The sequence below is a fragment of the Xenopus tropicalis genome, chromosome 10 (assembly GCF_000004195.4).
Source record: "Xenopus tropicalis strain Nigerian chromosome 10, UCB_Xtro_10.0, whole genome shotgun sequence".
In the NCBI taxonomy this organism is placed as follows: Eukaryota; Metazoa; Chordata; class Amphibia; order Anura; family Pipidae; genus Xenopus; species Xenopus tropicalis.
The window spans coordinates 5,999,682-6,071,770 of NC_030686.2; the positions used below are offsets into that span (position 1 = coordinate 5,999,682).

The 72,089-nt window shown below is 43.9% G+C and overlaps 3 protein-coding genes across 5 annotated transcripts; 1 reads left to right on the forward strand and 2 right to left on the reverse strand.

The window, feature by feature from the left end:
- Positions 1–7,432: 7,432 nt before the first annotated feature.
- On the reverse strand, positions 7,433–27,265 carry rtf2 (replication termination factor 2). 2 transcript variants are annotated; one of them, XM_012971620.3, is made up of 9 exons: positions 27,101–27,265; positions 24,977–25,071; positions 24,593–24,686; positions 23,830–23,966; positions 22,482–22,560; positions 12,240–12,353; positions 11,183–11,237; positions 10,981–11,067; positions 7,433–8,898 (listed from the first exon to the last, which is right to left on the reverse strand). In XM_012971620.3, exons 1-9 carry the CDS (start codon positions 27,167–27,169, stop codon positions 8,714–8,716), a joined length of 915 nt encoding a protein of 304 aa, XP_012827074.1. In that variant the 5' UTR covers positions 27,170–27,265; the 3' UTR covers positions 7,433–8,713. The 2 variants fall into 2 exon arrangements, with proteins under 2 accessions (XP_012827074.1, NP_001001254.1); NM_001001254.1 differs by having other exon boundaries at positions 7,583–8,895; positions 27,101–27,189.
- gcnt7 (glucosaminyl (N-acetyl) transferase family member 7) lies at positions 12,375–20,810 on the forward strand. Its single transcript, XM_004918722.4, has 4 exons — positions 12,375–12,852; positions 15,883–16,904; positions 18,457–18,552; positions 20,505–20,810. Exons 2-4 carry the CDS (start codon positions 15,929–15,931, stop codon positions 20,735–20,737), a joined length of 1,305 nt encoding a protein of 434 aa, XP_004918779.2. The 5' UTR covers positions 12,375–12,852; positions 15,883–15,928; the 3' UTR covers positions 20,738–20,810.
- A 3,326-nt stretch (positions 27,266–30,591) lies between the features above and the next one.
- cass4 (Cas scaffold protein family member 4) lies at positions 30,592–57,215 on the reverse strand. Of its 2 annotated transcripts, none has more exons than XM_004918723.4 (8): positions 57,053–57,215; positions 39,469–39,894; positions 36,614–36,724; positions 36,370–36,495; positions 34,745–36,052; positions 34,121–34,198; positions 32,929–33,009; positions 30,592–32,064 (listed from the first exon to the last, which is right to left on the reverse strand). In XM_004918723.4, the coding sequence occupies exons 1-8, from the start codon at positions 57,062–57,064 to the stop codon at positions 31,648–31,650; spliced, it is 2,559 nt and encodes an 852-aa protein (XP_004918780.2). In that variant the 5' UTR covers positions 57,065–57,215; the 3' UTR covers positions 30,592–31,647. The 2 variants fall into 2 exon arrangements, with proteins under 2 accessions (XP_004918780.2, XP_031750344.1); XM_031894484.1 differs by lacking the exon at positions 57,053–57,215 and adding an exon at positions 40,918–41,173.
- Positions 57,216–72,089: the final 14,874 nt, after the last annotated feature.

Sequence of the window (72,089 nt, forward strand, 5' to 3'; positions counted from 1 at the left end):
CCCACCCCTGGGTCTGGATAGGGGGACGCACAGCCCAGCCAGCAAAGCCATTGGGGGGCATTTGCCAACACTGGGCATTTTTGCCCATGGGCAATAACCCATGGCAACCAATCAAAATATTGCATTCATTGATCTACCTGCAGCTGGCTGAAAAAAGCCAATCACTGATTGGTTGCTATGGGTTACTGCCCATGGGCAAATTTGCCCAGTGTTGATAAATGAGTCCCACTGTGTTTCTGGATAATCATATCTATCCTAGGAGAAAATATATATATTTTTTAATATTTTTTGGGAAGAAGGAAGATTTCGCTCGCTGGTTACTGACCTTAGATACGGGTGTTTGCGTGTGGCCCCGGGGGGGGGGGGGGGAGCACGAGGTGTATGTACTGTATGTAGGGAGGGGGGGGTATAGGGAGAAGAGAGGGAAGACAATAGAAATAATAATAATAAGTTACACACAGCGAGCTGAGATGTTGTTACAAAGACAAACAGGGCTGTTTACAATAGAGAATGGGGGGGGGGGGGAGCCTGGGGCCATAGGAGGAAACCATTTTGTCTCTCTGGAGGTGGGTGCTGGGCTCACAGTGAGTTCTGGAACACGCATAGCGTGAGCGGCTCTGAAACAATGGGAAGAATAAACACAAGAAGTCAATAAATTGTGGAGCAAAGTGGCACGGCTGCACCGGGGGGGGGGGGGGGGGGGGCACGGCGCCCTCGCCAGGCTACAGATGGTACTGGCGCTTGGAGAATTCCTTTTAGTTGGAGCAGATTTATGTTTGTGGCAAAGAGTTCTGTGAATATGATGCAAAAATGAGGGGAAAAATACAAAATATCCTATCTCAGTCAGGTTATAACGAGCATCCAATCAGACATCAGCTTTTATTTAGTTAACAAAGTAAATGCTGCCTGTTCATTGGCTACCATGAATCACTGGAAGGTTTTACTGCAGAACTCAATTTAAATTGTGACATCACTATCTTGTGACATCACTATCTTGTGACATCACTGTAGCCTCCAAAAATAGAAATGGAGGAATTTCCTGGGCACACAATAAGCTGTACCCCCATACTGTACTGTCTAAGGGAAACACTATGGCACCCCCTACCCATATGTATAAATACAAATATACAGAGAAGGAATGTTCTGGGCACACAATAAGCTGTACCCTCATACTGTACTGTCTAAGGGAAACACTATGGCACCTCCTACCCATATGTATAAATACAAATATACAGAGAAGGAATGTTCTGGGCACACAATAAGCTGTACCCCCATACTGTACTGTCTAAGGGAAACACTATGGCACCCCCTACCCATATGTATAAATACAAATATACAGAGAGGGAATGTTCTGGGCACACAATAAGCTGTACCCCCATACTGTACTGTCTAAGGGAAACACTATGGCACCCCTACCCATATGTATAAATACAAATATACAGAGAAGGAATGTTCTGGGCACACAATAAGCTGTACCCCCATACTGTACTGTCTAAGGGAAACACTATTGCACCCCCTACCCATATGTATAAATACAAATATACAGAGAAGGAATGTTCTGGGCACACAATAAGCTGTACCCCCATACTGTACTGTCTAAGGGAAACACTATGGCACCTCCTACCCATATGAATAAATACAAATATACAGAGAAGGAATGTTCTGGGCACACAATAAGCTGTACCCCCATACTGTACTGTCTAAGGGAAACACTATGGCACCCCCTACCCATATGTATAAATACAAATATACAGAGAAGGAATGTTCTGGGCACACAATAAGCTGTACCCCCATACTGTACTGTCTAAGGGAAACACTATGGCACCCCCTACCCATATGTATAAATACAAATATACAGAGAAGGAATGTTCTGGGCACACAATAAGCTGTACCCCCATACTGTACTGTCTAAGGGAAACACTATGGCACCCCCTACCCATATGTATAAATACAAATATACAGAGAAGGAATGTTCTGGGCACACAATAAGCTGTACCCCCATACTGTACTGTCTAAGGGAAACACTATGGCACCCCCTACCCATATGTATAAATACAAATATACAGAGAAGGAATGTTCTGGGCACACAATAAGCTGTACCCCCATACTGTACTGTCTAAGGGAAACACTATGGCACCCCCTACCCATATGTATAAATACAAATATACAGAGAGGGAATGTTCTGGGCACACAATAAGCTGTACCCCCATACTGTACTGTCTAAGGGAAACACTATGGCACCCCCTACCCATATGTATAAATACAAATATACAGAGAAGGAATGTTCTGGGCACACAATAAGCTGTACCCCCATACTGTACTGTCTAAGGGAAACACTATGGCACCCCCTACCCATATGTATAAATACAAATATACAGAGAAGGAATGTTCTGGGCACACAATAAGCTGTACCCCCATACTGTACTGTCTAAGGGAAACACTATGGCACACCCTACCCATATGTATAAATACAAATATACAGAGAAGGAATGTTCTGGGCACACAATAAGCTGTACCCCCATACTGTACTGTCTAAGGGAAACACTATGGCAACCCCTACCCATATGTATAAATACAAATATACAGAGAAGGAATGCTCTGGGCACACAATAAGCTGTACCCCCATACTGTACTGTCTAAGGGAAACACTATGGCACCCCCTACCCATATGTATAAATACAAATATACAGAGAAGGAATGTTCTGGGCACACAATAAGCTGTACCCCCATACTGTACTGTCTAAGGGAAACACTATGGCACCCCCTACCCATATGTATAAATACAAATATACAGAGAAGGAATGTTCTGGGCACACAATAAGCTGTACCCCCATACTGTACTGTCTAAGGGAAACACTATTGCACCCCCTACCCATATGTATAAATACAAATATACAGAGAAGGAATGTTCTGGGCACACAATAAGCTGTACCCCCATACTGTACTGTCTAAGGGAAACACTATGGCACCTCCTACCCATATGAATAAATACAAATATACAGAGAAGGAATGTTCTGGGCACACAATAAGCTGTACCCCCATACTGTACTGTCTAAGGGAAACACTATGGCACCCCCTACCCATATGTATAAATACAAATATACAGAGAAGGAATGTTCTGGGCACACAATAAGCTGTACCCCCATACTGTACTGTCTAAGGGAAACACTATGGCACCCCCTACCCATATGTATAAATACAAATATACAGAGAAGGAATGTTCTGGGCACACAATAAGCTGTACCCCCATACTGTACTGTCTAAGGGAAACACTATGGCACCCCCTACCCATATGTATAAATACAAATATACAGAGAAGGAATGTTCTGGGCACACAATAAGCTGTACCCCCATACTGTACTGTCTAAGGGAAACACTATGGCACCCCCTACCCATATGTATAAATACAAATATACAGAGAAGGAATGTTCTGGGCACACAATAAGCTGTACCCCATACTGTACTGTCTAAGGGAAACACTATGGCACCCCCTACCCATATGTATAAATACAAATATACAGAGAGGGGAATGTTCTGGGCACACAATAAGCTGTACCCCCATACTGTACTGTCTAAGGGAAACACTATGGCACCCCCTACCCATATGTATAAATACAAATATACAGAGAAGGAATGTTCTGGGCACACAATAAGCTGTACCCCCATACTGTACTGTCTAAGGGAAACACTATGGCACCCCCTACCCATATGTATAAATACAAATATACAGAGAAGGAATGTTCTGGGCACACAATAAGCTGTACCCCCATACTGTACTGTCTAAGGGAAACACTATGGCACACCCTACCCATATGTATAAATACAAATATACAGAGAAGGAATGTTCTGGGCACACAATAAGCTGTACCCCCATACTGTACTGTCTAAGGGAAACACTATGGCAACCCCTACCCATATGTATAAATACAAATATACAGAGAAGGAATGCTCTGGGCACACAATAAGCTGTACCCCCATACTGTACTGTCTAAGGGAAACACTATGGCACCCCCTACCCATATGTATAAATACAAATATACAGAGAAGGAATGTTCTGGGCACACAATAAGCTGTACCCCCATACTGTACTGTCTAAGGGAAACACTATGGCACCCCCTACCCATATGTATAAATACAAATATACAGAGAAGGAATGTTCTGGGCACACAATAAGCTGTACCCCCATACTGTACTGTCTAAGGGAAACACTATGGCACCCCCTACCCATATGTATAAATACAAATATACAGAGAAGGAATGTTCTGGGCACACAATAAGCTGTACCCCCATACTGTACTGTCTAAGGGAAACACTATGGCAACCCCTACCCATATGTATAAATACAAATATACAGAGAAGGAATAAGATTTTTTTCTGTGGTGTAAAAACCAGAAATATCGAGGCACCGCTTCCCCTTTAATGGCTGCAGCCTGTTTAATCCAATGCATTCTGCTGACAGCGAGGGCTCAGCGCTGGGAACGCCACAAATACTTTACACTCCTGACGTAAAGGGGGTCACAAGTTTCTGTTTTCCCTTTGGGGATGAACTGCCCCCGGGGCAACTAACTGTGCAGGTTTGTTAGACTATGCAAAGCATCTGCCTGGGAATGTGCGCTCCTTACTAATGAATCTGTTCCTCGCCAGGTTCTGCTGCTCCACTACAAGCGCAGGATGGAGCCAAAGCCAAACTGTCTAAGGGAGATCCGGGTTCTGAGAAACTCAGCTGATGGGAAAGTAATAAGTACATGGTGCTGAGAAGTACTGAGAATCCCTATACAGCCAGAGTCTTATGGTAGGGCTGTTCCTGCTGAATTGTACTTAGTACAGGGGAATCCCTATGTGCCATAGTTTTATGGTATCTCTCTGTACAGGCTATGGGCAAACTTAGGGGGCTGTTCCTGCTGAATTGTGCTTAGTACAGGGGAATCCCTATGTGCCATAGTTTTATGGTATCTCTCTGTACAGGCTATGAGCAAACTTAGGGGGCTGTTCCTGCTGAATTGTGCTTAGTACAGGGGAATCCCTATGTGCTATAGTTTTATGGTATCTCTCTGTACAGGCTATGAGCAAACTTAGGGGGCTGTTCCTGCTGAATTGTGCTTAGTACAGGGGAATCCCTATGTGCCATAGTTTTATGGTATCTCTCTGTACAGGCTATGGGCAAACTTAGGGGGCTGTTCCTGCTGAATTGTGCTTAGTACAGGGGAATCCCTATGTGCCATAGTTTTATGGTATCTCTCTGTACAGGCTATGAGCAAACTTAGGGGGCTGTTCCTGCTGAATTGTGCTTAGTACAGGGGAATCCCTATGCTGCCATAGATTTATGGTATCTCTCTGTACAGGCTATGAGCAAACTTAGGGGGCTGTTCCTGCTGAATTGTGCTTAGTACAGGGGAATCCCTATGTGCCATAGTTTTATGGTATCTCTCTGTACAGGCTATGAGCAAACTTAGGGGGCTGTTCCTGCCGAATTGTGCTTAGTACAGGGGAATCCCTATGTGCCATAGTTTTATGGTATCTCTCTGTACAGGCTATGAGCAAACTTAGGGGGCTGTTCCTGCCGAATTGTGCTTAGTACAGGGGAATCCCTATGTGCCATAGTTTTATGGTATCTCTCTGTACAGGTTATGAGCAAACTTAGGGGGCTGTTCCTGCTGAATTGTGCTTAGTACAGGGGAATCCCTATGTGCCATAGTTTTATGGTATCTCTCTGTACAGGCTATGAGCAAACTTAGGGGGCTGTTCCTGCTGAATTGTGCTTAGTACAGGGGAATCAATATGTGCCATAGTTTTATGGTATCTCTCTGTAAAGGCTATGAGCAACCTTAGGGGGCTGTTCCTGCTGAATTGTGCTTAGTACAGAGAGATACCTATGCTGCTTTATAACGTACAGCTTTTTCAGCTGTTGGTTTACCCACGACACTGCCCTGAACTACTGAATGATAAACCTGGAAACTTTGAAAACAAAATGATCAAAACTGATTATTTGCTGCCACCTGGTGGACAGAGGGCATTTAACAGATGCAAGAGTAGTTGCTATGTAGGGTTAATAGGACGTAGACATTTGTTGTTTGGTTTTCACTTTGTTACCTTTTATTCCTTGTGTTTACATCCCGTCCCTCTCCTAGTTATCTTCCTGCCTCTCATTATAACCCTTGCCTGGTAGCGGGCATTGGTGCCACATTTCTTTCCTGGGTGTCCCCTAGGGCATTAGATAGAATTAAATATTAATTTGATGCCAGTGACCTTTTCCTTTTGGATTTCAGTGATAAAAACCCATTTAAACTCATCCTCGGACTCTGGTGACCTCTAGTGGCCAAATTGCTGATTATGTGATTTACCAACCATCAACAGGGAACTCTGAGTATCACTCATGTATTATAAGGGATAATGTACCCCCTACTGTAAATGATAAGGATATTAGCAGTCACTGAGGGGTTCTGTGCCCATATAAAGGCACAAGGCTGCAGGCTGAGTTATACAGGGAACTCTGAGTATCACTCATGTATTATAAGGGATAATGTACCCCCTACTGTAAATGATAAGGATATTAGCAGTCACTGAGGGGTTCTGTGCCCATATAAAGGCACAAGGCTGCAGGCTGAGTTATACAGGGAACTCTGAGTATCACTCATGTATTATAAGGGGTAATGTACCCCCTACTGTAAATGATAAGGATATTAGCAGTCACTGAGGGGTTCTGTGCCCCCCATATAAAGGCACAAGGCTGCAGGCTGAGTTATACAGGGAACTCTGAGTATCACTCATGTATTATACGGGATAATGTACCCCCTACTGTAAATGATAAGGATATTAGCAGTCACTGAGGGGTTCTGTGCCCATATAAAGGCACAAGGCTGCAGGCTGAGTTATACAGGGAACTCTGAGTATCACTCATGTATTATAAGGGATACTGTACCCCCTACTGTAAATGATAAGGATATTAGCAGTCACTGAGGGGTTCTGTGCCCCCCATATAAAGGCACAAGGCTGCAGGCTGAGTTATACAGGGAACTCTGAGTATCACTCATGTATTATAAGGGATACTGTACCCCCTACTGTAAATGATAAGGATATTAGCAGTCACTGAGGGGTTCTGTGCCCCCCATATAAAGGCACAAGGCTGCAGGCTGAGTTATACAGGGAACTCTGAGTATCACTCATGTATTATAAGGGATAATGTACCCCCTACTGTAAATGATAAGGATATGAGCAGTCACTGAGGGGTTCTGTGCCCATATAAAGGCACAAGGCTGCAGGCTGAGTTATACAGGGAACTCTGAGTATCACTCATGTATTATACGGGATAATGTACCCCCTACTGTACATTATAAGGATACCAGCAAGGTTAAAATGAGTTTAATATTTGCAGATTATTTTTTTTTTGCCTTGTTGGGATCACATTTCCAATGCACATACACAGATAAGGGCAGTAATTGAAATAAAGATTTATTAACCCAATGCAGGGCGGTGTGCGCTTCATAGCGCCAAATTCGGAAATAAAATGATAAATATTAAAAAAAAAAAAAAAAACAGCAGAAGTAATTCTGGGCACTAGAACTCCACAAAGAAATAAAAGCCATTTTATTAAGCGGAAAAGGAATTTATTCTCCCCTAACACATAACTGCGACATACAAATATACGCTAATAAAACAGCTGATAGGAGGATCAGGATCTTTATAGTCAGATGAATTTGCTTGTTATGTCCCAGCGGAGCTGGAAACTGAATGTGGGTGGAGCTTGGGACAAACGGGTGGAGTCAGCTTGGGACAAACGGGTCACTTGCCAAAAAGCAGTTTATAACCGCGTTGTACAGAAAGTGTAAAACAAGGGAAAGGTCCACAAGCTGAACCCGACACCAGTCACGTGACTGTGTGTATATATATATATATATATATATATATATATATATATATATATATATATATATATATATATATATATTTATATATATATTGAAATAATGATGTATGTACTACAGTCTAGAACAGTGAGTTCCCCAGTGAGTTTAGCAGATTGGGAGAGGTCTCTGAGGAAGCCATTGAGCGAAACGCGTGAAGCACACAGTCCAGTTGAACACGGTGGAAAAAGACGGCCGCTAGGAAATCTAATCTCCACCGTAACTGGATCGATTTTTTTTACTCGATGGGCGTTTTTGATTTTAACGATATAGACGCGTGCGTATAGTAACCAGAGCTACAGGCTGCGGATATTCAATAATCCATTTGCGGTACAAGCCGATGGGTTTGTGAGTACCCACCTACACCACAGGTTGCTTGCTTGCGCTTCATTCAAATGATGCTTGATATAAAAGCTGATCTAGAACTCACGGTTCTAGACTGTGGTACATACATAATATTATTCATTTGGGTGATATTAAAAAAAATAAAAAAATTTATATATATATTCATTTATACTCGTGCCACCGATCTCTCCCACTCCCAGTCTGCGCGGCTCCCGTTAAATCATCTCCGACCCCTGATCCCACGTCATGACTTGTCTGATATCAGGTTTAACTTGTGGACTTTGAAATTGTTTTGAATATTCTAAATGGGGCGGCTATAAACGGATGGAAGCGTTGGGCGGTTTATAGGGCACATGATTTGCCCCACAAATAGGATAAAAATGAATAAACAATTTAGTAGAAAATAAAAAGGTGAAGATTCTGGGGGGGTCCAAACAGCGGCACCAGTGATGTCGCCCCTAGACGCATTAGAAGTAATAAGCAGTGTGAGTGATCCAGTTCGACGACTGCTCCTTTGTGCGCTTAGCGGAGTTGTGGGAGGTGAAGATGGATTTATACGCCTCCGACTTCCGCTCGCTGCCGGGCGCGGGTCTTTTGGTGCAGGAGGATGAAGATTTGGCGGCTGCATCAGAGGATGAGGATTGAGAATCTACTGGGGATGGAAAACAGAAGAAAGCTTGGATCAGCTCATGTGCCGTATGTGTTCTGGGGTATTATATACGGAATTGGCACTGTATTTATCCTGCTGTGGGTTCTGGGGTATTATACATGGAATTGGCACTGTATTTATCCTGCTGTGGGTTCTGGCGTATTATACATGGAATTATGTATTTACATGGAATTGGCACTGTATTTATCCTGCTGTGGGTTTCTGGGGTATTATACATGGAATTGGCACTGTATTTATCCTGCTGTGGGTTCTGGGGTATTATATGGAATGCATATTTATCCTGCGTGGTTCTGGGGTATATACATGGAATTGGCATGTATTATCTCTGTGGTTCTGGGGTATTATACATGGAATTGGCACTGTATTTATCTGCTGTGGGTTCTGGGTATTTACATGAATTGCACTGTATTATCTGCTGTGGGTTCTGGGGTATTATACATGGAATTGGCACTGTATTTATCCTGCTGTGGGTTTGGGGTATTATACATGGAATTGGACTGTATTTTATCCTGCTGTGGGTTCTGGGGTATTATACATGGAATTGGCACTGTATTTATCCTGCTGTGGGTTCTGGGGTATTATACATGGAATTGCACTGTATTTATCCTGCTGTGGGTTCTGGGTATTATACATGGAATTGGCACTGTATTTATTCCTGCTGTGGGTTCTGGGTATTATACATGGAATTGGCACTGTATTTATCCTGCTGTGGGTTCTGGGGGTATATATACATGGAATTGGCACTGTATTTATCCTGCTGTGGGTTCTGGGGTATTATACATGGAATTGGCACTGTATTTATTCCTGCTGTGGGTTCTGGGGGTATTATACATGGAATTGGCACTGTATTTATCCTGCTGTGGGTTCTGGGGTATTATACATGAATTGGCACTGTATTTATCTGCTGTGGGTTCTGGGTATTATACATGGAATTGGCACTGTATTTATCCTGCTGTGGGTTCTGGGCGGTATTATACATGGAATTGGCACTGTATTTATCCGCTGTGGGTTCTGGGGTATTATACATGGAATTGGCCCTGTATTTATCCCGCAGTAGGTCTGGGGTATTATACATGGAATTGGCACTGTATTTATCCCGCTGTGGGTTCTGGGGATTATACATGGAATTGGCGCTGTATTTATCCCGCTGTGGGTTCTGGGGTATTATACATGGAATTGGCGCTGTATTTATCCTGCTGTGGGTTCTGGGGTATTATACATGGAATTGGCGCTGTATTTATCTGCTGTGGGTTCTGGGGTATTATACATGGAATTGGCACTGTATTTATCCTGCTGTGGGTTCTGGGGTATTATACATGGAATTGGCGCTGTATTTATCCTGCTGTGGGTTCTGGGGTATTATACATGGAATTGGCGCTGTATTTATCCTGCTGTGGGTTCTGGGGTACTATACATGGAATTGGCGCTGTATTTATCCTGCTGTGGGTTCTGGGGTATTATACATGGAATTGGCGCTGTATTTATCTGCTGTGGGTTCTGGGGTATTATACATGGAATTGGCACTGTACTTATCCTGCTGTGGGTTCTGGGGTATTATACATGGAATTGGCACTGTATTTATCCTGCTGTGGGTTCTGGGGTATTATACATGGAATTGGCACTGTATTTATCCTGCTGTGGGTTCTGGGGTATTATACATGGAATTGGCACTGTATTTATCCTGCTGTGGGTTCTGGGGTATTATACATGGAATTGGCACTGTATTTATATGCTGTGGGTTCTGGGGTATTATACATGGAATTGGCACTGTATTTATCCTACTGTGGGTTCTGGGGTATTATACATGGAATTGGCACTGTATTTATCTGCTGTGGGTTCTGGAGTATTATACATGGAATTGGCACTGTATTTATCCTGCTGTGGGTTCTGGGGTATTATACATGGAATTGGGACTGTATTTATCCTGCTGTGGGTTCGGGGGTATTATATGAAGACATGGCCCTGGGATCCTTTGAAGAAATTTTTAATTAGCCTCCCCAAACATAAACAAACAATCCTCCATCTATGAACGTAACATTGTCACCAGACCTGCCTCTAACCCACCTTGTGTTTTTGCAGTGGAAACAAAATCGATCTTGTCTCTGGGAAAGCTCGTATCTTCTGCCTCCTTCTGTGATGATCCCGGGGATTCTAAGAGGTTTACAAAATTTCTCATGAGCTATATTTTATAACTAGTACCGTTAAAGGGGAAGTACACCTTTTAATTAACTATTTTTTTTATTCTTAAAAGAAAAAGAAGTCATACCTTCTCCTTGATCAGGCTTTGACACAGACTCAACGGCTTTAGGTTTTTTTGCTTTCTAAAAGATAAAAAACAAAAATAAACTGGTCATAGAACCCCTCAGTGACTGCTAATATCCTTATCATTTACAGTAGGGGGTACATTATCCCTTATAATACATGAGTGATACTCAGAGTTCCCTGTATAACTCAGCCTGCAGCCTTGTGCCTTTATATGGGCACAGAACCCCTCAGTGACTGCTAATATCCTTATCATTTACAGTAGGGGGTACATTATCCCTTATAATACATGAGTGATACTCAGAGTTCCCTGTATAACTCAGCCTGCAGCCTTGTGCCTTTATATGGGCACAGAACCCCTCAGTGACTGCTAATATCCTTATCATTTACAGTAGGGGGTACATTATCCCTTATAATACATGAGTGATACTCAGAGTTCCCTGTATAACTCAGCCTGCAGCCTTGTGCCTTTATATGGGGGGCACAGAACCCCTCAGTGACTGCTAATATCCTTATCATTTACAGTAGGGGGTACATTATCCCTTATAATACATGAGTGATACTCAGAGTTCCCTGTATAACTCAGCCTGCAGCCTTGTGCCTTTATATGGGCACAGAACCCCTCAGTGACTGCTAATATCCTTATCATTTACAGTAGGGGTACATTATCCCTTATAATACATGAGTGATACTCAGAGTTCCCTGTATAACTCAGCCTGCAGCCTTGTGCCTTTATATGGGGGGCACAGAACCCCTCAGTGACTGCTAATATCCTTATCATTTACAGTAGGGGGTACATTATCCCTTATAATACATGAGTGATACTCAGAGTTCCCTGTATAACTCAGCCTGCAGCCTTGTGCCTTTATATGGGCACAGAACCCCTCAGTTACTGCTAATATCCTTATCATTTACAGTAGGGGGTACATTATCCCTTATAATACATTAGTTCCCTGTATAACTCAGTTGAAGTGGCTCCATGCAGGGAGGAACGAGTACAAAGTGACAATACTGATAAATAAACCCGACACAGGGAAAAGCAGTTCATGCTGATATCAGACCTTTTCAGATTTAGCCTTTAGCCTGCGTTCCTCCATTCTTTTCCTCAGTTCCTCCACCTCTTCCTTATCGCCGTTTAACAGAATAATATCGGTTTCTTTAAAACCAGCTCCGCACTGGCAGCACATAGAAGAAAAATAATCTTATTAGATATCAATGTACGGTATAATTACAAATTATATTTCTAAAGCACCAACATGTTCTGCAGCATCATAGAGAAATAATGCCCCATTCCCATCAGTCCCTGGTTGGAATTGATCCTAGGACCCCAGTGCTGCATGGCGGCAATGCTACCCGCTGTGTCCCTATGCTGCCAGGCAGCTCCCAGAGGCTTCTGGGAATAATAAGCACACTGCCAGTTGCCTCCAATCACTTTCATCAGGCAGTCCCAGCAGTTGAGCTCTCACAGTCACATTCAGGAGTCTCCCATAAGGACACACAATCCCGCGAGTCTGGAGACAGGGAGCTCGGAAATCAGCAGAACCGGTTAATCTGTAACTAGGTGCAAGCGACTTGGGCTCCTCTCTGCACGGAGGGATAAAGTCAGCCTTTTCCGCAGAGACGCGGCTACCGGTTGGTGCCATGATGTTGCCTCCGGCTGCACCAAATCTATAGGTAAGTGGAAACCATTTACGCAGAAGCAGCTCAGAAATGCTGTTTGCAGATTCAGAGACTGTCATAGTATTGTCATGAGTAAGAGACATACAGAACATTCCTTCTCTGTATATTTGTATTTATACATATGGGTAGGAGGTGCCATAGTGTTTCCCTTAGACAGTACAGTATGGGGGAACAGCTTATTGTGTGCCCAGAACATTCCTTCTCTGTATATTTGTATTTATACATATGGGTAGGCAGTGCCATAGTGTTTCCCTTAGACAGTACAGTATGGGGGTACAGCTTATTGTGTGCCCAGAACATTCCTTCTCTGTATATTTGTATTTATACATATGGGTAGGGGGTGCCATAGTGTTTCCCTTAGACAGTACAGTATGGGGGAACAGCTTATTGTGTGCCCAGAACATTCCTTCTCTGTATATTTGTATTTATACATATGGGTAGGCAGTGCCATAGTGTTTCCCTTAGACAGTACAGTATGGGGGTACAGCTTATTGTGTGCCCAGAACATTCCTTCTCTGTATATTTGTATTTATACATATGGGTAGGGGGTGCCATAGTGTTTCCCTTAGACAGTACAGTATGGGGGTACAGCTTATTGTGTGCCCAGAACATTCCTTCTCTGTATATTTGTATTTATACATATGGGTAGGGGGTGCCATAGTGTTTCCCTTAGACAGTACAGTATGGGGGTACAGCTTATTGTGTGCCCAGAACATTCCTTCTCTGTATATTTGTATTTATACATATGGGTAGGGGGTGCCATAGTGTTTCCCTTAGACAGTACAGTATGGGGTACAGCTTATTGTGTGCCCAGAACATTCCTTCTCTGTATATTTGTATTTATACATATGGGTAGGGGGTGCCATAGTGTTTCCCTCAGACAGTACAGTATGGGGGTACAGTTAATTGTGTGCCCAGAACATTCCCTTTCTGTATATTTGTATTTATACATATGGGAGGGAGGTGCCATAGTGTTTCCCTTAGACAATACAGTATGGGGGTACAGCTTATTGTGTGCCCAGAACATTCCTTCTCTGTATATTTGTATTTATACATATGGGTAGGGGGTGCCATAGTGTTTCCCTCAGACAGTACAGTATGGGGGTACAGCTTATTGTGTGCCCAGAACATTCCTTCTCTGTATATTTGTATTTATACATATGGGTAGGGGGTGCCATAGTGTTTCCCTTAGACAGTACAGTATGGGGGTACAGCTTGTGTGCCCAGAACATTCCTTCTCTGTATATTTGTATTTATACATATGGGTAGGGGGTGCCATAGTGTTTTCCTCAGACAGTACAGTATGGGGGTACAGCTTGTGTGCCCAGAACATTCCTTCTCTGTATATTTGTATTTATACATATGGGTAGGGGGTGCCATAGTGTTTCCCTCAGACAGTACAGTATGGGGGTACAGCTTATTGTGTGCCCAGAAAATTCCCTTCCTGTATATTTGTATTTATACATATGGGAGGGAGGTGCCATAGTGTTTCCCTTAGACAGTACAGTATGGGGGTACAGCTTATTGTGTGCCCAGAACATTCCTTCTCTGTATATTTGTATTTATACATATGGGTAGGAGGTGCCATAGTGTTTCCCTTAGACAGTACAGTATGGGGGTACAGCTTATTGTGTGCCCAGAACATTCCTTCTCTGTATATTTGTATTTATACATATGGGTAGGAGGTGCCATAGTGTTTCCCTTAGACAGTACAGTATGGGGGTACAGCTTGTGTGCCCAGAACATTCCTTCTCTGTATATTTGTATTTATACATATGGGTAGGGGGTGCCATAGTGTTTCCCTTAGACAGTACAGTATGGGGGTACAGCTTATTGTGTGCCCAGAACATTCCTTCTCTGTATATTTGTATTTATACATATGGGTAGGGGGTGCCATAGTGTTTCCCTTAGACAGTACAGTATGGGGGTACAGCTAATTGTGTGCCCAGAACATTCCTTCTCTGTATATTTGTATTTATACATATGGGTAGGGGGTGCCATAGTGTTTCCCTTAGACAGTACAGTATGGGGGTACAGCTTATTGTGTGCCCAGAACATTCCTTCTCTGTATATTTGTATTTATACATATGGGTAGGGGGTGCCATAGTGTTTCCCTTAGACAGTACAGTATGGGGGTACAGCTTATTGCGTGCCCAGAACATTCCTTCTCTGTATATTTGTGTGTATATGCAAAATTATTTTTTTTAGAAAAATGGGTAGAAATAAATAAACAAAAAGGAACCTGCTTCTGCTCTTTGGAACGCGGCACAATAAACAGCCCTGCAAAACAGCCGTGTTTGTTTTCTCCCATCATTAATTGGGCACCCTGGGACTCATTAAATCCGTGAACCTGGAAAGCTGAAGTTGCCAGAAACAAAACGACATATTATAGAGAGTCATGGCACTTACTTGATGCTTTCCAGTTGGGGGCACAATAGTACCCAGTAATGTTTAACCCTCTCCAGCCTGCCCCCACCCCCCCCCAGCCTAGCCTCGCTCTAAGCCAGGAGCAGTACAGCAAATGGATTTATACTGTTAATGCCATTAGATCTCTTCTTGGCAGCTGGTGGCACTATCTGTTCCCATGCTGGGGATGGTCAGCCTCCCTTCTACATTAATGATGTAGGAAAATAAAAGGAAGAGATGAGTATAGTGCGGGTCAGTACTTTGCAGGGCCGGCATATACAATTCCACATGCAATTTAACATTTTTTTCCCCCCCCCGTAACTACAATCCCACTTAATTGTATCTGTCTGTGCCTTGCTATTCTCTGCTGGTTCCGACTAATGAAACAATGTAGAAGCTTCAGAATGCATGAAAAGGCTGACGTCTATGGTAACAATGCACAGAATCCAGGATTGGGTTTCAGATTTGGCCAAGATTCAGCCTTTTTCAGCAGGATTCGGATCCGGCCAAATCCATGTTCCTGGCCAAACAGAATCGGGAACCCTTAAAATCATGTGCCTAGCTATCTCCGACCAGGTTCTTCTCCTATCTAATCCTATTTTTCTCCCCGCTTTCCAGCTCAGACCAAGATGACGATGAGCAGTAAGAGTTTCCCACGGAGAAGATGATGATCAGATGTTGCCTATCCAGATCAGGCTTTCTCCTATGCATGGGCCTGTGCGTCTTCATCCTTCTTCTCCAAAATCTCTTCGGCTCCGACTCCAGGGAAGGCTTTAGCCCTGAGATAAAGGAGTGCGGCTATTATCCAGGGGAGCTCTGCACCGCTCTTTTTCAGAGCAAACCTGCTGCCTTGGGGATAGGAAACCTATGCCAAGTGGCCCGTCGTCCGTCCCGAGGTGCGCGGCCTATGAGATTACGAGCTCCCACCAACTGTTCTACAATGATAAGAGAGTTGCGCTTTATAACCAAGCCGCTGTCGGAAGAAGAGGCTGCCTTCCCATTGGCTTATATCCTGACAATTCACCACAAGCTGGACATGTTCGTGAAGCTCCTTTCAGCCATCTACGCGCCTCAGAATTTATACTGTGTTCATATTGACCAAAAGTCTCCTAAAGACTTTATCCAAGCTGTGCAGGAACTGGCCGGCTGCTTCGGGAATATCTTTATTCCCTCAAGGCAAGAGAACGTGGTGTACGCCGGGTTCTCCCGCCTTCAGGCCGATATTAATTGCATGGAGGAGTTGAGCCGCTCGGACACTAAGTGGAGGTACGTGATTAACCTCTGTGGGCAGGATTTTCCCATAAAAACAAACAGAGAAATTATACAGTACCTGAAAACTAGCTGGAAAGGCAGAAACCTGACGCCGGGGGTGGTTCAGCCCCCGCATATGAAATACAGGACAAACGTAAGTTATAAAGTGTTTCAGGACCAGGAGACGTCTTACATTTATCCAACGGCGACTCTGAAATCCGGGCCTCCTCGTAACCTCACCTTGTACTTTGGAACGGCCTACTACTCCCTGACGCGGGACTTTGTGCAATTTGTACTGTCCGATCTCCGTGCGAAAGATCTTCTCGAATGGTCAAAAGATACCTACAGCCCAGATGAGCACTACTGGGTCACTCTTAACCGGCTCAGAGGTAAGTGTCTTGCTGGGTCACCATGCAGCGCAGGCATTGGTCGCAGATTCAAGGTGGCCACACCATGGGCGATACGCTTGTATCGAAATTTTCGTATCAATTTTCGTATCATGACGACCGGTCGTTTAGTCGATGGGACAGGTTATAAAATGTCGGTGGGATAAGGATAAAATCTGCGCATGTATCTGTGTATCTGCCGATACCCTTGGGGGCCCTACAATGGGAGTCCCTTTGGTACGATTGGTGCCTGTAACTATTTCATGTTCAGACCATCCTCCCATTGGTTATTTTTAGGGCTTTATCCTACAATTTCAGGCTGAACGTTTTAGATTGTTGCAAAAAATAAAATGACTCCCACTACTAGACTAGGGATCATTCCAGGTGTTGAAGTAGTAACATGGAAAACTCTATTGGCCAGGGACCATAGTGATCACAAGAACATTTTTAAGCAAAAATTGCATTTTGGGAGAAATGCCTGCTGGGTAAAAATGTTACTAAAATGTGGGAAGTAGACTGTCCAGATCCACTATGCGTCACAAGCCCTAAATGGCGAACTGTAAGGAACAGAAATCTAGGTAAATGCACAGTCTGCCAGCCTAACAAGGAACTCCATGCCTGGCATGGCACAATCTGACTTTCTGCCAGCCTAACAAGGAACTCCATGGTTGGCATGGCACTTTAGGGCACATTCTGACTTTGTCAGCCTAACAATGAACTCCATGGTTGGCATGGCACTTTAGGGCACAATCTGACTTTCTGCCAGCCTAACAATGAACTCTTTAGGGCACATTCTGACTTTCTGCCAGCCTAACAATAAACTCCATGGCTGGCATGGCACATTCTGACTTTCTGCCAGCCTAACAATGAACTCCATGGTTGGCATAGCACTTTAGGGCACATTCTGACTTTCTGCCAGCCTAACAATGAACTCCATGGCTGGCATGGCACATTCTGACTTTCTGCCAGCCTAACAATGAACTCCATGGTTGGCATAGCACTTTAGGGCACATTCTGACTTTCTGCCAGCCTAACAATGAACTCCATGGTTGGCATGGCACTTTAGGGCACATTCTGACTTTCTGCCAGCCTAACAATGAACTCCATGGTTGGCATGGCACTTTAGGGCACAATCTGACTTTCTGCCAGCCTAACAATGAACTCCATGGTTGGCATGGCACTTTAGGGCACAATCTGACTTTCTGCCAGCCTAACAATGAACTCTTTAGGGCACATTCTGACTTTCTGCCAGCCTAACAATAAACTCCATGGCTGGCATGGCACATTCTGACTTTCTGCCAGCCTAACAATGAACTCCATGGTTGGCATAGCACTTTAGGGCACATTCTGACTTTCTGCCAGCCTAACAATGAACTCCATGGCTGGCATGGCACTTTAGGACACAGGGGTTGGCACACAAAGCTGGTGAAGAACGAGAAACCTATGCCAGCTCTAGGCAGGAAGTACTTTACGGGTGTGGGCTTGCCGCCCCAGGGTTCTTTTGTTTGGAAGTGTCCCATACACAACTGCCCTAACCTGAGTTTTGATCTTCCAGATGCCCCAGGATCTACGCCGGACGCCCAATGGGAAGGAAATATCCGGGCAGTAAAATGGAAGGATCAAGAAGGAAGTGTTCATTCCGGCTGCTACGGTACATTTCAGTTCCCATGTTTACTTTAGGGGTTATCCTGCTTTTTCACCTAGCTGGTACCTATCTCTTTCCTTCCCAAGGTCACTGCACGGCTGCAAATGTTTATTCTCATGGTATAAAGATTATGGAGATTAGCACAGGGAGTTCAGACTGAACTATAATAGATGGCAAACTCTACAGCCATTTGTCAGTGAAGCCATAGGTATAAATACAAATATGCAGAGTGGGAATAACTTGGGCACCCAGCAAGCTGTACCCTCATACTGTACTGTCTAAGGGAAACACTATGGCACCCCCTACCCATATGTATAAATACAAATATACAGAGAAGGAATGTTCTGGGCACACAATAAGCTGTACCCCCATACTGTACTGTCTAAGGGAAACACTATGGCACCTCCTACCCATATGTATAAATACAAATATACAGAGAAGGAATGTTCTGGGCACACAATAAGCTGTACCCCCATACTGTACTGTCTAAGGGAAACACTATGGCACCCCCTACCCATATGTATAAATACAAATATACAGAGAAGGAATGTTCTGGGCACACAATAAGCTGTACCCCCATACTGTACTGTCTAAGGGAAACACTATGGCACCCCCTACCCATATGTATAAATACAAATATACAGAGAAGGAATGTTCTGGGCACACAATAAGCTGTACCCCCATACTGTACTGTCTAAGGGAAACACTATGGCACCCCCTAACCATATGTATAAATACAAATATACAGAGAAGGAATGTTCTGGGCACACAATAAGCTGTACCCCCATACTGTACTGTCTAAGGGAAACCCTATGGCACCTCCTACCCATATGTATAAATACAAATATACAGAGAAGGAATGTTCTGGGCACACAATAAGCTGTACCCCCATACTGTACTGTCTAAGGGAAACCCTATGGCACCTCCTTCCCATATGTATAAACACAAATATACAGAGAGGGAATGTTCTGGGCACACAATAAGCTGTACCCCCATAATGTACTGTCTAAGGGAAACACTATGGCACCTCCTACCAAAATGCTTTAATACAAATACGCAGAGTAGGAATAACTTGGGCACTATTTCCCAGGGGTCATGTGATCAGGTCCTTTCTGGGAAATAACCCATACCTGGCTTCCTTTATAACAAGGATTCCAGATAAGCCTTCAGTGTCAGTGTCCCAGAAGAACAATGTAGGATTAATTACCCTTATGGCTATGGTCAGACCAGGCTGTTTCTCATCCTGTGGATAAATGCAGGCCACAGCTAGACCTTTCAACTCTGCTCTTTTTTGGCACCAAAAGGGACACAACCGTTCAGTTAGTTTGCATTTGAATCTGACCTGGGTGCTCACAAACTAACTAAAGGTGGCCATACACGGGCCAATTGTAGCTGCCGATATGGGTCCCTTTGACCGACTCGGCAGCTTATCGGCCCGTGTAGAGGCACAAACAACGGGCCTGCCCGACCAATATGTGGCCTGAAATCGGGCAGATAAAGATCGGGCAGGTTAAAAAATTTAGTTGGTAATGGGCGCAGTCGGTTCGGGGACCGCATCAACGAGCCGATGCGGTTCCCGAACCGACTTCGCCCATTACCGTTGTTTTAATTTGATGGTTTGGCCCCGGTGGGGATATCGGGAGAAGATCCGCTCGCTTGGCGACGTGTATGGCCACCTTAACAGTTATGTCCCATGTGGCCCCCACTGAAGTCACTGACTTAGTAAGAGCTTAGAGAGCTGTAAAGGAAGTAGTTCTGGCTATTATGTTAGACATCTGGCCACTCCAGCCTTTATAGATTACATTTTTGCCCAACTAACTTACACATATTTTTTCTTTTACACAGTCTGTTTTACCCAGTTTTATTCTTACACTGAACTGTTCCCTGAGCACTTGTTCAACAGGTAAATAAATCAGAACTAATATCACATGACTGTTGTCTATTCTACCTCCTGGCAGGGCACTACGTGCGAGATATCTGTATCTATGGGCTCGGAGACTTACAGTGGCTAGCAAGCTCGCCTCATTTATTTGCCAACAAGTTTGACTCAGACACTTACCCGCTTGTCACCGACTGCTTAGAGAGGAGCTACAGGTTAAAGGTTCTCAAGGCGGCGGAAGTGCCCACCGAGCCCCACTGGTACTACCAGGATGACTACCTAACAGCATCCGAACATCACTGGGGAATCTGATCTACTGTGTGAGCTCCCGGAACTCTGGCAGCAACGGGGCCCATAAGCAAATAAATATTTTGTATGTTCCTTATATGTAGGTGTGTTTATGCCTTCACTTATTCAGTTATACCATGTGATTAAAGGTGCCCTTACACCTTAAGATCCGCTCGCTTGGCATGGTTGCCAAGCGAGCGGATCTTCTCCCGATATCCCCCACCTACGGGTGGGCGATATCGTCGGAATTTAGGCTCCGACGATAAGTTAGGCCCTGGGCCCAAATGATCGATTTATAATAACGGGTATGGGCAAAGTCGGACCGCATCAACGAGCCAATGCAGTCCCCGATCCGACTAGATTTTATAACCTGCCCGATCGAGATCTGCCCGATTTCAGGCCAGATATCGGTCGGGCAGGCCCGTCGGTAGTCCCCATACACGGGCCAATTAGCTGCCGAATAGGTCTAAGGGACCCATATCGGCAGCTAGAATCGGCCCGTGTATGGGGACCTCAACAGAAAAAGGTGGGTCTGTAACAAGCAGTTGGCATACAGTGCTTCTATACAGGCCATGGAACATTTTCAGTCGTTGTGCTCCACACTGGTGTTTATGTAATGCACTGAGTTAATTAAAGAGTAATGAGCGTAGCTGTAACAAGGGATGGAAGTAGCGTGTAAGCGCAGTGTTTAGAGGGGAGGTAGGTTATTGCATGTTAAACACTGTGTCTTGCAAAGGTTTAGAGACGCAGGTCCCCTGGGTAATGCTAATGAGCTGGAGAATATAAATACAAGCAACAGTCAGGAGAATCCTAGCAACAGCTATTCTGAGTGCAGCAAGTACATCATGAGTAATGAGCCCTATTACATAGTGAGGCTGATAAGGGCATGCAAGTAGGACACAAGCAGGGCGCCTGGGACTAATCTACTGAGAAGAAATGTAACTAGAGCCTTTACAGTGGGGGGGGGGCAATCAAATGCATCATTTCATTGCTGCACTGCTTAAACACAAAACTGCTGTGTCTGCCACATCCTTACTGTATAATACGCATAAACAGTTCCTGAGGGTTGGGCGACTGCTCTGAAAGCAACAGTACTGCAAACACGTACTGAACTGTGCTATTAGTAAATATAATACAAGTGAGCCCCTGTGCTGCCATAGTTTTATAGTATCTCTCTATACAGGTTATGAACAAACTTAGGGGGCTGTTCCTGCTGAATTGTTTTTAGTACAGGGGATTCCCTATGCTGTCATAGTTTCATGGTATTTCTCTGTACAGGCTATGCGCAAACTTAGGGGGCTGTTCCTGCTGAATTGTGCTTAGAACAGGGGAATCCCTGTGCTGCCATAGTTTTATGGTATCTCTCTGTACAGGCTATGAGCAAACCTTGGGGGGCTGTTCCTGCTGAATTGTGCTTAGTACAGGGGAATCCCATAGTCATTTGGTATCTCTGTATAGGCTTGCTGCAAGAGATGCAACAGGATGGCTATAGGAGTTAATAAGGAAGGTTCTGCTCCATGCACCATGGAGCTACATATTAAATCAGTTTGCATTGCTGGGGCAGTCTGACGTGCAAACACAAAAGTGACTATATTTATAGGGAAGTTTCCCTTGGACCACAGCTGCCTTAATGATCCAGTCCCTGTACCTGCCTAGCTAGTCATACCTTATAGTCCCAAATGATGCTTTGTGCCCCACTGTAACCAGCTACATGCTCATTATCATCATGGCAGAGTTCAGGCTTACACGTGAGGGGATTATGCCCTACCTTGTGGCACACGTCTGTTTTGATCTCTTTCAGTGCCCGCTCGGAGAACACACAGCCGCAGTTCCGCAGCACACAGAACCTGATGGAAAAGGAAAAGATCATCGTAGTCATTAAATAAAATCTGTCCAAGTAAAAGCGGTTTTTCTGTTACTTAAAGTATCCAGTTTTCATTAAATTATGCACTTCAAACTTCTTTGGTTTGGTTTTCTCTTCCTTTGCGTTGTTTTCTTATCCCAAAACCTCACCAATGGGTGGGGTTCAACAAACAACAAAATGTGAGAAATAAATTAAAGGGGTAGTTCACCCGTAACTTTTAATTTGTTATAGAATGGCCAATTCTAGGCAACATTTCAATTATTGTTCAGTTTTTATCTTCTATAGTTATTGAATAATTTGCCTTCTTCTTCTGCCTCCTTACAGCTTTCAAATGGGGGTCACTGACCCCGGCAGCCAAAATACTATTGCTCTGTGAGGCTACAATGTTCTTGTTTTTATTCCTTTTTAATACTTTCTTTCTATTGAAATCGGCCAGATCTAGATTGGGCAGGTTTGAAAATTAGTCGGATCGGGGACCGCATCGGCTCGTTGATGCATCCCCAAACCGACTGACGCCTATACCCGTCGTTCTAATTTGATCGTTTGGCCCCAGGGCCAAATGACCGAATTAGCCTGATATTGCCCATCAGTATGTGGGGATCTTAGCGTGTATTGCCACCTTTAGGGTTGACACAGTCAATCGTCACTCTATTATATGCAGTCACACTCTTGCTGCACCATTTTATATATAAAAAGTGCTCGCTGTATTTTTCCTTTTTATAACAAAAATGTACATGAAGCCGAAGTACCCTCAGTATTGGGACCAGAGAAGAGCATATTTAACAGCAAAGAAACCATCACACTTTGGGTGAGAAGCTGGAAACTAAAACAGGCTGTACCACTTTCTACCATCAGAGGGCACTATTTTACCACTGAAATCTCCTAACATTGTTTTGAGGATGTTACACAGTTCAAGCTCAGTATTGAGGTGCAACTCAGAGACTGCATCAGCCCCCCCCCTGGTTTGTGAAGTACTGCTTTATACTGAAAGGTCAAAAAAGATCACATTATTTACAGGAACACCAGTTAAAACAGCAGAAGTAATGTTTTATATTTATGTATGCTGGACTCCAACATCCCCTCTACCTTGGCAACTGCACTGACTTGGGTAAGGTGTATATCTTCAATGGGCACCTCTAGACCCCCAGCTGGACTTTGTGGCTGCATTCTCTTAGCAACAGATGAGGGGCAGTAGGGTAACAAGGCAGGTAGTATTTGTGTGTTGTGTCTGGCCCTTTGTATAAATACAAACCTGTGTCTGCCATTCATTTCCAGGCCAACCACTGGGCAGATAAACTGAGCGCACTGCTCGTCGTATTTATCGCCTTTTGTGTTCCCTTTGCCCCCTGCCCATGCCGGATTGTCACTCAGGTTCAGCTCAATGATACTCTGTTGACAAAGGGAAGACACTGGGGTCAATGACAACAGAAAACAGACAAGGCCCCTTGGGACCTCCAGGGTGATCAGATAAGGTGACATTTATGCAGAAAGAGATAACTACATTGGCTTGAACTTAAAGGAAAAGTAAACCCATTTCTAAGCAGGAGGCATTTTCCCTGTTCCCTTTATGGAACAGTTAAATGAGGGGTCCAACTTTAAGTTAACTTTTACTCTAACTATGTAATGACCAATTCTAAGCAACTTTTCAATTGGTCATTATTTATTTGCCTTCTGCTGTCTCTTTGCAGATTTCAAATGGGGGTCACGGACCCCAGTAGGCAAAAAAACTATTGCTCTGTGAAGTTAAAAATGTATTGTTATTGTTATTGTTGATTTATATATATTTTTTTCTATTCAGCCCCTCTCCTATTCATATATCAGTCTCTCATTCAAACCACTCCCTGGTTGCTGAGGTAATTTGGACCCTAGAAACCAGATAGCTGCTGAAACCCCAAGCTGGAGAGCTGCTGAACACAAGCTGAATTAATAAACTACAAATAAAAAGCCATGAATAGAAATCCAGCCCTGCACATCAGTACTTAAAGCTTTGCCCCCTGCATCATTACTACCCTTACCTTGATGCCCTTAATATGTGCAGCGGTGTCTGCGTGGGGTTTGTCGGGTGACTTGTCCAGTAAGAACTCGATCACGGCATCCTTGTTGTACAGCCTGTGGGTAGAGAAGTGTTAAGGAGTCAGCTCAGCCAGTGTTATAGATCAATGTATTGGGATAAAGGGCAAGTAAAAAATAAACAGCAATCAGATCTATGCCTGCTTAGTTAAACCCCCTTAAGCCTTCTCTCTCTGACTCTCTGCACCCCAGTGGGTACAAGGTACCAGCACTAATTGATTACACTGTAATTACAGGGGGGCTGTCCAGAGAAAATCAATAGCTATAAGGATAACTACACAACATTTTTTTTTTGTTTTACTTGCCCTTAAAGAGCACATTAAACTTACCTGCCCAATTCACAAGCCACTATAGGCTTAGTGAGTCTCTCCTGGCTTAACATGCAGTAGTACCACCGGGCCACCAACTCTGCGTTTTTATCGATCTGAAAAACATAAACAAAACCATCACGTTTAATTGGAAGCTATGAAGTTGCACGAATCATCCATAAAGCACATGTATATATTTATATATATTATATAAGGCTGAAAACTGGGATATATATATATATATATATATATACAGTGGAGGAAATAATTATTTGACCCCTCACTGATTTTGTAAGTTTGTCCAATGACAAAGAAATGAAAAGTCTCAGAACAGTATCATTTCAATGGTAGGTTTATTTTAACAGTGGCAGATAGCACATCAAAAGGAAAATCGAAAAAATCACTTTAAATAAAAGATAGCAACTGATTTGCATTTCATTGAGTGAAATAAGTTTTTGAACCCTCTAACAAAAAAAGACTTAATACTTAGTGGAAAACCCCTTGTTTGCAAGCACAGAGGCCAAACGTTTCTTGTAATTGATGAGCAAGTTTGCGCACATTTTAGGAGGAATGTTGGTCCCACTCCTCTTTGCAGATCATCTCTAAATCCCTAAGGTTTCTGTCTCTGTGCAACTCTGAGCTTGAGCTCCCTCCATAGGTTTTCTATTGGATTAAGGTCCGGAGACTGACTAGGCCACTCCATGACCTTAATGTGCTTCTTCTTGAGCCACTCCTTTGTTGCCTTTGCTGTATGTTTTGGGTCATTGTCGTGCTGGAACACCCATCCACGAGCCATTTTCAGTTTCCTGGCAGAGGGAAGGAGGTTGTCGTTCAGGATTTCACGATACATGGCTCCGTCCATTTTCCCGTTAATGCGAATAAGTTGTCCTGTGCCCTTAGCAGAAAAACACCCCCAAAGCAAAATGTTTCCACCCCCATGCTTGACGGTGGGGACGGTGTTTTGGGGGTCATAGGCAGCATTTTTCTTCCTCCAAACACAGCGAGTTGAGTTAATGCCAAAGAGCTCTATTTTGGTCTCATCAGACCACAGCACCTTCTCCCAGTCACTCACAGAATCATTCAGGTGTTCATTGGCAAACTTCAGGCCTGCACATGTGCCTTCTTGAGCAGGGGGACCTTGCGAGCCCTGCAGGATTTTAATCCATTGCGGTGTAATGTGTTTCCAATGGTTTTCTTGGTGACTGTGGTCCCTGCTAATTTGAGGTCATTAACTAACTCCTCCCGTGTAGTTCTAGGATGCTTTTTCACCTTTCTCAGAATCATTGACACCCCACGAGGTGAGATCTTGCGTGGAGCCCCAGAGCGAGGTCGATTGATGGTCATTTTGTGCTCCTTCCATTTTCCAACAATCGCACCAACAGTTGTCACCTTCTCTCCCAGCTTCTTGCTAATGGTTTTGTAGCCCATTCCAGCCTTGTGCAGGTCTACAATTTTGTCTCTGACATCCTTGGGCAGCTCTTTGGTCTTTCCCATGTTGGAGAGTTTGGAGTCTGCTTGATTGATTGATTCTGTGGACAGGTGTCTTTTATACAGGTGACTAGTTAAGACAGGTGTCCTTAATGAGGTTGACTAATTGAGTAGAAGTGTCTAACCACTCTGTGGGAGCCAGAACTCTTAATGGTTGGGAGGGGTTCAAAAACTTATTTCACTCAATGAAATGCAAATCAGTTGCTATCTTTTATTTAAAGTTATTTTTTCCATTTTCCTTTTGATGTGCTATCTGCCACTGTTAAACCTACCATTGAAATGATACTGTTCTGAGACTTTTCATTTCTTTGTCATTGGACAAACTTACAAAATCAGTGAGGGGTCAAATAATTATTTCCTCCACTATATATATATATATCATACAAAAAAGGCCAGCAACACTGGGATAGATATATATCTATCTCTATCTATATATAGAGATAGATAGATATATATCTATCTATTCATCTATATCTATCTATAGATATATATATATCTGCACTAAACACAAGATGACAGGCAGTTACAGAACTACAGCTCCCAGGATAGCACAGCCAGCTGAGATGGAAATAGGGATAGTGGGAAACTTAGTAATGGAAGAGACGGAGCGTAATGACTGCCAGTCCCTGAGACCATATGCAGCCCCGTCCCTCTCACCTTTTCCACCTTCTTGGGCCCCTTCACCAGTTCATGCCGCTTGGGAATCGTTCCCCCATCGCATCCCATGTTTAGTCAGTCACCAAAACAAACTCTGCTAGCGCTGTGATTAACTTCCTCTTCCGGTGCCTGGAATTGCGTGTGTCGTCATTAAGCTTACGTCCTTACGGCGGGGCTTTCGCTTCTGGAGTCAAGGGACGTAACACACGTTAGTTGGGCGGCCATCTTGCTACACCCAGCAATGGTTAGCGGCTTGCTGGAAGCTTGTCTCACAATTATCGATTTTTTTCTCTATGGGAAAGCAAAATGTATTAATGAATGGAATATTCCATGGCCTTCTAGGGATGTGTTACAGACATATATTGTTAAATGGATTTCTGACAGGATTTTATTATACTGGGTTCATTCATTGGTTTTGAATTGATATGGATCAGTGTAGAGTGCTGTGTGTGGGCAGGGTCTTCAGCCTTGTGACCCCCAAACAATAATCAGGCTGATAAATAAACATTTATTTATTAAGGTACTCACCTTTATTTTTTTAATTAACACATACCTCCCAACTTTTTTAAAACGGAAAGAGGGACAAAAATAAGTGGCGCGCTCAGTGCGGCAAATGTTTTTGACCACGCCTGTTTTTGCAACCACACCCCGTAAATACCACTCCCATTTTACAAAATTTGGCAGGTTATTAAATGTTTGAATTTCTGGGTTTTTTTTTACAGTTTTGCTGAAAAAGGTGCAATTGCCGTTTAAGCTGCGAGTCTCAGTTCCCCCAAGAGACCTGTTTAGCTTATTAGTGCAGGGGGGGCTTTTTACCTTTCTGGGCTCTGCCAAAAATCTACTTGTTTAATTAAACGTGAGAAACGATGTTTCTAAGGCTGATGTCAGATGAGGCGTATATTTTTAGCAAGCGGAAAAACGTTTGCCGACAATACCACCATACGCCTCCTACCTGTGCCTGCACCCGAATGAATGGAATACGCTCTGGTGCAGGAACATGTAGCCAATATCCGCATAAAAACGCGTGAGAATGCAAAGTCTTGCGTTTTATGCGTATTTTGGCTACATGTGCCTGCACCCGAGCGTATCCCATTCATTCGGGTGCAGGCACAGGTAGGAGGCATATGGCGGTATTTTCGGCAAACGTTTTTCCGCTTGCCAAAAAATACGCCATGTCTGACATCAACCTAAGTGCTGGTGATGCTCGTTAAGATTTCTGGGCTCTCTGCCAAAAGCTATTTTTAATTAAATTTGTATCTTTTTTATTTCAGTGCAGGATATAAAACGAAAATGAGGGACTTTTCAGAAAGGATCCGGGACTGCGGGCTGAGCTGTCAAAAGAGGGACTGTCTGGCGAAAATCGGGACAGTTAGGAGGTATGGTTTCCATCACTACAGGTTAGAGCTGCCATCAGGCCACTTTTACCAGCTAATTTCTTATTACAAAAAGAAAAAGCAAATCATTAAAAAATGTGGAATTGTTTTTCTAAAATAGCATTGCTGTATTTCAGAGCTTTTTGGATAACTGGTTTCTGTATAACAGATCCCATACTTTGGAAAATTGGATAAAATATGGGGATCACGATGGCTCGACCTGTCAAAATGGCTGTCAAGTGCTTTAGGAATTTCATATGCAATGTGCCCCTGACCTGGGTTTCAGCTCTATGCTGCCATTGGCCTTATAGTCTCAGTGCTGATGGGCTTATTGTAGGCTCTTGTACAACAACGTCTCACTATTCATGACAGCAGTACATATAGTTAAGTTTTATGCTTACTGCTAATTTCTTGCCTTTGTTGGCGTGCCGTCTGTGGTGTAACACATTTCTCGGGCTTAGGGTGGGGACTAAGGGAAGGTTAATCTGGAACAGTGCAGCTTTAGGTTTGGGTTGTGGCTGCTCTGCCACAAAAGTGATTATGTATGTTTATAGCAGTAGCACTGTAAACACACGGTAACAAAATATATTTATTTTATACAAAGCCATTCCCATTGTGTTTTATTTAGGCTTGTTAGAAAAAATGACTCCAGTTTTCCACTTGGGGGCAGATTTTACCAACTAAAGAACAAAGGCTTAGGGGCCCATCTACTAACCTTTGGATTTTTTTTTTCTCGATTTGAATTTTTAGCACTAAAAGACACAGAAAAAAAAGTTGTGATTTTTTTTTTTTGAGCTATACTGTGCACCAGCTAAAACTTACTGAGATCACGTCATTGGCAGAGGTCCCTTTCCTTGAAGATCCTTCTTGAAACTTTAGAGGTTTTGGATTTTTGACGCAGATTTTGTGCAGCAATTCAATAATGTAAAGTCAGGATCAGTTGGGATGAAGTACAGGTACTGTTTTATTATTACAGAGAAAAGGGAATCATTTAACCATGAAATAAACCCAATAGGGCTGTTCTGCCCCCAATAAGGGGTAATTATATCTTAGTTGGGATCAAGTACAGGTACTGTTTTATTATTACAGAGAAAAGGGAATCATTTAACCATGAAATAAACCCAATAGGGCTGTTCTGCCCCAATAAGGGGTAATTATATCTTAGTTGGGATCAAGTACAGGTATTGTTTTATTATTACAGAGAAAAAGGAAATCATTTAAAAAAAAAATAAAAAAAAAATATATATATATATATATATATATATATATTTGTTTAAAATGGAGACTATAGGGGATGTCCTTCCCTTAATTTTCAGATAAAGGGTTCCCAGATAATGGATCCCATACCTGTATTAAAGTCAGGTTTTAAACTTAAATTGAGGGGCAAAGTATTAAGGATCAACTTACACAGGTGGGTGCCCCTGAGAATGAAGAATGAATGAATGAATATTAAAGAATGAGAATGAATATTTTGAAAATATGTTATTACAATATTATCCCTTCTCTGTTGCAGAACCCCAAGGGTGCCATGTTGCTTGTCCTGTCAAATTTATTTTATTTGGTGAATATATAGAGTTAGCACACATGGCATTTTCACTCTCTGTGGAAATCAGAATTCAATGATTCACCACTAATTAGTTAGTAACTACTATTAGTACTATTCCTGGTTATACTGTGCCATTATGGGACTTTCCCTGACTATAAGGTAACTATCTGTGTAGGTGGATGTCCCTAAGCCACCTCTGAGTAGTCAGCCAAACCTTGGCCAGTAATGTGGGGGGTAGGCACCAATTAAACCCACTCCTAACATTATTGTATTGTAGGATAATGCCAAAAGAATAAGTGGGTATAAATAGATAGAAAGGGGCCCTATAGAGAACCAGAGATTCCAGAGTTTTTGACAAAAAGTGGATTTATTGATCCCTTTTGTGTGGGGACATGGGAAATGCCCCCTAAAATGTATTTCCTATCACTGAACAGCAGCCTCTACTAAATAGTATACAGATTGATGAAGTTGGTGAATGGTATACAACACATCTTTTCTGGTGATGAAAGAGGGTTTGGGCGAATAGTAAAATATTTGCACAAATACTAACAATAAAACAAGACACGCTCACACTGTATTAAATATGTTTTATCAAAATACACAAGTGGATAGAAAATCTGTACAAAATTTCACATTAAATTCATTTACAAGAGAAAATTGTTCATAACATTGCACCCCCAATCCCTCCCACCCCCACCCCCCCACCCCCAAGGGCTACAGATCAGCCTAGCATTTTCAGCCTCTTAAAGATGTAATAAGGTTTTCAGCCCATCAACAATCTCTGGGTAGACTTTCAATCCATTAATTTAATTAACTGGAAAAGAAACATTAAACTTCTGTCTTTTGAAAGTTACTGAATGTAACGGATTTCCATGGGTGCCAGTAAGACAAGTAACACCCAGAACACTGGTTTATTGATTCATAGCTTTTGGTGTTACTGGACCTTTGTCATAGACAGAATTCTGCAGGGACCTAAAATAGACATCAGATATCAGATTCAAGCAGTTTTATGCAGTTAGAATAAAGAAAGCCTCCGATTGGTTATTGCTGTAGCGCCAATCAGATCCTATGTTGGCGGAACAGGACTATGGTTTTCTACTGGGCCGATATAATAGGCAACAAGAATTATTTTCAAAAAAGATTTAAACTTAAGGGGGTGAAATGATGAGTATCCACTGATTTTCCCCAAAATACTCCCATACCCACAATCTACCGTTAAAGTAATTCTGTAATGGAGGCTCATCAACGTGTTGCCATCGCTTTTCTTTTCTCTGTCTGAAAATGAGGCCCCTATAAGTTAGTAAAGTTGAACTTGCCCTTTCGTACAATCCAATGTTTGACGGAAAGCGAAATACAAAGCGTACAAAGGACTAAAGGTCAACTCAAAAGGCACTACCCACTTCATCTGACTGTCCCTAGGTACTTGATGAACAGACACCCTTCATGGTGCCAACGTGCCACCTGTACAGCTACAAGGACCTCCTGGGCAGCTAGCAGGGGAACCTAGCCCTATCACCATTTAGTCATGGAGATGTCTACTTTCTTCATGTTGATTCCTCAATGCCGCTTGCTCAGTGCACATTTTATCTTCTCTAAGAAGACACAAAGTTGAAGAATGGGAGGCATGATCATTCTGCCATAGCCCTGAATATCTGTGTATGTTTTAATAGTTCGTCCATCCTCGTTTCCATGTCCCGCAGGGCGGCTGGGTTGGGATACTGAATGGCAGCAGTCTTGGTGGCCAAGGCCAAGTTCTTCAGTAGGCCACAAAGCTCACTGCTCTTAAATAGAACATCATTGCGGACTTCGCTGGACTTAACATCTTGACATACGCTGTCTACTAGTTTCTGCCCCACCATTATGATGAGCTTGCCGTGAGTGATAAAGATCTCGGGGGGCTGGTTGTTGCTAAGACTGTTATTGAAAACCCCAATGGCTTTCTGAAGGGCCCCGAAGTAGAGGCAGGAGTGCTCGGAGAGGTTAAATTTCTTGGGCGATTCTGGTGAATGTGCAACGTCTTGTTTTGGTGTTGGGCTGGAGGGCTCCTAAAAAAAAAGTAAAATAGAGTAAATGAGTGAGATACTCTATAGAAAGCATGGAATGTATCATTATGTTTGGGTGCTGCTATGTACCACGAGAGCAGGGTAATAGACAAGAGAAAAAGAAGAAAAGAGAATAGAGAAGACCTAATAGGGTAATAGAGAATCGTCCACATGTCAACACTTCTAGCCTTTTATTGGCAGTTGAGCTCCTTTAGTCTCCCCCCTCATGTAGAGTTACCACCCAGCCAGTATTTAACCAGCCCAGTCGATAAACTACCAGCAATGGCCAGGGCTAGAATTACAAATGCAATTGCCTCCAGCTCCCCCCTTCCCCTTCCCTCCTTTTCCTACTTTTCTAACTTTTCAGTTAAAAAGTAATAAAAAATAAGTTTAAAAAAAAAAACAAATGCAATTGCCAGTTAATTTGTACCCACAAATTCCTCTGTTCCCTGACCCTCTCCACTAACGGATTACCCCTAAGGCCAGACCCGCCCATACTCTCCCCATTACCCCGCCCACTCCACCCATTACCACACACCATGTGACATCCGCACCTGCTCTGCTGACCCAAAGGGCGGTAAAAACATAAAAAAGGTGGCAACCCTACCCTTCATATTCATAATTAGTTGTATTGTAACACATAGGAATAGACACAGGAGTTCAGGTTGCACAGTTTCAGTACTAGATTATGAGATATACCTGCATTAAGCTGTTGTACAAAGCTATACATACAGCAGTGCTATGACAAATGCTTACTTATAGAACATGTACAACAGGACACCCAACAGACTAGAGACCCAATAGACATATCATAAACCCAAAGAAGCTCGGATCCGATACCATGTATTCTATAATAATATCACTTACCTTCATTGTGGGTAATTCATCCTTCTTTTCCTGCTTCTCGCTCCCAGAAATCAAAGACTCTGGTGTGATCCAGCCTTTCCTCTGCAATAAATCCATAAATCACATTTATACATCAAATGGAAGCAGATGTTGCATTGCATCTTGCTCTACCAAGCAAGCAGTGATTACCCCCTGTGCTGTTCACAGAACATGCAAGGAATTGTGGGAATTGTAGGCAGACATGGTATATGTAGTCTGAACTAGCAGTGCAGAGCATAGCATCAAACAAACAGAGGCTGCTTTCAATAGCAATTACATTGACAAATTCTGACCCACTTAAATGGAGTAGAACCCCCAATTAATATGGGGCGGTACTTGAAGCTTACCCCCTTTAATCAGCGAGCTGCCTTGAAACAAAATGGACTCAGGGCAAAGTTCTATTATTGCATTAGGGGCAATGTCATTCAAGGCTCTAAAAACAGACCCAATGCCATTTGCTATTGGGATGAGGCAGAACAGTATTTTCTTTTACCAACTACTAATTTAAATCCTTTTCTCCTTTCTGTAAAGCGTCTCAGATCAGATCAGAACTGGGTCACCGAGATACAGTATTAAGGTTATTAGGACTATCTTGTACTTTGCACGAAACCCGTCATATTTAGCTGAGGCTTCCTGCTCCAGTCCCACTCACTTGTGCCATGTGGGTTTGACTCATACACTGTGGTTTTTGTTCACTTCCTTCAAGGGGTGGAGGGTAACCTAAATGACTTTGTTCCTTTCAAGGGCTGTTATCTATGGCCGGCAGGTTCTTTGTGGTATTTTTTTGCTAGGGAAGGATAATGTCTAAGGGAAACACTATGGCACCCCCTACCCATATGTATAAATACAAATATACAGAGAAGGAATGTTCTGGGCACACAATAAGCTGTACCCCCATACTGTACTGTCTAAGGGAAACACTATGGCACCTCCTACCCATATGTATAAATACAAATATACAGAGAAGGAATGTTCTGGGCACACAATAAGCTGTACCCTCATACTGTACTGTCTAAGGGAAACACTATGGCACCCCCTACCCATATGTATAAATACAAATATACAGAGAAGGAATGTTCTGGGCACACAATAAGCTGTACCCTCATACTGTACTGTCTAAGGGAAACAATATGGCGCCTCCCTCCCATCTTTATATTGCAGAAGGAATAATCACCTTTTCTTCAGTTTGTATTTTATTTTCAAGCTGCTGATGTGAAAAGATGGCCTTCGCCCTCTCAAATTCTTCTTTTTTCTGAAATAAAATGAACAAAAGAAAAAAATTAACCAAAATTTTAGACATTCAATAAAAATTACCATTCAATACAAACATATATGGCCAAGCTCTTAGAGCGAATAGAGTTGAAAGGTTCTCAGGCAGTGCTTATTTATGCCCTGGGTACCCCTGAAACTATAGCAGGGTGACTGGACTGCAGCCCATTCACTGTTAAAGGGGCTAGAAATGCAGTCCTTAGCTGTTTCCAGCTGTTGCTTTACAATGGATCCCTATAATGGAGACACACACCCAGCCAAACAACTATTAGTGTTCATGATATTGGCAATTTTATGCTCCTAATATCATGAAATAGTAAAAAGATGCCTCCTACTGTTCTCTCCAGGTGCGTGAATGCACAGATAGCCATAAGTTAAGTTACTTATTCAGACAGCATCTTCTAATGTTTCTCTGCTCAGTTTTCTGTTCATGAAAGATAGAACTGAGCAGAGAAGCATCAGGAGAAACATCATGTTTTTGTTATGGGCAAAAACAAAAAATCACAGATTCTTCTCTTGAACTACTGACCTGCAAGTGAACATAATCACTGTCGTCTACTGTTTTTTGCCTTGGGAGTGGGTGTTTTCTGTGCCTTATGTTTTCTGCTTTGTTTACACATGCCGATTGCTGGCCTACATTGGGGTCTTTGTGTGGTGGAACCTGAGGCTTCGATAGGATTATTTCCTCCTTCGGCTTTGTTTGCTCCTCACGCTTACGGAAAAGGAGCTTCCCATTAGCGATGATGATGGAAACAAACCGTTTGATGTCATCGGGAATCGTTCTGGCCACCATGACAAAGCGATCAAGGTCATCCGGACTTGTAAGTGGCTTGTCCATCACAAGGGCTTGCAGTGACCAGTTACAGCGGTCAATAACTTCCTTGTTAAGAAAGAGCATCTGGAAAGAATCCATAAGAGTCTGTAATTGGGTCTTAATTCTTAACTGAATGTTACTGTCCTTCAGCTGAGAAGCATTGGCCCTTATCCTCTGTGCAAAGTCAAGAAACACCTGCAGGGAGGCTATGATACTGTCAACCGCTTTGTGGATGTCTTCCAGGTTGGCCACCATGTGCTCTTGTAACCGCCACTTGCTGCTGACAAAGATCATGAGACTTGCTATGGAGCTGGACACCCTCTCCTGCAGTTGGGTGATCTCCTTTATGGCCACGTCAAGCTCTAGAGTCTCCTCTTTGATTGAAACCTCTGGCAATGACATGGTGAAGGATTCATCGGAAGCAGATGATGAAGAAGACAACGTACTGGTGCAGCTTTCCGAACTCGATATTGATAACCTATCAGTTTCGGCTGAGTTTAGGGATACTTTCCTATACCTGGGCAGCGGTGGAGGAACCTCATAGATAGGCGTATCACTAGCAGGACTGGTCATTTCAGTCTTGGCCAAGAAAGCTCCTGTCGATCCTCTTGGAATGTCGTAGACATTTTCCTTGGAACTGATATTCTCGGCTCTCTGTTTCCAAATGCACGAGGTGTTTTTCTTCATGCTCCCATATCCCAAATCCAGGGAAGGTGGGATATCATAAACATTCTGGCAGGCCGCCGGTGATGCTTTTTGCAAGGGCGGAGTGTTGTATATCTGGCCTGTTACACAGGTGCCATCGGTGCTGCTTCCGTACCGTGTTGGCGGAACATCGTAGACCATTTGTCTGTCTAGAGATATCTTACGGCAAGTTTTTGTATCATTCCTCTCTGGAGACACGGGGACATCATAAATCCAGTCTGATTTGCGGGGGGCCGGTAAAGTGTTGTAATAGCAACCCTTGATTGAAGCGTCTTTTTTGTCCTGCGGAGATTTCCCACTTGGCGGAATATCATAGATCTAAATGGAGACAAAAGATATTGAATGAAAATGAATGTGCGGGCACATCTATCATAACATGGCACCTTCATTCAATCCTCAATACTCTTCCTGATATCAACTAAAGGGCCAGTCTACTCCACTCCTGGAGTACAACACTATTTTACTCTCCCCTTATAAGCTGCCATCATAGTGTTTAAGTCCAGCCCCCTCGCCTCCCTCTTGTAAGCTTGCATCAGTGTTCTAGTCCCACCCACTGCTTGAGTCACAGACTCCCCGCTCCATTAATGAGATTTGGAGCTTTCTTGAAAGAGTATAAAATAGATCTTGTCTCATACCTCTGCGAGACCTCGTCGTCCTTGAGTGTCCGTGCCGGCCGGGATGTCATAGATCTGCTGCTGTATTTGCTCAGGCGACGTTGAAAAAGGAGAACGGCGGCCAACAGGAGATGGAGCTGCAGAGCTCTAAAATGAAAGAATTTTTTTAAATGAACTTTTTAAAGCACCGAAAATATTTGTTTGTGTGAAACTGCCTCTTAACGAAGCCAAAGGAAAGTTATTGGGGGGCGGAGCATAATAGTACCTGGTGGCTGGGAGGTGTGTTGTGTACTGAAGGGGGAACGTCGTACAGCTCCGATTGTGTTATAGATGCTGGCTTTGAGGCTCGGCAGGCCCGCGGGAGAGTGAATAAATGCTAAGAAAGAAACAAAATATATGTATTAATGGGAAACAGTCATCAACATAAATAGGCCGACTTTTACCTTATAATAATAAGTAATAATATGGAAAGGCTGAAGGCCAGTTAGGGGGTGAGTACTTATTTGTGCCCTGGTACCCCTGAAACTATAGCAGGGTGACTGTTACCCCAATGTTTCTATATATCTGTAACCTTGTTATGGGCTAAGGGGGCCCAGCCTGAAGGCCAGTTAGGGGGGGATTTGGGGTGAGTGCTTATTTGTGCCCTGGGTAACCCTGGAACTATAGCAGCGTGACTGTTACCCCAATGTTTCTATATATCTGTAACCTTGTTATGGGCTAAGGGGGCCCAGCCTGAAGGCCAGTTAGGGGGGATTTGGGGTGAGTGCCTATTTGTGCCCTGGGTACCCCTGGAACTATAGCAGGGTGACTGTTACCCCAATGTTTCTATATATCTGTAACCTTGTTATGGGCTAAGGGGGCCCAGCCTGAAGGCCAGTTAGGGGGGGATTTGGGGTGAGTGCTTATTTGTGCCCTGGGTACCCCTGGAACTATAGTGGGGTGACTGTTACCCCAATGTTTCTATATATCTGTAACCTTGTTATGGGCTAAGGGGGCCCAGCCTGAAGGCCAGTTAGGGGGGGATTTGGGGTGAGTGCTTATTTGTGCCCTGGGTACCCCTGGAACTATAGCGGGGTGACTGTTACCCCAATGTTTCTATATATCTGTAACCTTGTTATGGGCTAAGGGGGCCCAGCCTGAAGGCCAGTTAGGGGGGGATTTGGGGTGAGTGCTTATTTGTGCCCTGGGTACCCCTGGAACTATAGCGGGGTGACTGTTACCCCAATGTTTCTATATATCTGTAACCTTGTTATGGGCTAAGGGGGCCCAGCCTGAAGGCCAGTTAGGGGGAGATTTGGGGTGATTCAGCCTTTTTCAGCAGGATTCTGATTTGGCTGAATCCAAGTGGGGTTCCTTTACTGGATTTATTCTACTTTCAGTGTTCACCTGACGCTTTTCTAATAAAAGGCCCAGCACACAGAGGGGCTCCCAGCTATTAATACCATATTTTGCTGACAGACAAGGAGAGTGGATTCCTCCGGTGAAGCAGCGAGTGTGGGGACCCTGATTAGTGGTGATGAGGGTCTGGTCCCTTTTTTTGGCTCCTGTACGGACAGTAAGCAGCTGCTCGGGAACAGCTGACCATGTTAAGAGCCAAAACAGTTGTTTAGCAGCGGGTCCCGGAGAGTGATTTAAAGTGAGGGATCAGTAGGGGGGGAAACTACTCCTTTTTTGTTTATTCCTGTTATCAGAATCTGTAAATACACGGAACCACTACATTCTTTTGCCTGCTTTTAACCCATTTTATTGAGGGGGGGGGGTTCTAATACATAGCAGTGTTCTGCACTAACAGCTTTTTACTTCATACAAACAATAATACAAGATTTCTATCACATTGGTCTTCTCACAGAATTCATACACAATCTTTTTTTTACTGTTATTAAGATTTCCTGTGCTCGTAAAATTACATATTTTAAAGCTACTGTGGTTTGGTTTTCTCTTCCTGCATTATATCAAGAATAACCAATTAGGGCTCTAAAGATTAAAGTGAGGTTAACGTATTTTGTTCTTCCTGTTATTTTATTATTATGTTTATTATTATCCTTTATTTATATAGTGCCAACATATTCCCCAGCATTGTACTGAGATTATACATCATTCCCATCAGACACTGCCCCAGTGAGCTTACAATCTAAGGTCCCTATCACATTCCCATCAGTCCCTGCCCCAGTGGAGCTTACAGTCTAAGGTCCCTATCCCATTCCCATCAGTCCCTGCCCCAGTGAGCTTACAATCTAAGGTCCCTATCACATTCCCATCAGTCCCTGCCCCAGTGAGCTTACAATCTAAGGTCCCTATCACATTCCCATCAGCCCCTGCCCCAGTGAGCTTACAATCTAAGGTCCCTATCACATTCCCATCAGTCCCTGCCCCAGTGAGCTTACAATCTAAGGTCCCTATCACATTCCCATCAGTCCCTGCCCCAGTGAGCTTACAATCTAAGGTCCCTATCACATTCCCATCAGTCCCTGCCCCAGTGAGCTTACAATCTAAGGTCCCTATCACATTCCCATCAGTCCCTGCCCCAGTGAGCTTACAATCTAAGGTCCCTATCCCATTCCCATCAGTCCCTGCCCCAGTGAGCTTACAATCTAAGGTCCCTATCACATTCCCATCAGTCCCTGCCCCAGTGAGCTTACAATCTAAGGTCCCTATCACATTCCCATCAGTCCCTGCCCCAGTAAGCTTACAATCTAAGGTCCCTATCACATTCCCATCAATCCCTGCCCCAGTGAGCTTACAGTCTAAGGTCTGTTCTTAAACAACCCCTTATATATCAGGCAAACAGTATAAAGCATAAAGGATGCAAAAATGGTCAAAATTTAAAATTAGTTTAATCTTTAATTTAGAGAAGATTTTATATATTCTGATACACCTCCAACCATTTGATCTCACTTTGACGTTACTGACCTGGAATTTCCTACATTTGGGCAAAGTGAGAGAAGTCAGCGATGTCCTACTGCCCATGAATAAGTTCAATACTACTGAACTAATGGGTCTCCACTAATATTTTCCTACGACTAAAATCTCATTACTTCATTACTTAACCCCCACCTAGAGCTTTGGTAGAAACGTTAGGAGGTTTATAAATAAAAAAAAATAGAATGAACTATTACTCACCTGGCTGGAGGAGCCGTTGGCTTTCTCATAGTATATTTGCGCTGGTGAAGAAACAGGAGTCTGGTATAGATCACCGGAAAGCGATTTTGGAGTCAGTGGCACTATATAAACACTATCCATCTGCTCATATGTTGGCAGACTTGTGATTTTGGGTGCTGAGGGCACTTGGTAGATGTTCTGTTGGGACTGTTGCCTTCCAAGGGTGCCGTAGTAGCTCTGGACAGATGGAGTATCATTCTTTATTATAGTAAAGAGCTGAAGGCGGTTGGCGGGGACGAGACCCTGGCGTCCATGAAGGTAACATCGCCACCAACCTTCGCTACCAGGGATGTTTTGATCTAACACGGTTAGGATGTCCCCTTTACGGAAGGTCAGTTCATCTGGGCTGTCGGCTTTGTTGTCAAATTGGGCTCTGGCCAACATGTTCTGCAGAAAAGAAGACATAGTGGAATCAATGAATGGTGAAGCAGGGGTTTTATGTTGTCGCACTGGTAAGGCAACCCATAGCAACCAATCAGCAGTTAGCATTTTGGTCTAGACTACAGAGGATTCACTAGGGCTAAAGGTCTCCACACATGGGCCGATTCTAGCTGCCGTTATCTATCCCTTAGAGCAGCTAAAAGGCCCGTGTATGGGCACTACCAACGGGCCTGTCCGACTGATATCTGGCCTGAAATCGGCCAGATGTCGATTGGGCAGGTTAGAAAATCTAGTCGGATCGGGGACTGCATCGGCTCGTTGATGCGGTCCCCAGACCGACTTTTCCTATTCCCGTCGTTATAATTCAATCGTTTGGCCCCAGGGCCCACCCGTAGGTGGGGATATCGGGAGAAGATCCGCTCGGTTGGTGCCAAGCGAGCGGATCGGCCCGTGTATGGGGACCTTGAGGCATTTGGGTGGTTTTGGAGGGATGTAGTAAGAAATGGCGATGGCCTATAAATAAGTTGGTGGAACTCATGGGCAGATTGGGTGCTATAAATTCTACATGAGGGCTGTGTGCAGCATTTGGGCCTCCATTTGGACAGCCCACAAATTCAAATTCAAAATACCCACAAACACTGCACATTAATGTTTTGGTCACTGTACATGAACATAGGCATCTCTTGCCCAAGTTGGCTCACTACTGGCGTCGGGGACCAAGACACCTTCTGATTAACATCTATTCAGGATACATTCAGAAGATCATGTCGGTTCATAGACATTGTAGGCAGCCAATAGCTCTCCTTCCCACTCACCGCCCCTACGTTATGTGACCCTTGGCTTGTGGGAAAATGCTCAGATCAGGACGACTGGGGGTGAATGGGCCAAAAGTAATATGCACAGATATATGTATTTCACACTTTCCTTATGGCTTGGGAATATTTGCCTTAGTTGCACTACACACACAGAATGCCTGAGAATTTTTTTAATCCACATTTCGCTGAGGAATTTCTCTCATGAGCCACTGACCTTTGCAACATCGGAAATGCAGCTCTTCTTGCCAATAAACATGGCTCGGGGATCCAGAGAAAGCTGCGGTTTCTGACACTTTATTTTAAAGGGCTATTACTACAATGTAGGGCTCACGTAAAAAAAACATAGGTCTACAGAAATCAAGCTCTACCCTGAATTTCCAACTGAACTGCCCCTGCACATTTGGAGCTGGTACTGGGGCTCTTGGCCAATTACATTACAGTCAATGGGAAATTGCCCCATATGCTTTCAGACTAAAGGTCCCCATACACGGGCAGATTGTAGCTGCCAATATGGGTCCCTTATCTGCCAGATCTCGATCGGCCAGGTTAGAAAATTCAGTCGGATCGGGGACCGCATTGGCTCGTTGATACGGCCCCCAAACCGACTGCCCCTTGCCACCCGTAGGTGGGGATATCGGGTGCAGATCCGCTCGCTTCGTGATCTCGTCAAGCGAGCGGATCTCAGCGTGTATGGGGACCTTAAAGGTGGGCAAACTCTATAAGATCCACCAAATGAATGGAGAGGGTCTGTGCGTGGATTTTAACCGGATATTAGGTGGGCGGGCCATCAAAAGTTAACTTTTAGTATGTTATAGAATGGCTAATTCTTGGCAACTTTTCAATTGGTCTTCATTATTTATTTTTTATAGTTTCTGAATTATTTGCTCTTCCAGGTTTCAAATGGGGGGGTCACTGAACCAAAAAAACTATTGCTCTTAGATGCTACATTTACTGTTATTGTTACTTTTTATTACTTATCTTTCTATCCAGGCCCTCTCCTATGTACATTCCAGTTTATCATTCAAACCACTGCCTGGTTGCTAGGGTAATTTGGACCCTAGCAACCAGATAGCTGTTCCAAACTGGAAAGACGATGAACAAAAAGCAGAACAGTCCTATTGGGTTTATTTAATGGTTAAATGATTCCCTTTTCTCTGTAATAATAAAACAGTACCTGTACTTGATCCCAACTAAGATATAATTACCCCTTATTGGGGGCAGAACAGCCCTATTGGGTTTATTTAATGTTTAAATTATTCCCTTTTCTCTGTAATAATAAAACAGTACCTGTACTTGATCCCAACTAAGATATAATTACCCCTTATTGGGGGCAGAACAGCCCTATTGGGTTTACTTAATGGTTAAATGATTCCCTTTTCTCTGTAATAATAAAACAGTACCTGTACTTGATCCCAACTAAGATATAATTACCCCTTATTGGGGCAGAACAGCCCTATTGGGTTTATTTCATGGTTAAATGATTCCCTTTTCTCTGTAATAATAAAACAGTACCTGTACTTGATCCCAACTAAGATATAATTACCCCTTATTGGGGCAGAACAGCCCTATTGGGTTTATTTAATGGTTAAATGATTCCCTTGTCTCTGTAATAATAAAACAGTACCTGTACTTGATCCCAACTAAGATATAATTACCCCTTATTGGGGCAGAACAGCCCTATTGGGTTTATTTAATGGTTAAATGATTCCCTTGTCTCTGTAATAATAAAACAGTACCTGTACTTGATCCCAACTAAGATATAATTACCCCTTATTGGGGGCAGAACAGCCCTATTGGGTTTATTTAATGGTTAAATGATTCCCTTTTCTCTGTAATAATAAAACAGTACCTGTACTTTATCCCAACTAAGATATAATTACCCCTTATTGGGGGCAGAACAATCCTGTTGGGTTTAATTAACGTTTTATTGATTTTTTAGCAGACTTAAGGTATGGCGATCCAAATTACGGAAAGACTCCTTATCCGGAATACCCTTGGTCCCAAGCATTCTGGATAATGGGTCCTATACCTGTATATGAAATTGTAATTTAAGCAATGGAATGTGTGCTATATATACATTTTGTTCCCAAACGCATCCTCAATGAATTTGAGCAGAGATCCACGGGAGCTGGGTAAATATTTATGTTTAGATTTTTAAGCCCAACAGGCAGATAAGGGGTTAATGCACGTGTGCAGAGTGGCTCAGCCCAAACTAACCCCCCCCGCCAAAGAAATTGCAAGTTGTTTTTAAATACCCCAATGGGTAACCCAAAACCTCCATATTTTTATCTATAGCATTTGCTATGAAGAGCAGCTGGTTTAAAGGGAAAACCAGAATATCATCTCAGCTGATAGCATGGCCTGTTCCTGGTAATGCAGCCGGGGCCGAGGAGTGGGGTTTAAACAATAGGCCTTTTATATAGGCATGAATCCTTCAGCGAGTCCCCGGACCCACAGCTGTCGCTCAGCGCACACAGACAGCAACACTGCGCTCTAACCCCGTGCCCGTCCTCTTGTTTCACTTTGTTTACTTGTCCGACGTTCGGCCCACAGTCCCTAAGGAGCCCAATATCTATACAATGTATTAATAGCTTTTTTTCAAAGACATTAAAGGGAAATTTACATCAAAAATCAAATCACTGGTGTTGCTTGTGAAGGGGGCAACGAGTATCATCCAAAATATTTATGCCAATAACTTTTTCTTGGTAACAAGATAATAAAATGTTACTCATATGTAGTTGGTAGAATATACTGTTTTAAGTTGCTATTGACTGGGGGCAATAAACGTAAGAAAAGATGGTGGTAATTGGAAGAGACATAGGTGATAGGGTATTGATTTGGCAGGAGATGGATGCCCCAGTTACACAGTATTTTGGTTCCCATGGCCAATGGAAGAGAGATCAGTAAATGTGAGAGTGTAGGGGTTGTTTGGGCAGGAGATACAGTGAGGATGCCCCAGTTACACAATATTTTGGTTCCCATGGCCAATGGAAGAGACATCAGTAAATGTGAGAGTGTAGGGGTTGTTGGGCAGGAGATACAGTGAGGATGCCCCAGTTACACAATATTTTGGCTTCCATGGCCAATGGAAGAGAGATCAGTAAATGTGAGAGTGTAGGGGTTGTTGGGGCAGGTTGGGCAGGAGATACAGTGAGGATGCCCTAGTTACACAATATTTTGGTTCCCATGGCCAATGGAAGAGACATCAGTATATGTGAGAGTGTAGGGGTTGTTGGGCAGGAGATACAGTGAGGAAAATGCCCAGCATGCTGATGTATCATGGGAAACCCTGGCTGAGTGGATGTTGGCATGGAAGATGTAGAGAAGGGCATAACCAACTAGAGGCTACAGGAGTCAAAAATACATAAAGCTCACCTATGATATTATGATATAGGTATACACCTTATACTCCTCACACCTACCTGTGTAAGAAGCTATAGACAGTGTAGGCTACTGCCAATCTCTCAAGGGTATACACCCTATCACTCTGAAAGTATATACTGCCTTAATTCATTAAGAAGTATACACAGCTTGTAGAGAGCATTTACAAACCCCAGGCTCAATATATCTCCCATCACTTAGGATGTAACAAAACCCAACATAATCCTGATGAGTGTAAACAGAGAATAGAAAGAGAGAGCGTTGTCCTAGAGCGCTGCTTCCTGCTTCCAACCAACATTATAAATCTTCCCTAAATAAAACACAAGAAGACAGCAGTACAAAGGAGAAATGGAAAGGGGGTGGGGGCAATTCATCTTGAGAAAGGGCCTCTGGCTGGGAAGATGGCTGTGATCTCCCAGAATCCTCTGCAGCCTAACCTCTCTCTGGTTTGCTCTTGGCAAGCGTTTGAGTAAGGTCACCGAATGTCACTTTGAAATAATGTGCTGATGAGACGGTTCATGTTTTAAACATAAGTTGTTGAGGGCATAGAAGGGTTTTTATTCTGCGGGGGCCCCTGGGCTTCTTGCCAAACCCACAGCTTTCTGGCCGAATGGTATTACCCAGCAATATATGCCACTTCTACATGGACTCAGCTCTGACGTTGCACTAGGTTATGTTCAACCACTAACCTACAGGGAAGTTCCCTTGTCCTTTATACAGGAAATTACCTATGGTTACTTAGTTGGGGCTTTCCTGCTGCAGCTATGCTTGTCCATTACCTGGTCATACGCCTTGCTGCCTTCTAATAAGCAGGTTAAACTTCAGTTATAGAACGAGAATACTGAAAAGGTATGCAGTGTAAGTAAAGGTGGCCATATAAGATCCACTCGTTTGGTGAGGTCGCCAAACGAGTGGATCTTAACCCGATATGCTCACTTAAGGTGAGCGATATCAAGCTATATCCATCATTTGGCCAAACGACTGAATTAGAACGATAGGTATAGGAGCCGTCGGACCAAGGACCACATCAATGAGCCAATGCGGTTCCAGATCCAACTGGGAAATCAAACCTGCCCGATCAACACCTGGTCAATTTTCTGCCAGTTATCAATCATGGAGGCCTTTCAGGGGGCCCCAAAAATGGGCAGATAACCTGGTGAAATGGCCTAAAGGACTCAAATCGGCAGCTTAAGCCATGCAAAACAAAGCTAGAGGAAATTAATGTAAAATTCACCTTTTAATATTTCTATTAAACAGTTGGAAGAAAAAAAACCCAAAATAAACGTTATTCCTTCGTATGAAGTAGCATTTTAGCAGTTCAACAACTGTCTGGCACACTATGGGTTAAGATCATCAGAATCCTATAAAGGATATAAATAACTAGGGGTTAGTAGTGTTTATATTACAGGCTTATCATACCCCATTGTAAGGATTTCTTGAGTGAGAGATGAAGGTCGTTGTTGACTCTCAGAGAAAACATCTGTGCCCTGTTTGTATAAATATCCTGATGGGAGTCATGGAGGACAGAGCCCCAGAAAACTCCCAGGGATTGGGGAAAAATCCCTCGAGCGATGCACAGAACATAGCTGGTGTTACATCCTGTGTAGCCTGAGCAGAGACATTTAGCTTGCTGGCCTCCAAGTAGAACCTTGCTTTGTAGATTAGTAGGCATGCATGTTGCGTAGCATGTGTGGTTTGCAAATGGAATTTGGATGGAAGAACCATCAACTTCAACAAATCATCATCACCAAAACCCCAATGAAATATTAATGGATGTCTCCTTGATAGAAACTCTAAAAATTCAGTCTGGGTTGTCCAAGAAGACACGTGTGAATCAGATCTCCAAGCAAACGCACCCAGCATACCCAAGATCTCACAGACTTTAACAGCACAGACAATTGGCCCAAGGCAAGAAAAATGTGATTTAGGAGAAAAAATACTGCAATAGACTCAGAGCTTCCCTGGGCATAAAGTACGATGGATCTGAGGGAATGGGCAGATGGCCCAATGACTACAGGACAAAGGTGGGACATTTATTTTGTTTGGAACGGTTTTACGCGTCATTTGTTGGCCAAAAAAAATAAACTTTGCTTTGTTTGATAAACAACAACCTTTTAGCAATGGCAACTCTAAAAATTCAGTCTGGGTTGTCCAAGAAGACACGTGTGGATCAGATCTCCAAGCAAACGCACCCAGCATACCCAAGATCTCACAGACCTTAAGAGCAGATAATTGGCCCAAGGCATAAAAAATATGATTTAGGAGAAGAAATACTGTAATAGACTCAGGGCTTCCATGGGCATAAAGTACAATAGATCTGAGGAAATTGGCAGATGGCCCAATGACATTTATTTTGTTTTGAGTGGTTTCACACGTTATCTGTTGGCCAAAAAAAATAAACTTTGCTTTGTTTGATAAACAACAACCTTTTAGCAGTGGCAACTCTAAAAATTCAGTCCAAGAAGACACGTGTGGATCAGATCTCCAAGCAAACGCACCCAGCATACCCAAGATCTCACAGACCTTTAGAGCAGATAATTGGCCCAAGGCAAGAAAAATGTGAATTAGGAGAAGAAATACTGTGATAGACTCAGGGATTCCCTGGGCATGAAGTACAGTTGATATCAGGGAATGTGCAGATGGCCCAGTGACAACAGGACATAGGTGGGACATTTATCTTGCTTGGAACGTTTTCACGCGTAATCTGTTGGCCAAAAAAAATAAACTTTGCTTTGTCTGATAAACAACAACCTTTTAGCAGTTGCAAAGGCGATGGAGTCGCTGACAAACGTGTGGCCCAGTCATCTAATTGTCAGCTAGAATTAGCGGAGACAGCTTTGTTTCAACACCTAGGGATAAGCAGGCCTCGCACCTCCAGAGCTTAATGGCTGGGTGATTGTCTCTAAGAACTCATTAAATCCAAAGCCCCTGACTTTTTTTGTTCATTCACAGTTCTCCACACAGCACCTAATTATAAGGCTTTGTTCTTTATTAATTATCACCCACGAGGAAATGTAATCCTATTGTCATGCAGAATGTTTCTCTTTTAAGATCATTTTAGCCAAGAGCCCTTGGGTGGCCATGCGCGTTAAGGTTTTTTTGTTGCAGAATAACCAATTTCAGGATGATGTGATAAAATTGTGTCGTTTTTGGAAAATTGATGGCGGCAGATCTTATTGGCCCATATATGGCCACCTTACGAGAAAGTCACTACAGAAAGATAAGTTGTACCAAGTAACAATAACATTAGCATTTTAGCCTTAAGGTCCCCATACACGGGGCGATTCTAGCTGCCGATATCGGTCCCTTAGAACAATTTGGCAGCTTATCGGCCCGAGTAGGGACAGAAACGAGGGGCCTGCCCAACCAATATCTGGCCTGAAATCGGGCAGATATCGATCAGGCAGGTTGAAAAATCTAGTCGGATGGGGGACCGCATCAGCTCGTTGAAGCGGTCCCTGGACCGACTTTGCCTATATCCGTCCTTATAATTCGATCGTTTGGCCCCAGGGCCACCCATAGTTGGGGGATATCGGGAGATATCGATGTCGCCAAGCGAGCGGATCTGAAGGTGTATGGGCACCTTTACTTTATAAAAATAATGAGCCCTATATGGTTTGTTTTGCCCTGAGTCAACAGCAAGTATTGTCATGTGTATACGCACTTATCGTTTGGCAGAATTACTTTGGAACAAGGTAAAATGGATCACAGAACCAAGGCAGAATCTTCTAGCAAAATTAGAAACTGCTTTATAGAAGCTACGGAAAGATATGCAGTAGGAATATTATTAGGAAGATGGCCTTGTGTGCCTTCAAAAAAGTATTTGATAGGATGACTACTAAAGTTTGGGTTCAAAGCCATCAACTAATTGGGTTCATTTTCCTAGCGTGAGGATTCTGGGATTTGTGGTGTGACAGAAATGTAATATCCCTATATTCAAGAGCTTGGTAGTATAAGGACCAGCATGAATTGTTGTCCCTCTTCATTATCACATCAAAGAGATGGTATGCAGGGTGGGACAAAAGCCCTCAAGAATGAAGAGGTTGGGATAACACAGAAAATGTTTAGATTTCCTTTCGCTGAGTGCATTTAATTGCCAGTATATTCTCCACGTGGATGGACATAAACTGTTTAATTAAAACAGATTAGGTACTATCTAGTGATATAAAGGAGCATGAACCGGTCAATGAAGTGTTGTTAAGAATTATCAGCCCTCGAAGCCTGGGTGGGGCACAATCAACTAAGACTGATGATGTTCTTACCTTATCAGCGGTTGATCTCGCTCTCATTATTTATCATTTCTTGACCCATATGGGAATCATCTGCTGATATACAAGTTGTGCAAGGAGAACATTTCCACTACACCTCTACTCAGCTCATTTTGGTGCTCATTGCACCAACCTTCGTCAGGACCAAATAAACCAAATAAATAAAGCAGAAATATATAGAAGGTGACTAATACCATTACAAATACCCGCTTAAGGATGTGGTGCAAGGAAACACTTTTGCTCAAGTGGATTGAGTCTGCCTCTGACTCATTGGCTGTGATTCATTAATTGGCACAGCTCTGGCCGTGTCCCACCACATCAGAGATAGACTGGTGCTCCCCAGTGTGAGACTGAGGCTGCAGACTGCTCATTTAGCCACCAAAGCTGGATATATTCATAACATCTGATCTGTTAATGCCTTTGGCTTACGCTCATCTATCAAATGGAGATTCAGATGTCAAGATTCTATGATAAGTCACAGAAGGAAATACACAAGGGACAGGCCATACACTAGAGCCGCCATGGCCACCTCCTCATTGTTATCACTTGCTCGCATCTCTACCTTCATGGTTTAAGTCACCCCTCCTTGATTACAGCTGTGCATACAATGCTTATTATTTCCCTGGCCTTGGTCATAAAGCTGGAAGTATAAGAAAGGTGGACGGCTACTGTATGGACGATGCTTTAGAGAATGCCACATTGTGTAACTTCACACACACTTGTGTTTACACGGCCGTCCACCAGGTCACGAACCTGCCGCTACTGTAAATCCCGGCCCATCACAATGAAATGATCAGGAAATCAGTCATCAAGAAAGAACAATTGGTTGGTGCTTCTTAACTCATTCACTGCATTGTTAGACAATACAGTAGAGTTATAACCAGACAATTTGGCCACAAATGACACATTTCAACCACAAGCTACGTGGCCAATGGTTGTGTGGCCAATTGCTGAAAAAAATCCAAAATTATTATTATTATTAACATTTATTTATAAAGCGCCAAAATATTCCGCAGCGCTGTACAATAGGTGGGTTTCATACATTGGACATACAGAGTAACATATAAAGCAATCAATAACCGATACAAGAGGGGAAGAGGGCCCTGCCCAAAAGAGCTTACAGTCTACAAGGAGAAAGGGTTGAGACGCAAGGGTGCCCTTATCTTGCACTGGGGCAATGGGGCATTTTTCTGCACTTTGCCAGACCCAGATCTGAAGTTCTCCGTAATGGGCATAGTCTAAAGCTGGCCATACACGTGGCGATCTCACGATGTTTCGTACGACCGTCGGTCGCACGAAACATCGTCAGATCCGCCACACACCATTCAGGGCTGAATCGGCAGGTAAGGAGGTAGAAACAATAGGATTTCTACCTCCTTCTGCCGATTCAGCTCTGAAGGGAGAATTTTGGTCAGGCGCCTTCTATGGCGCCCGATCAAAATTTTCTAACTTGGCCGATCGGCGAGCCGACCGATTTCAGCAGCTTCCTGCGATATCGGTCGGCTCGCTGACATGCCATACACGCACCGATTATCGTACGAAACGAGGTTTCGTACGATAATATCGGTGCGTGTATGGCCACCTTAAATGTCCCCATACACCTTAAGATCCGCTCTCTTGGCGATGTCGCCAAGCAAGGGGATCTTCTCCCGATATCCCCCACCTATGGGTGGGCGATATCGGGGAGCGTGTAGGCTAATTCGATCGTTTGGCCCTGGGGCCAAAGGATCGAATTATATTGGCGGCAATGGGGCAGTCGGCTCAGGGACTGCATCAACGGGCTGATGCGGTCCCCGATCTGACTGAATTTTCTAACCTGGCCGATCGATATCTGGCCAATTTCAGGCCAGATATCGGTCGGGCAGGCCCCTCGTTTCTGCCCCTACACGGGCCAATAAGCTGCCGAATCGGTCCAAGGGACCCATATCAGCAGGTACAATCGGCCCGTGTATGGGGACCTTTAGATATTCAGAACTAAATTTAAAGAGACATTTGCAGGGGAAGTCATCACAAATGTAACTGTTTCCCACTGAATGGTTACTTGTGTCTAGGAACATCTGTGTTTGAGGTGGTAATCACTTACAACACCTACACAAAGACCCCCTGCGGGGCTGGACAAAGGCAGCCCTTAAAGTGATGGTGAATTCAGAAACTGTCCATTTGCCTTTGAATGGGAGAATGGAGAACACTGCCCTTATTGACCTCCGGCAGAAGACACGGGGACAGAAGTCTAGCAAGAGTGAAAACACATGGAGACCACAAGGTTTTTGGGATGGTGGGTCGTTTAGGCAGTGATGGAGATTTATCAGCAAAGCAGAAATGTATGTGTCTGTGGGAGATTGGTAGGTAGTGATGGGGCTCAAACTGATTCTCTACCCAAGGTCCTATGTCTGGGTAAATCTAAAGGTGCCCATACACCTTAAGATCCGCTCGCTTGGCCCTGGGGCCAAACAATCGAATTATAATGACGGGTATAGGCAAAGTCCGCCCGGGGACCACATCAATGAGCCGATGTGGTCCCCGATCCGACTAGATTTTCTAACCTGCCCGATCGAAATCTTGCTGATTTCAGGCCAGATATTGGTCGGGCAGGCCCGTCAGTAGTGCCCATACACGGGCCGATTGTATGGGGGCCTTAAGCCAGCATTGGGAGTCATTGATCCCAGAATTCATGCCACTTCTTCTTGCTTGGCCATTGTCTCAGAGAGAATGGCTATAGTCAGCTTCATAAGGATGATTTTATTCTAAGGCTGATACCACACAGGGCTGACTCTCACCCAGTGGAAAAACACAAGCTGAGAATAAGCCCCTTCGTTGGCATCAGCCTTCTCCTATGCCTGCACCTAGAACCAATATGTCGGTCCAGAATGGTTCTGGATGTGGGAAAGGTGGGAGGCTGATGCCAGCAGAGGGGCTGATGCCCGGCAAGCATTTTTTGATGCCCTGTGTGGCATCAGCCTTAAGGTGGCTCACCTTAAGGTGGCTTTGGTCCATCCATATATACTTAAAGAACTGAAGGAAATTAGTACCAGAAACAGAGCTGTGGAGTCAGGCCGCCAGCAGAGACCAATCAGCTGATCCATCTGAATTACAAGGTATATAATAACAGTGTATGTGTAGGAGTTACTGTCCCTGAACAAGTCACAATGTGTTGGCCAGCAGTAGGGGATGAATTTAGAAAGGGAGGGGGGGGACTATGTTCCTGGAAGATGTTTCTCTGTATTTCCCACCGGTACCGCTGGGAACAGAGAACAGTTAATTGGAGCCAGATGTCGAGCACAATGGGTGGAGAAACGGTGATTCCCAACCTCGTTGGCTGTGAGCAGAGGCAGATGGGGACACTGTATTCCCCCTGTGGCCTGTACTGGAGGGCAGTTAAACTGCACATGTTCCCAGTATGGACTGTAATACATTCTCAGTCCCACAGATTCCTACCCCAATCATTCCCATCAGCCTCAGCAGTATATACTGTATGTGAGGCTGATATTAATGTTAGAAGCAGGACCTCGAGCATTATGGGGACATGTGGGTTTGTTGCTGTGCCTGCAGGATATCTACAAGTTTTAGTGTAGTGGGTTGGTAACTACTCAGGCCCAATGACAGATGGCCATGGTGGAGACAGAAGGGCAAGATGGAGACAGTAAGGCAGGATGGAGATAGTAGGGCAAGGTGGAGACAGTAGGGCAAGATGGAGACCGTAGGGCAAGATGGAGACAGTAGGACAAGATGGAGGCAGTAGCGCCAGATGGAGACAGTAGCGCCAGATGGAGACAGTAGGGCAAGACGGAGACAGTAGGGCAGGATGGAGACAGTAGGGCCAGATGGAGACAGTAGGGCAAGATGGAGACAGTAGGGCAAGATGGAGACAGTAGGGCAGGATGGAGACGGTAGGGCAAGGTGGAGACAGAAGGGCAGATTGGAGACAGTAGGGCAAGATGGAGACAGTAGGGCAGGATGGAGACGGTAGGGCAAGGTGGAGACAGAAGGGCAGATTGGAGACAGTAGGGCAAGGTGGAAGCAATATAGCAAGATGAGGACAGTGGGACAAGGTGATAAAAAAGGACAAGATGGTGATAATTAAGCAAGATAGGCGGGGAACAGTACAGAAATATAGAGACAGTAGGACAATATGGGGACAGTAGGACAATATGGGGACAGTAGGACATTCTGGAGACAATAGGATAAAACAAACATTACAAACATTACAATAATAGATAAATACAAAGTACTATAATAAATACAAATAAATAAAAAGGATTCCACAGAGTTAAGTATCAAAGCGACAAAAGGAAGAAGGTCTCTGGGCTATAGAGCTTACAGTCTAAATGATTGGACAGGACAATGAAAATGGTATCTCTTTATATTAGTGTTGCTCAACCTGTAGCCCTTTGGTGGTTATTGAAGTATAACTCCCAACCTAAGGGGATGCTGGGAGTTGTACTTTATTACAAAAAGAATTGGGAGCTGCAACCCTTGTTTGCCTTGATCCCAGCTGCTCTGACTTGGCCAAGCGTGCCATTGGTTGGGCACCCTCGCATTAGAGATTTACAATAACAGCTTTTCCCTGGGGCAATGTTCAAGCCTCTCTACCCTTGCCCCACATTCTAGCGACCCCCTGACTTACAAAACATTTTATAGCCTGGTTGTTAAATTCATGTCCCTTTGCCTGGAAGTGGAATCTTGTCCCCCTCCCCTCTCCCCCCCAAACTGGCCAAGACTAGTGTTAGCCACCTGAGCTGCCCTCCCTCGGCCCCCAGCCGACAGCACAAGTCACTAAGAAAATAAGGATCGGGTGACAGGGTCTTTCACACAGTTGTTTTGTCATCATTAACAAGTCATGGGTGACACATGAAAACAAGAGGTTATTTTCGACCCAGGGCAGTCAGACAGTACCAGTACCATACATTACTGCATGCTCTGTGGGTATATGGACAATGGCCCAGTAGAAGAAGGAATGGGTCTGAGGACCATTGGAGGTAGATTTGGGCCTACGGACCGTAAAACGCTTTCGCAGCGCTTGGCCAAAACAGTTACAGGGATAATAAGTCACAAAGTTTGCAAGGAGGTCTAGTAACCCATAGCAACCAAGCATGTCTTTTCTGTTAATAGATTTGGTGCAAATTTTAAAAGAAAGAAAAGGATGTGGGAGTTTGGTTATTCTAAATTTGGGTCCTCCTGGGACAGAGAAATCAGATGTTTCCACTCCTGCAACTCCCTCCATCTGCTGAGCTGATTGGGGTCACTGGGAATTGTAGTTTTGCCACAGCTGGGGCTGTTACCTGCCCCTTTCTGTAAATAAGATCATGACTTTGGGTCGAACTATAACTCCCACAAATCTTGAATCAGCTCACTTGGGAAAAGGGGCATATTTTGGCGAAGAACAGAGGAATGAGGTGTACTAAGTGGCACGCCAATGTCTGCCCAAGGCCCCAACCCTTGTCCCTTTGGAGCAAACCTTATCTGAATGCCACTAATTAACTGCTAATTACTTTGTTCTCTGTTTAGCACACTATTGGCCCTATAAAATGTAAGTGCGCTGTGCAACAAATTCCAAGTCCCCGAGCTAGAGATCTAACACTCTGCCGTAACAGCGCCCCGAGGGCACAGGGGAAGGAAGGAGGGGTGCAAACACCCTTTCGCCCAAATAAAAAATGGAAAATATATTCATTGCAAAGAAAAGGGAAAGGGGGCATGCTGTGAATAGAATAAAGGCTCCCGGGGCAAGTTGTCCGGAAAGAAGGGGGGGGAGATAATGTCTAAATAGTTTCTCTAGCGGAAGTGGAAGAGGCTAAAGGCAATGATGGTGCCATGGTATAATCCCACGTCCCAGAGGGTCTGATTCAATAAAGCCAATAACCAATACAAGAGGTAAAGAAGATCCTGCTCAAAAGAGCTTGCAATCTAAAAAAGAACAGCTTACACCTCCATTGTGAACAATAGCAATTAGCAGCACACTTGTAGTTGGCAGTTAAGGTGGCCATCCACCTTTAGATCTGCTCGCTTGGAGTGGTCGCAAAGCGAGCGGATCTTCTCCAGATATCCCCACCTACTGGGGTGGGCAATATCGGGAGAATCCAAGCTAATTCGATCTTTTGGCCCTGGGGCCAAACGGTCGAATTATCACAACGGGTATAGGCAAAGTCAGTTCGGGACCGCATCAACGAGCCGATGCGGTCCCTGATCCGACTAGATTTGTTTTAACCTGCCCGATCGATATCTGCCCGATTTCAGGCCAGGTAACGGTTGGGCAGGCCTGTCGGTAGTGCCCATTCATGGGCACTACGGTCTAAGGGACCGATATCGGCAGCTAGAATCGGCCGTGTATGGGCACCTTTACACCCTGTGCCCCCTTCTTGTAGTGGGAAGTGAATAAAGCTAAGGCTGCTTATTTGGTCTCCACTACTTTAGACTGTTTCAAAGAGCTTACAATTTACAGGGAATCATACCCTACTGCCCTCATTCATTTTTTCGGCCCGGTGACAAGTTTTTTCCTGCCACATTCCGTGGCCTAGAGGCTTGGATTTATCAAAGGGAGATATCAAAAGGTTGAGGGGGGTTTAGCAGAGCTTTAGCCCCCATGTGCTGGAGTGAGATAAAGTGAGTTATATCCAAGTGTTCTTTGATAAACCCAAGTCCTCGCCCACTTCAAAGCCTCAGCTTTTTTCCTTTCTCTCTCTGTGTGGCCCTGGGGCGACTCATCCTACCTCTCTAGTTACCCCCCCCCCAGGTACCAGAACTATGAATCACCCTCCCTCCAGTCTCCAACAAGAACCATCAGCGATTTAAGCAAATAAATAAGCGCTTTTCGATAGCTGACCCAGTAATATCAGGTCACCCCTGTGTAACCGATATCCCAGTTCACATCCGCAAATCCTGGGAAAGTGGGAATTTTTTCCCCTCATTTTCTACTTTTTTTTTTTTTGACTAATGACCCAATAATAGATTCCAGCTGTGAATAGTTTCTCCGGCGCCTGATTGGACGAGGAGGGGTAGTGACATCAACCCACGTGGATGGAAGGCATTTAAACATGACAGCTGGGCGCCCGTGGCACATGTGATTTAGCCCCCAGTACCCGCAGCCCCCAGTCTGCATCTCTGAGCTACTCCTTGTAGGTTATGGGATCTGGGAGGATTTTATTATTTAGACCCTCCCCAACACAGGGCATTTTGTGCAGCAGAAAACAGCAACAAACAAATTACCCCTCTCCGGCTGCCCCAACGAGGCACTTTCATTCATTGTACCCCAGTACAGTATATGCCCCCGATTGGTGAACGATGAATAGTAAGCTCTTTGGACTATATCATCTTATTATTTCCCTTCTGATACAGATTGTTTGGAGGGGTGGGCTGCTCATAACATTGCACCATCCCAAAAATAACCAAGTTATCGCTGTTGCTGAACTACATATCCCAGCATGCCCTGCCAAATAGCTGCGGATGAAAACTACCAAAAGCAGCTGTTGCCATAAGGGTGAAGACACATGGGGCTACTAGTAGCAGCTACTAAAAGAGACAATGCTGATCATTTACTGATAGCTGTCTCTATGTGTGTTTTAGCAGAGGCAGTTCTCTGTATTGTCTATGGCAGGGTATTTCCTGGAGTTTAGTAGCCATTAAAAAGTAGCTGCTACTAGTAGCCCAGTGTGTCTTCACCCTAAACAATCAATTCAGTAGCAAGATCAAACTATATTTACCATAAATGGCTTATTCTGCCTAAAGCAATTCTTCACCATAGGGTGAAGACACACGGAGCTACTAGTAGCGGCTACTAAAATAGACAATGCTGATCATAATTGTCTCTGTGTGTTTTAGCAGAGGCAGTTCGCAGTATTGTCAATGGCTGTTTTCTGGAGTTTAGTAGCCGTGACAAGTTGCTACTACTAGTAGCCCAGTGTGTCTTCACCCTAAACAATCAATTCGGTAGCAAGATCAAACTATATTTACCATAAATGGCTTATTCTGCCAAAAGCAATTCTTCACCATAGGGTGAAAACACACAGAGCTACTAGTAGCAGCTACTTTTCGTCGATACTAATATAAAAAAATTATTGTTTCTAAGTGTGTGTTTTAGCAGAGGCAGTTCTCAGTATTGTCTATGGCAGGGGATTTTCTGGTGTTTAGTAGCCGTGAAAAACTAGCTGCTACTAGTAGCTCTGTGTGTCTTCACCCTAAACAATCAATTCAGTAGCAAGATCAAACTAAATTTACCATAAATGGCTTATTCTGCCTAAAGCAATTCTTCACCATAGGGTGAAGACACACAGAGCTACTAGTAGCAGCTACTTTTTGTGGATACTAATATAAAAAAAATATTGTTTCCACGTGTGTTTAGCAGGGGCAATTCTCAGTATTGTCTATGGCAGGGTATTTTCTGGGGTTTAGCAGCTGTGACAAGTAGCTGCTATTAAGTAGCTCTGTGTGTCCTTACCCTAAGGGAGAAGACACACTGAACTACTAGTAGCAGCTACTTTCTCACGGCTACTAAACTCCAGAAAATACCCTTCCATAGACAATACTGACAATTGCCTCTGCTAAACACACGTAGAAACAATAATCAGTAAATGATCAGCATTGCCTATTTTAGTAGCCAAGAAGCTGCTACTAAGTAGCTCCGTGTGTCTTTACCCTAAAGAAAGAGATGCTAAACATTCGGCTGCCAGGGATACAAGTGATAGTAAATGGAAAGGGGTTTTTACTTACTGTAACCTTCATCTTGCTCAGGCTGCTCCCTTGACTTAATATCCCATACCAGGAGGTGGGTGTGTAGGACCCTCGGACACAGCGGAAAATTGGCAGTGAGAGACCCTGGGAAGTCTGTGCTGCTGCCCTGCCTGTCTCCCCTCTGAATGAGCATTACTTAGGGATGAATGGAATGGAATGCCTGGGGCCCCTCCCTCTGCCTCCTATTGGCTGCTGCTTTTATCATGGAAATGAGGGGGCAATCAGGGGGCCAGCAGTCAAAGCAAGTGACAAATAGCTGATTTAATGACATTAACTAACAAGGTAGCTAATATACATGTGTCTGTGTTTTTCTTTTCCTTTTCATAAGTTTGTGTATTTACCCCTGTCCCCTGAATTCAGTCTTTAGCTTTCTGCAGAATTTATATTTGTTATTCTTTCTTGTATTTTATATTATAACACCCATCAGGCAATCAAATGCCCTAGGTGCTGGTCAAAAATATACAATAAACAAACAGAGTACCGCACACATAGGGACTTTAGAAAAAACAAAAAGGAATTTATTGAAAAAGATCCCTATATCCCATATACCCAATAGGACTGTTCTGCCCCCAATAAGGGGTAATTATATCTTAGTTGGGATCAAGTACAGGTACTGTTTTATTATTACAGAGAAAAGGGAATCATTTAACCATGAAATAAACCCAATAGGGCTGTTCTGCCCCCAATAAGGGGTAATTATATCTTAGTTGGGATCAAGTACAGGTACTGTTTTATTATTACAGAGAAAGGGGAATCATTTAACCATGAAATAAACCCAATAGGGCTGTTCTGCCCCCAATAAGGGGTAATTATATCTTAGTTGGGATCAAGTACATGTACTGTTTTATTATTACAGAGAAAAGGGAATCATTTAACCATGAAATAAACCCAATAGGGCTGTTCTGCCCCCAATAAGGGGTAATTATATCTTAGTTGGGATCAAGTACAGGTACTGTTTTATTATTACAGAGAAAAGGGAATCATTTAACCATTAAATAAACCCAATAGGGCTGTTCTGCCCCAATAAGGGGTCATTATATCTTAGTTGGGATCAAGTACAGGTACTGTTTTATTATTACAGAGAAAAAGGGAATCATTTAACCATGAAATAAACCCAATAGGGCTGTTCTGCCCCAATAAGGGGTAATTATATCTTAGTTGGGATCAAGTACAGGTACTGTTTTATTATTACAGAGAAAAGGGAATCATTTAACCATGAAATAAACCCAATAGGGCTGTTCTGCCCCAATAAGGGGTCATTATATCTTAGTTGGGATCAATTACAGGTACTGTTTTATTATTACAGAGAAAAGGGAATCATTTAACCATGAAATAAACCCAATAGGACTATTCTGCCCCAATAAGGGGTAATTATATCTTAGTTGGGATCAAGTACAGGTACTGTTTTATTATTACAGAGAAAAGGGAATAATTTAAACATGAAATAAACCCAATAGGGCTGTTCTGCCGTAACTAGCTGTAACTAGTAGCAGTGAGGCTAAAGCAACATGACTTGCTGAGTGTTTCTCTGCTCATCAGCTGCTTTTCTGGTTACTAGTGTCACCCTGCTGCACAGCACCCACTTTCTCCTGGTCCGCGGCTTCCAGGCTGGCTGCACCCAGGCCCGGACTGGCAATCTGTGGATTCAGGCAAATGCCAGAGGGGCTGCTGTAAGATGCCATAGACAGTCACTATTTATTGGGCTAGTGGGGGGCTATTTGGCCAGACCTGGCCTGCACCCATACACTCATTCAGACCTTCATTCAAGGTGCAGAGCTTTCCTGACGGGGAATGTACCATCCAGCCCCAGTCTCTAAATAGGACGCCCTTCATCTTATGTTCTAGGGTGCAAGTACCCATTCCAGAACCCCAAATGAAGGTCCGATTGCCCTGTGGATATAAACCCATAGAAAATAAACTTCTTTGTCCTCTGATCAGAACACACAGTGACTTTATTCTTCTTGCTGAGAAGATCCGACACATCCGGTACCAATTAGGAAGAAAATATAGAGACTTACTGTATGTAGTTAATAAATCAGCTGCCTGGGGCCAGTAAATGCTAAGGTGGTTATGGCCTCCCCAAATATTTATGGGTCTCAGCTGGGCTGAATAAAGTGCTCTTATACCCCCCTGAACATGGTGAGATAGCGGGCAGCGCCCACATGCTGTAAATTACAGTAATACATACAAACAGCCAGATCTGTGGGGGCCCTCAGATAATCCCCCCAAACAATGGCCACTTCCACTGAATGATATACAATAATTGTGCCCTGATTTGTGTGCTGGAACAAAGTTCTTTTGTAAATGAATCCATTATATACATACAGCGAGCGCAATTTATTGCACAATTGGCCAATCGGCAGGGGACGAGGAAGACACCAATAAATCCAATTTGGCTGTTTAATGCCGACTTTTGCTTCCAGCTCTTCCCTCCCCGAGCTTATAATGGGATTGAAATGCTCTCACTGGGAACCCAGGAGCCTGCCACAAAGCGAGGCTGATTTATGTCCCCCCCAGAACAAAGGTGATACATTAGGCTGTATTTTCACTATGGAAACTCAAGGGGTAATTGTTCCATCTGCTTCTGGACACAGTGGGGGCCTTTCATGGATTCACCGGCGCAGCCTGGACTGTTTATCTTTCTAAAAGACAATGATGGATCATAGGTGCTGGGAGTCTAAAAGTTTTATGGGAGTCATATCATAGACATCAAGGAGTGTGTGGATTATCAGCAGTTATATCAGTGCTTATATGTGGAATTCTTCATTTGAATCTGTTATTGGGATGGATCTTTTTTTCACGACAAATGTTGATTTTGTTTATATTTGCAGTTCTGCCGGTGTGTTTCCTAATAATAAATGCTAAATGTAACACAATCCGTAGACTGCAGCATAAAAACAGATCTTTATTTATTTATCCGAATGTCAACATTCCAGGCCAGGACCTTTTGCAAGACAAAAATAAACCTCAACTGAGACCAAGATAAACAGAAATACATTTAGATACTTATTTATGTTTTTTTATTTGGGTTAAGTTTGCCTTGAAAAAGCTCCTAGAACAGAGACCTGAATTGTTGCCTTTGAAAACATTCGTGGGGGATGTCACGTTTTAGATTTCGGTGCTGGTAGTACCCAGACTGTGGCGCTGTTTCCTTGGAGCTCTATGGACATAATAAAACGGTGGCTAAATGTGGTCAAAGAGGTACTGCAACTAATATAATTAGTTTCTGAAACAGCACCCCCTATAGACATACATAGGAAAATGTTTTTGCCCCCCCTTCCCTATTTCCAACTTGCTTTAAACTCTGAGGGAGTTATTATTTGATTATTTGGGCTAAGCTCTATTCTATTCATTTGGGACCCTGACAAACCAGTCTGTGCCCAGCTTATTTTGACTAATACCCAAACCCCCTTTACTCTGTGCTTGTACATGTATGGGATCCCTTATCCAGAAACCCATTATCCAGAAAGTTCTGAAAGCCTGTATCCCGTAGACCCCATTTTAATCAAATAATTCAGATTTTTAAAATTGATTTCCTTTTGCTGTGTAATAATAAAACAGTACCTGTACTTGATCCCAACTAAGATATAATTACCCCTTATTGGGGGCAGAACAGCCCTATTGGGTTTATTTCATGGTTAAATGATTCCCTTTTCTCTGTAATAATAAAACAGTACCCGTACTTGATCCCAACTAAGATATAATTACCCCTTATTGGGGGCAGAACAGTCCTATTGGGGTTATTTAATGGTTAAATGATTCCCTTTTCTCTGTAATAATAAAACAGTACCTGTACTTGATCCCAACTAAGATATAATTACCCCTTATTGGGGCAGAACAGCCCTATTGGGTTTATTTCATGGTTAAATGATTCCCTTTTCTCTGTAATATTAAAACAGTACCTGTACTTGATCCCAACTAAGATATAATTACCCCTTATTGGGGCAGAACAGCCCTATTGGGTTTATTTCATGGTTAAATGATCCCCTTTTCTCTGTAATAATAAAACAGTACCTGTACTTGATCCCAACTAAGATATAATTACCCCTTATTGGGGCAGAACAGCCCTATTGGGTTTATTTCATGGTTAAATGATTCCCTTTTCTCTGTAATAATAAAACAGTACCTGTACTTGATCCCAACTAAGATATAATTACCCCTTATTGGGGCAGAACAGCCCTATTGGGTTTATTTAATGATTAAATGATTCCCTTTTCTCTGTAATAATAAAACAGTACCTGTACTTGATCCCAACTAAGATATAATTACCCCTTATTGGGGGCAGAACAGCCCTATTGGGTTTATTTCATGGTTAAATGATCCCCTTTTCTCTGTAATAATAAAACAGTACCTGTACTTGATCCCAACTAAGATATAATTACCCCTTATTGGGGCAGAACAGCCCTATTGGGTTTATTTCATGGTTAAATGATTCCCTTTTCTCTGTAATATTAAAACAGTACCTGTACTTGATCCCAAGTTAGATAAAATTAATCCTTACAGGGGGCAGAACAGCCCTATTGGGTTTCATTAATGGTTTATTGATTTTTTAGTAGAATTAAGGTATGGAGATGCAAATTACGGAAAGACCCCTTATGCAGAATACCCTTGGTACCGAGCATTCTGGATAATGGGTTCTATACCTGTACATGATTGGACCAGGGGTGGGAGGACTTCATCTTTTAATACAGGTGTTTTCTGCAACTGCCCCCCCCCCCCCAGCCCCTAACCATGTGATCTGCCCCTATAACCATCTGAATAAGTGATATTTCAGGAGTCTGAGGCCCAATTACACAAGCGATTCCATAAAACACACAAAGGGTTAACGGGCCATATCTGATTCCCTTAACAATGGCCGCGCTGACATCACACAAACCCACCGTCTGACCCTCTAAATTGTCCCCAATAAACAAACAGCTTCTGGGAGCTTCCAAAAGGGATAGCACCCCCCCATAGAGGCTTTACAGGGGATTAGGGAGAGGCGACAGGGTGTCATTAACCCTTTAGTGAGTCCCACACAATGCCTGTGTATTGCCAGGGAGAGGCAGCCTGCACCCATTTGTATATGAATGTCCTGCCTTGTAAAGCAGGGAGACACACAGACACGTAAATAGCACAATAGGCAATTATCCGGCCCAGCAATGTATCCAGGGGGGGGTAACAAGCCCACTACATAGAGAGAAGGGCACTTGTTTATTTGTGGGGCTATTTAAGTGCACTATTGTCTCAATTCCATGACCCAAGAATCAAACCTATGCCACGGGGGGCCCCTGTATCCCCCCTAATGGCAGCCCTCGTCAATTACTATTTGCCAACAAGAATAATATTAATAAAATGGTCATGTGGACAATGACCAATAAAACAAACACATCAAAAGAAGATAAAGAAGAAAGGGAAAAAATAAATAAATATAAAATAAAATAACGGTGTCCCTATATATTACATTTTACATGTACAGGTATAGGACCCATTATCCAGAATGTTCGGGACCGACGGTATTCCGGATAAGGGGTCCTTCTGTAATTTGGATCTCCATACCTTAAGTCTACTAAAAAGTAAAAAAAAACATTACTTAAACGGAATAGAATTGTTTTGCCTCCAATAAGGATTATTTATATCTTAGTTGGGATCAAGTACAGGTACTGTTTTATTATTACAGAGAAAAGGGAATCATTTAACCATGAAATAAACCCAATAGGGCTGTTCTGCCCCCAATAAGGGGTAATTATATCTTAGTTGGGATCAAGTACAGGTACTGTTTTATTATTACAGAGAAAAGGGAATCATTTAACCATTAAATAAACCCAATAGGGCTGTTCTGCCCCCAATAAGGGGTAATTATATCTTAGTTGGGATCAAGTACAGGTACTGTTTTATTATTACAGAGAAAAGGGAATCATTTAACCATGAAATAAACCCAATAGGGCTGTTCTGCCCCAATAAGGGGTAATTATATCTTATTTGGGATCAAGTACAGATACTGTTTTATTATTACAGAGAAAAGGGAATCATTTAACCATGAAATAAACCCAATAGGGCTGTTCTGCCCCAATAAGGGGTAATTATATCTTAGTTGGGATCAAGTACAGGTACTGTTTTATTATTACAGAGAAAAGGGAATCATTTAACCATGAAATAAACCCAATAGGGCTGTTCTGCCCCCAATAAGGGGTAATTATATCTTAGTTGGGATCAAGTACAGGTACTGTTTTATTATTACAGAGAAAAAGGAAATCAGTTTTAAAATTCTGAATTATTTGATTAAAATGGAGTCTATGGGAGACAGGCTTTCCATAATTCGGAGCTTTCTGGATAACTGGTTTCCGGATAAGGGATCCCATACCTGTATTCTTTAAGTTTCTCAATTCCAGGAATTAATATAGGTCCTTCAGATCTCACAGGCTTTGTGCATATATCTTTTTCATTTTGAAAGAGGTTGGTATGCCTAAGAAGTTCTACATTTACCTAAATTTGCTATAAAACTCATCAGAAACAATAACAGTGTAAGATTTTTGCCTTTTGGCCCCTGGGGGGGAAACCCAGCTTCCTGCCCTGGTGTCAATCACAAACAGAAATTGGCCCCTAAATGATTGCAATGAGAAACACAATGGGCCCAGATAATCTGGTGTAATTAGCCAATCACGCGGGCCCCTGGCTCCTAACGGACTTATTATTGGTAGCAGCTTCCCCTTTGATGTCGCAGCACAAAATATCTCCTATCATTATCTGGATATGATTGTCTCAATTCCGCTTATCTGCCCGGTGTCTCGGGGTCAGACACATCTCAGCGCTATCAGCGGTCTCTTTAGATGTCGGCCTTTTTTTTAAAATTATTTTGCTTTTTGTTCAGCAGTTTGGAATTTCAGCAGTTATTAGGTTGCTAGGGTCCAAATGACCCTAGCAACCAGGCAGTAGTTTGTATGAGGGGCTGAATAGAAAGTTAAGTAACATTTTAACGTCATATAACAATGGTTTTCTGCCTGCTGGGGTCAGTGACCCCATTTAGGAGCTAGAAAGAGAAGGCAAATAATTAAACTATAAAAAATAATGAAGACCAATTGAAAAGTTGCTAAAAACTAGCCATTCTATATCATACTAAAAGTTAACTTATTAATTAATTATTATTATTGTCACCAAGAAGAGGTGCATGGCAGCCCCCCCCCCCCTATGTAGGAAGCAATGAGCCCCTGAGCTGCTGGGCAAGCACATTCCTGGAATGTGAGCAAAGGAATTTCAGGTGATTGGAGCCTAAAGCCGATTTCCAGGAATCCCTCTGAGCCTTGTGCTGCGTCACTGAGCCCGGGAGCCTCTCCATTCACATTCACAGACGGAAGTGTTTTCAGTGTGAGATCTGACAACAAGCGTGAAAGGGGATACAGGCAGCATGAAATACATTCCAGGCAATGGGAAACCCTGCAAATAGCACTGATCCATCATTTCCAGTAACTATTCCTGCACATTACATTACATTACCATTTATTTATAAAGTGCCAACATATTCTGCAGCGCTGTACAATAAGTGGGACCCTGTGTATTAGGTACCTACCTAGTGCTACCAACCCCTATTTCTGTAGGGAAATGAGAGCAGAGCAGGCAGTAACCCTTCCAACACTTTCCCCTGTCTCTGCCCCTATATATTAGGTACCTACCTAGTGCTACCAACCCCTATTTCTGTAGGGAAATAAGAGCAGGGCAGGCAGTAACCCTTCCAACACTTTCCCCTGTCTCTGCCCCTATATATTAGGTACCTACCTAGTGCTACCAACCCCTATTTCTGTAGGGAAATGAGAGCAGGGCAGGCAGTAACCCTTCCAACACTTTCCCCTGTCTCTGCCCCTATATATTAGGTACCTACCTAGTGCTACCAACCCCTATTTCTGTAGGGAAATGAGAGCAGGGCAGGCAGTAACCCTTCCAACACTTTCCCCTGTCTCTGCCCCTATGTATTAGGTACCTACCTAGTGCTACCAACCCCTATTTCTGTAGGGAAATGAGAGCAGAGCAGGCAGTAACCCTTCCAACACTTTCCCCTGTCACTGCCCCTATATATTAGGTACCTACCTAGTGCTACCAACCCCTATTTCTGTAGGGAAATGAGAGCAGGGCAGGCAGTAACCCTTCCAACACTTTCCCCTGTCTCTGCCCCTATATATTAGGTACCTACCTAGTGCTACCAACCCCTATTTCTGTAGGGGAATGAGAGCAGGGCAGGCAGTAACCCTTCCAACACTTTCCCCCGTCTCTGCCCCTATATATTAGGTACCTACCTAGTGCTACCAACCCCTATTTCTGTAGGGAAATGAGAGCAGGGCAGGCAGTAACCCTTCCAACACTTTCCCCTGTCTCTGCCCCTATATATTAGGTACCTACCTAGTGCTACCAACCCCTATTTCTGTAGGGGAATGAGAGCAGGGCAGGCAGTAACCCTTCCAACACTTTCCCCTGTCTCTGCCCCTATATATTAGGTACCTACCTAGTGCTACCAACCCCTATTTCTGTAGGGGAATGAGAGCAGGGCAGGCAGTAACCCTTCCAACACTTTCCCCCGTCTCTGCCCCTATATATTAGGTACCTACCTAGTGCTACCAACCCCTATTTCTGTAGGGAAATGAGAGCAGGGCAGGCAGTAACCCTTCCAACACTTTCCCCTGTCTCTGCCCCTATATATTAGGTACCTACCTAGTGCTACCAACCCCTATTTCTGTAGGGAATGAGAGCAGGGCAGGCAGTAACCCTTCCAACACTTTCCCCTGTCTCTGCCCCTATATATTAGGTACCTACCTAGTGCTACCAACCCCTATTTCTGTAGGGAAATGAGAGCAGGGCAGGCAGTAACCCTTCCAACACTTTCCCCTGTCTCTGCCCCTATATATTAGGTACCTACCTAGTGCTACCAACCTTATTAAGCAGACTAGCTATGAGGACATTCTAATGCTCCAGTTGGCTACAGGTGGGTCGGATCACATATAATACATTTGCTTATATATTTTAATTCCCGGGACATTAATTGGGGATTATTCTGGTCGCTGTTCCTGCGGGTATCTCAGGCTATTTTGCTGTTGGGGCATGGCTAAAGCTGACAGAAGAAGATTCTATATTAGACAATAGCGTGTGGCTGACTTACCGGCACCTACATTCTGGTTTTCCTGACCACTAGCCACACGGCTTCAGTCACTGCGTATCTGTTATTTATGACGGGTTTAATGGTTTAGCACCCAGGAGTTCTGTGCACACTTGGCACGGCACTGAAAGGATGCAGCTCCCCTAGGCAGGAAATCAGCAGAAGCGAATAATACTAAGAATAAATGCAAAAAAGCAAGAGGTAATGTTGCTGGAGGGCTCCCCTATTCTAACAAAGGGCTTGGGGTGTTGTGGCACTGGGTTTTGTGGCATAGGGAAGTATTTGATCAGTTTGGGCACTGCGTGGCACTTAGTGGAAACACAAAGCAGGCAGAGTATGGCACACACAGACAGCATAAGGCAGGGAGAGTATGGCACACACAGGCAGCATAGGGCAGGCAGAGTATGGCACACACAGGCAGCATAGGGCAAGCAGAGTATGGCACACACAGGCAGCATGGGGCAGGCAGAGTATGGCACACACAGGCAGCATAGGGCAAGCAGAGTATGGCACACACAGGCAGCATAGGACAGGCAGAGTATGGCACACACAGGCAGCATAGGGCAGGCAGAGTATGGCACACACAGGCAGCATAGGGCAGGCAGAGTATGGCACACACAGGCAGCATAGGGCAGGCAGAGTATGGCACACACTGGCAGCATAGGGCAGGCAGAGTATGGCACACACAGGCAGCATAGGGCAGGCAGAGTATGGCACACACAGGCAGTGTAAGGCAGGCAGAGTATGGCACACACAGGCAGCATAGGGCAGGCAGAGTATGGCACACACAGGCAGCATAGGGCAGGGAGAGTATGGCACACACAGGCAGCATAGGGCAGGCAGAGTATGGCACACACAGGCAGCATAGGGCAGGCAGAGTATGGCACACACAGGCAGTGTAAGGCAGGTACAGTATATGGAGATGCCATATATATAATCTTTACCCAAGAAGTAAGTGCATAGAGGAAAAAATTGGCCATACGTATAACTCACTCACTCTTGCCCACTTCCCCTCCTTGGAGCAAAGATGCTGCCTACTGATAGGATTAATGTATCCTGTGTGATTAAGATGAGAAAGGACACATTTCCTGTTCCTGTATCTGGTTTAAATAGTGGAAAGCAAAGACTATCTGACTATTCAGCTCTTGTTGAGCTACAGCTTCAAAGCATGTAGAAGGTGCTCGGAGTTGCACTACAACTGAAAATCCACTAACTGAGCAACACTGATATAAAATGGCTTTCATAATTCTATGTTGCCCTACTGTCTCCATCTTGCCCTGCTGTCTCCACCTTGCCCTGCTGTCTCCACCTTGCCCTGCTGTCTCCACCTTGCCCTGCTGTCTCTATCTTGCCCTACTGTCTCCATCTTGCCCTGCTGTCTCCACCTTGCCCTGCTGTCTCCACCTTGCCCTGCTGTCTCCATCTTGCCCTACTGTCTCCATCTTGCCCTACTGTCTCCATCTTGCCCTACTGTCTCCATCTTGCCCTGTCGTCTCCATCTTGCCCTGCTGTCTCCACCTTGCCCTGCTGTCTCCACCTTGCCCTGCTTTCTCCATCTTGCCCTACTGTCTCCATCTTGCCCTGTCGTCTCCATCTTGCCCTGCTGTCTCCACCTTGCCCTGCTTTCTCCATCTTGCCCTGCTGTCTCCACGTTGCCCTGCTGTCTCCACCTTGCCCTGCTGTCTCCACCTTGCCCTGCTGTCTCCACCTTGCCCTGCTGTCTCCACCTTGCCCTGCTGTCTCCATCTTGCCCTACTGTCCCCATCTTGCCCTACTGTCCCCATCTTGCCCTACTGTTTCCATCTTGCCCTACTGTCTCCATCTTGCCCTACTGTTTCCATCTTGCCCTACTGTCTCCATCTTGTCCTACTGTTTCCATCTTGCCCTACTGTCCCCATCTTGTCCTACTGTCCCCATCTTGTCCTACTGTCTCTATCTTGCCCTACTGTCTCTATCTTGCTCTACTGTCTCTATTTTGCCCTACTGTCTCCATCTTGCCCTACTGTCTCCATCTTGCCCTACTGTCTCCATCTTGCCCTACTGTCTCCATCTTGTCCTACTGTCTCCATCTTGTCCTACTGTCTCTATCTTGCCCTACTGTCTCTATCTTGCTCTACTGTCTCTATTTTGCCCTACTGTTTATATCTTGCCCTACTGTCTCAATGTTATTCTACTGTTAATAGTACAATGAATAGGCCATAAGTTATCAGTCAGGAAACACAGATATCAGTCCATAAAAAATGGCTGCTTTTAGGACCACACACGGAATTGGGCATAATCACCCTGACTCCCACCATGAAAAATATATATGGTCTCTCCCTACTCACAATTCACCCCCATGCTTACACATCCGGTGGCACAGTCCCTTTCCCTCTGGGCCCCCCATGCAGCCAAGGGGTCTGTTCCTCCACATACAAGAACTGCATTAAATTACCTGTGCTAGCATTTCCATATAATTCCCAGAGTCATTCATTGTAAATGTTGGGGATTTGGGGCTTTGTGTCTCTCATGGACAAAGGGCCCAGAGGGCAAAATGCCCCAGAATCACTCCATATGCCGAGGCTTTAGCTGGCTTTTCTGCTGACTTCTTACCTTAGTGATGACAGAAAAGGTTAATTGGAATCCGACTGTAAAATAAACTTCTGCCCCAGTGGTCCCCATACCCCAGGCTGGACCTGATCTTCTGGCTAATCAGATTGTGAGTGGGACATCAAAGGCTGCTGCCAATATGTAAGCCCCCCACCGGCCACGCTATCTTGGAATGTGTCCCCTGACCGGATTACACAGATCAATCAAACCCTGATCACCCCCCCCCAATGCATTGATTCAAGTCCAAGAGTGCCTGGAATAACCCCAGCGAGTCCTGTACATCCCACTATTACCCACATCAGTGTCACGATATTATCCAACGGAACCTGAAATATTCCTCATGTTCTCACATTAACCATTTGTTAAATAATTCCATTTATTTTACTGAGGCAGCAGCCTGTGCATTGGAGGCAAGTGCAGGGGAGGGGGGAAAGTATTGGGTCTGCTGTTGCCTGAGTCAGAAACATAGGTTACAGATATATAGAAACATTGGGGTAACAGTCACCCTGCTATAGTTCCAGGGGTACCCAGGGCACAAATAAGCACTCACCCCAAATCCCCCCCTAACTGGCCTTCAGGCTGGGCCCCCTTAGCCCATAACAAGGTTACAGATATATAGAAACATTGGGGTAACAGTCACCCCGCTATAGTTCCAGGGGTACCCAGGGCACAAATAAGCTCTCACCCCAAATCCCCCCCCTAACTGGCCTTCAGGCTGGGCCCCCTTAGCCCATAACAAAGTTACAGGTATATAGAAACATTGGGGTAACAGTCACCCCGCTATAGTTCCAGGGGTACCCAGGGCACAAATAAGCACTCACCCCAAATCCCCCCCTAACTGGCCTTCAGGCTGGGCCCCCTTAGCCCATAACAAGGTTACAGATATATAGAAACATTGGGGTAACAGTCACCCCGCTATAGTTCCAGGGGTACCCAGGGCACAAATAAGCACTCACCCCAAATCCCCCCCTAACTGGCCTTCAGGCTGGGCCCCTTAGCCCATAACAAGGTTACAGATATATAGAAACATTGGGGTAACAGTCACCCCCGCTATAGTTCCAGGGGTACCCAGGGCACAAATAAGCACTCACCCCAAATCCCCCCCTAACTGGCCTTCAGGCTGGGCCCCCTTAGCCCATAACAAGGTTACAGATATATAGAAACATTGGGGTAACAGTCACCCCGCTATAGTTCCAGGGGTACCCAGTTAACTGTATGAATCTTTGTCCATCTATTGTTCCATTGTCTCAAGGGATGGGGGGGTCTCCCTACTGATTCAGACCCATAACCCGACCCCCCCCAATCTGAGTGTGTATCAGGGGCCATTGATCAAACGCCCGGCTGCTGTCAGATAACAATGTTCCATTTCCCTACGCGCTACATTCCTGAGTTCTGACTCCTGAGGATTCCATACAATCTCCCTGCAGATTGGGAACCAGTCAATGTTTACAATGTGCCAGATAAGACTCTGTATCCCTGGGCCGTACTGGGAAGGGAATCTCTGGAATGGGCAGCAGGAGGGAAGCAGCAGCCACCCCTTTCTCCAGTAAAAGCAAATACAGGTCAGGTCATAGATTATTAATACCCCCCCTCCCATTTCTCATCACTCTGCCCCCCCATGCACAGGGAGCAAGTTCTTATCATGGGAAAGTCTGGGGTCAGTTGGCCTTTCATGTGCTTCTGGGTAATAGAAAAATAACAGCCACCCTGCAAATAGGCTACTTTAACTATGATAAGCCTTTAAATTACCCCCCCACCCCCTAATTAGTAATCACTAATATTATGGTTGCACCAAAATACTAAGCACAATTCAGCAGGAACAGCCCCCTAAGTTTGCTCATAGCCTGTACAGAGAGATCCCATAAAACTATGGCACATAGGGATTCCCCTGTACTAAGCACAATTCAGCAGGAACAGCCCCCTAAGTTTGCCCATAGCCTGTACAGAGAGATACCATAACACTATGGCACATAGGGATTCCCCTGTACTAAGCACAATTCAGCAGGAACAGCCCCCTAAGTTTGCCCATAGCCTATACAGAGAGATACCATAAAACTATGGCACATAGGGATTCCCCTGTACTAAGCACAATTCAGCAGGAACAGCCCCCTAAGTTTGCTCATAGCCTGTACAGAGAGATACCATAAAACTATGGCACATAGGAATTCCCCTGTACTAAGCACAATTCAGCAGGAACAGCCCCCTAAGTTTGCTCATAGCCTGTACAGAGAGATACCATAAAACTATGGCACATAGGGATTCCCCTGTACTAAGCACAATTCAGCAGGAACAGCCCCCTAAGTTTGCCCATAGCCTGTACAGAGAGATACCATAAAACTATGGCACATAGGGATTCCCCTGTACTAAGCACAATTCAGCAGGAACAGCCCCCTAAGTTTGCTCATAGCCTGTAAAGAGATACCATAAAACTATGGCACATAGGGATTCCCCTGTACTAAGCACAATTCAGCAGGAACAGCCCCCTAAGTTTGCCCATAGCCTGTAAAGAGATACCATAAAACTATGGCACATAGGGATTCCCCTGTACTAAGCACAATTCAGCAGGAACAGCCCCCTAAGTTTGCCCATAGCCTGTACAGAGAGATACCATAAAACTATGGCACATAGGGATTCCCCTGTACTAAGCACAATTCAGCAGGAACAGCCCCCTAAGTTTGCTCATAGCCTGTAAAGAGATACCATAAAACTATGGCACATAGGGATTCCCCTGTACTAAGCACAATTCAGCAGGAACAGCCCCCTAAGTTTGCCCATAGCCTGTAAAGAGATACCATAAAACTATGGCACATAGGGATTCCCCTGTACTATGCACAATTCAGCAGGAACAGCCCCCTAAGTTTGCTCATAGCCTGTACAGAGAGATACCATAAAACTATGGCACATAGGGATTCCCCTGTACTAAGCACAATTCAGCAGGAACAGCCCCCTAAGTTTGCCCATAGCCGGCACAGAGAGATACCACCCCACATCCTTAGTTTAATGCAGCACACCAAAATAAGTAATTCTAAAAAAGAAAAACAACTAGGAAAACTGATTTCATGTCACCGTTAGTTCCCCTTTACATTTTTCCACATTATTTTGTAAATATTGTCAAGAATAGGGGGATTTGTATTTGTGAGTTTCTATTTGAGAAGTATAAAGATTCTCTCTGAATATTTGCAGCCAAACTTCCCCTTTCAAGGATTTAATACTAAAATAGAATTCCTGCTTATGCAAGTTTTGTAATATATCCCCACAAAGGAAACCGAGAATTCCCCCTTTATTTAAACAATGTTCCATATTGAA

Bases quoted from the DNA above. Each gene is read 5' to 3' on its own strand.
- rtf2 (XM_012971620.3), bottom strand. From the start codon at position 27,169: ATGGGATGCGATGGGGGAACGATTCCCAAGCGGCATGAACTGGTGAAG. The intron at 11,068-11,182 runs GTATGACTTCTT...TAAACCTCTTAG, and splicing joins AAAGCCTGATCAAGGAGAAG to AATCCCCGGGATCATCACAG. The intron at 8,899-10,980 runs GTGGGTTAGAGG...TTCCATCCCCAG, and splicing joins TTCCACTGCAAAAACACAAG to TAGATTCTCAATCCTCATCC.
- cass4 (XM_031894484.1), bottom strand. From the start codon at position 40,959: ATGTTTATTGGCAAGAAGAGCTGCATTTCCGATGTTGCAAAG. The intron at 36,725-39,468 runs GTGAGTAATAGT...TTTCTTTCTTAG, and splicing joins CCAACGGCTCCTCCAGCCAG to CATTTATTCACTCTCCCGCG. The intron at 34,199-34,744 runs GTCAGTAGTTCA...ATTTTATTTCAG, and splicing joins GTGATTATGTTCACTTGCAG to AAAAAAGAAGAATTTGAGAG.
- gcnt7 (XM_004918722.4), top strand. From the start codon at position 15,929: ATGATGATCAGATGTTGCCTATCCAGATCAGGCTTTCTCCTATGCATG. The intron at 16,905-18,456 runs GTAAGTGTCTTG...TTGATCTTCCAG, and splicing joins CACTCTTAACCGGCTCAGAG to ATGCCCCAGGATCTACGCCG. The intron at 18,553-20,504 runs GTACATTTCAGT...ACCTCCTGGCAG, and splicing joins TGTTCATTCCGGCTGCTACG to GGCACTACGTGCGAGATATC.